At 42.9% G+C, this 72,089-nt stretch overlaps 2 protein-coding genes across 2 annotated transcripts; one reads left to right on the top strand and one right to left on the bottom strand.

Annotated features, from left to right (window-relative positions):
• The first annotated feature begins 14,218 nt into the window (after positions 1-14,218).
• LOC127317586 (uncharacterized protein At5g39865-like) lies at positions 14,219-16,067 on the top strand. Its single transcript, XM_051348153.2, has one exon. The coding sequence runs from the start codon at positions 14,766-14,768 to the stop codon at positions 15,882-15,884; it is 1,119 nt and encodes a 372-aa protein (XP_051204113.1). The 5' UTR covers positions 14,219-14,765; the 3' UTR covers positions 15,885-16,067.
• A 16,608-nt stretch (positions 16,068-32,675) lies between these two features.
• On the bottom strand, positions 32,676-34,190 carry LOC127316061 (acyl transferase 1-like). Its single transcript, XM_051346483.1, has 2 exons — positions 33,756-34,190; positions 32,676-33,623 (listed from the first exon to the last, which is right to left on the bottom strand). Exons 1-2 carry the CDS (start codon positions 34,188-34,190, stop codon positions 32,676-32,678), a joined length of 1,383 nt encoding a protein of 460 aa, XP_051202443.1.
• Positions 34,191-72,089: the final 37,899 nt, after the last annotated feature.

Below are 72,089 nucleotides of genomic sequence, written 5' to 3' on the forward strand. Positions count from 1 at the left end.
GCTTCAGATTTACGGATAGCTTGCGGTTCAAGCCTTTTGGCTTTGGTTCATCTGGGATCATCATGCCGAAGCACTTTGGGCCGATGTATTCAGACATGTATTCGTTGAGACGTTCCTGTGCATCGTGCGGGCCATTGCGGGCGGGAGACTTTGAGCGGGAGCGAGATATCCGGCCTCCGCCTCCACCTCCTCCACTAGGTGGTGGGGAGGGAGATCTGCGAGTGGGCCGATGAGACCTTTTGCTTCCGTCTTCTGATTCTCTGCGCCCTTCTTGCAGCTGACTCAGGCATCGGTGGCTACCTTCTCCATGATGGTGGTTGCCTCCCTCATTCCGGCCTCTGCATGGCTTAGGCTCGCGCTCTTCATTCCGGCTCCGACGTGGCCCCAACGTGCGCTCCTTCTTCCGATTCCTCTGAGGGGTCACGTTGTCGCAGATGTTAATTCCACCAGGCCCATGGGGTCTGGTGTTTCCGGCTGGACTACGTCGACGAGGTGGCGGAGGAGGATGCGGGGTCCGGGGTGGAGTTGACGGGTTCCGGTACTTGTCCCTGCCAGTGTACATCGGATCTTTTCCGTTGTTTGGGTCTGTCGGAAGTGTTTTTGAGGGTACAGGGATCAGATTTGTATGTTCTCTGGTTCTTCTTCTGCGCTCCGTTGATCCGGTGCACGATTCTTCATCACGACGCTCCCTTCCTGACGCGTCCTTCTGCGCGGTGGATACACATAGTTCCAGGTTGGATTCCAACCTGCGCGAAGTATCTACATTACTATGTTGCTTCATTGCTGAGGCTACGAGTGTGCGGAGGTGGTTGATGTCGATTTCCTCATCGTTCTTGGCCAAAAGCTCCGCAGCCTTTTTCATATTGTCCTTCGAAGTTGTGAGCGGCTGGTGATCGGTGGGGCTCGCAAAGTTGATCTTGCGGGGGACAAATGGCTTCCCGACGGATCCTATCTGCTTCCCTAGTGGCACCATCTATGAGGGTTTCCCACCGTTCTCGGAGTGCTTTGGCCTTCTCTAAGTATTCTACAGATGTGCGCTCTTTTTCTTCAACATGTGCCATTACTTCCCTTGCACCTTGTCTTTCCTCCAGCATTACTACTGTGGTGTTCGCAAATCTTTCAGCGGCAGCCACCAGTTCCTTCCTTTTAGCTTCTAGAGATTCCGGGTCTGCGGCCTCTTCCGAAGTTATTGGTTGGGTCAAGATTTCTGAGTTTGCAATAGCACCTTGGCCCGCTTTCCTGGCGAGCTCTTCTATGGACATATCTTCCCCGTTTTTCAGGACACATCCTTCTCTAGGATCCGGCACGATGCGATAACGCATACGTTGCGGAGTCTTCGAATTGGACGGGCCTGGAATTCCGACGTCGATCGGAGTCGCTTCTGGGTCAGTTCCGGGCTCCAGCCCAGTTAAGGTCACGAGGTCCTCCTTTGGCGGAGCGGATTCTGCCTCAGCTTTCTCCTCATCCTCCAACTCCTTCGTAAGGCGGTTGTATTCTTTTGTGTCCATGGAGGAAGCACCGTCAGAGATTGGTATTAGGTTACCAAGGATTGATTCTTATTTGTCTGTGGCATCCTCTTGCTGATCCGGAGCATTGTTGTCTCCGGTAGCTTCTTGCTGATTCGGAGTATCGCTGTCTTCGGTAGCTTCAACCTGGATGGGTCCAGCTCCATCCCGAGGAGGGGCGGTTCCTGCGGTATGTGCGAGGAAGTGCACAAAGTGGCACCTTTGCTTCTCTAACACCTGGGAGACCCAGGTGGATATGCATTGGTCTTCCATTGTAATTTCCTGCTCAGGGGCGGATTGGGTGGGTTTCGAAATTTCCAGATCCAAGGCGGAATCTTCCTTAGGAAGTTCCTGCGTCTCAGATCGAATCTTTGGACCGCGTCCTGCTTAGCGGTGGTCGCATCAGCGTGACTTATTAGGGCGCTTCCGTCGGAATCGACGATCTCGCCAATGAAGATGTGAATGCCACCGATTGGGACGATGGAGAGCTTGATGGGGTCGATCTTAGTTGGAACCCAGTGATACGTCTCCAACGTATCTATAATTTCCGATGTTCCATGCTTGTTTTATGACAATACCTACATGTTTTGTTCACACTTTATATCATTTTTATGCGTTTTCCGGAACTAACCTATTGACGAGATGCCGAAGTGCCAGTTCCTGTTTTCTGCTATTTTTGGTTTCAGAAATCCTAGTAAGGAAATATTCTCGGAATTGGACGAAATCAACGCCCAGAGTACTAAAATTCCACGAAGCTTCCAGAACACCCGAGAGCCACCAGAGGGGAGCCCTGGGGGCCCCACACACCAGCCTGGCGCGGCCAGAGGGTGGGCCGCGCCCCCCTATGGTGTCACCGCCTCGTCAGCCTTCCGACTCCGCCTCTTCGCCTATTTAAAGGTCCCTGACCTAAATCTTCGATACGGAAAAGCCACGGTACGAGAAACCTTCCAGAGCCGCCGCCATCGCGAAGCCAAGATCTGGGGGACAGGAGTCTCTGTTCCGGCACGCCGCCGGGACGGGGAAGTGCCCCCGGAAGGCTTCTCCATCGACACCACCGCTATCTCCATCACCGCTGCTGTCTCCCATGAGGAGGGAGTAGTTCTCCATCGAGGCTAAGGGCTGTACCAGTAGCTATGTGGTTAATCTCTCTCCTATGTACTTCAATACAATGATCTCATGAGCTGCCTTACATGATTGAGATTCATATGAGTTTTGTATCACTATTCATCTATGTGCTACTCTAGTGATATTATTAAAGTACTCTATTCCTCCTCCATGATGTAATGGTGACAGTGTGTGCATCATGTAGTACTTGGCGTAGTTTATGATTATGATCTCTTGTAGATTATGAAGTTAACTATTACTATGATGGTATTGATGTGATCTATTCCTCCTTTCATAGTATGAAGGTGATAGTGTGCATGCTATGTTAGTACTTGGTATAGTTGTGTTGATCTATCATGCACTCTAAGGTTATTTAAATATGAATATCGAATATTGTGGAGCTTGTTAACTCCGGCGTTGAGGTGCTCTTGTAGCCCTACACAATTAGTGGTGTTCATCATCCAACAAGAGAGTGTAGAGTATAGCATTTATTTATTCTGTTATGTGATCAATGTTGAGAGTGTCCACTAGTGAAAGTATGATCCCTAGGCCTTGCTTCCAAGCATCGAATCTCCGTTTGTTTACTGTTTTACTACATCTGTACTGCCTGCCATATTATCACCATCAACCACACGCCAGTTGTAGCATCAAGCTATTTTCTGGTGCCGTTACTACTGCTTATATTCATTAATACCACATGTGTTTCACTATCTCTTCGCCGAACTAATGCACCTATACATCTGACAATTGTATTAGGTGTGTTGGGGACACAAGAGACTTCTTGCTTTGTGGTTGCAGGGTTGCTTGAGAGGGATATCTTTGACCTCTTCCTCCCTGAGTTCGATAAACCTTGGGTGATCCACTTAAGGGAAAACTTGCTGCTATTCTACAAACCTCTGCTCTTGGAGGCCCAACACTGTCTACAGGAAAAGGAGCGTGCGTAGACATCAAGCATATTTTCTGGCGCCGTTGCTGGGGAGGAAAGGTAAAAGGTACTTACACCCAGGATCTCGGCTACTAAGCTATTTTCCGGTGCCGTTGTAAGTGCTCGAAGCTATTTCCTTTAGATCCTGCAATTGCATCTTTTTGTTTCTTGTTTATCACTAGTTTGGCATAATGGAAAGCAACAGTGAGCTTTTAAAATTATTTCCTGAGTTAAGACATGGATGGTTTGATGCGAAAATTAAAAAACCCATGGAACATATTAGTATGAACACTTTGAACACCATTGTTGCTAATGATATGGAAAATTCTAAGCTTGGGGAAGCTGGTTTTGATGAGCATGATATTTTTAGTCCCCCAAGCATTGAGGAGAAAATTTACTTTGATGATACTTTGCCTCCTATTTATGATGATTATAATGATAGTGGTCTTTTGGTGCCGCCTGTTATGGAGGATAAATTTGATTATGATTACAATATGCCTCCTATATTTGATGATGGGAATAATAATGATAGCTACTTTGTTGAATTTGCTCCCGCTACAACTACTAAAATTGATTATGCTTATGTGGAGAGTAATAATTTTATGCATGAGACTCATGATAAGAATGCTTTATGTGATAGTTATATTGTTGAGTTTGCTCATGATGCTACTGGATATTATTATGAGAGAGGAAAATATGGTTGTAGGAATTTTCATGTTACTAAAACACCTCTCTATATGCTTAAAATCTTGAAGTTTCACTTGTCTAGTCTTTTTATGCTTGTTGCATTATGCTTCTTGAATTTATTTATTTACAAGATTCCTATGCATAGGAAGCATGTTAGACTTAAATGTGTTTTGAATTTGCCTCTTGATGCTCTCTTTTGCTTCAAATACTATTTCTTGCGAGTGCATCATTAAAACTGTTGAGCCCATCTTAATGGCTATAAAGAAAGAACTTCTTGGGAGATAACCCATGTGTTTATTTTGCTACAGCAATTTTGTTTTATATTTGTGTCTTGGAAGTTGTTACTACTGTAGCAACCTCTCCTTATATTAATTTTGTTGCATTGTTGTGCCAAGCAAAGTCTTTGATAGTAAGGTTCATACTAGATTTGGATTACTGCGCAGAAACAGATTTCTTGCTGTCACGAATTTGGGTTGAATTCTCTGTAGGTAACTCAGAAAAATATGTCAATTTACGTGAGTGATCCTCAGATATGTACGCAACTTTCATTCAATTTGAGCATTTTCATTTGAGCAAGTCTGGTGCCTCTTAGAAATTCGTCTTTACGGACTGTTCTGTTTTGACAGATTCTGCCTTTTATTTCGCATTGCTTCTTTTGCTATGTTGGATGTATTTCTTTGTTCCATTGACTTCCAGTAGCTTTGTGCAATGTCCAGAAGTGTTAAGAATTATTATGTCACCTCTGAACATGTGAATTTTGATTATGCACCAACCCTCTAATGAGTTTGTTTTGAGTTTGGTGTGGAGGAAGTTTTCAAGGGTCAAGAGAGGAGGATGATGTACTATGATCAAGAAGAGTGAAAGCTCTAAGCTTGGGGATGCCCCGGTGGTTCATCCCTGCATATTTCAAGAAGACTCAAGCGTCTAAGCTTGGGGATGCCTTGGGCATCCCCTTCTTCATCAACAATTTATCAGGTTTCTTCTCTGGAAACTATATTTTTATTCGGTCACATCTTATGTTCTTTACTTGGAGCGTCTGTATGTTTTTGTTTTTGTTTTGTTTGAATAAATTCTTGTGTGGGAGAGAGACACGCTCCGCTGGTTCATATGAACACATGTGTTCTTAGCTTTTAATGTTCATGGCGAAGGTTGAAACTGCTTCGTTAATTGTTATATGGTTGGAAACAGAAAATGCTACATGTAGTAATTGGTATGATGTCTTGAATAACTTGATACTTGGCAATTGTTGTGCTCATGATTAAGCTCTTGCATCATATGCTTTGCACCTATTGATGAAGAAATACATAGAGCTTGCTAAAATTTGGTTTGCATGATTGGTCTCTCTGAGGTCTAGATATTTTCTAGTAAGGGTTTGAACAACAAGGAAGACAATGTAGAGTCTTATAATGCTTACAATATGTCTTTTATGTGAGTTTTGCTATACCGGTTCATACTTGTGTTTGTTTCAAATAACCTTGCTAGCCTAAGCCTTGTATCGAGAGGAAATACTTCTCATGCATCCAAAATCCTTGAGCCAAACACTATGCCACTTGTGTCCACCATACCTACCTACTACATGGTATTTCTCCGCCATTCCAAAGTAAATTGCTTGAGTGCTACCTTTAAATTTCTATCCTTTATCTTTGCAATATATAGCTCATGGGACAAATAGCCTAAAAACTATTGTGGTATTGAATATGTACTTATGCATTTTATTTCTTATAAGTTGCTTGTTGAGTGATAACCATGTTCCTGGGGACGCCATCAACACTTTGTTGAATATCATGTGAGTTGCTATGCATGTTCGTCTTGTCTGAAGTAAGGGCGATTTACCATGAGTTGAATGGTTTGAGCATGCATATTGTTAGAGAAGAACATTGGGCAGCTAACTAAAGCCATGATCCATGGTGGAAGTTTCAGTTTTGGACAACAATCCTCAATATCTTATGAGAATATTATTTGTTGCTAAATGCTTATGCATTAAAGAGGAGTCCATTATCTGTTGTCTATGTTGTCCCGGTATGGATGTCTAAGTTGAGAATAGACAAAAGCGAGAAATCCAATGCGAGCTTTCTCCTTAGACCTTTGTACAGGCAGCATAGAGGTACCCCTTTGTGATACTTGGTTAAAACATATGTATTGCGATGATAATCCAGGTAATCCGAGCTAATTAGGACAATGTGCGGGCACTATTGGTAATCTATGCATGAGGCTTGCAACTTGTAGGATATAATTTACATAATACATATGCTTTATTACTACCGTTGACAAAATTGTTTCTTGTTTTCAAAATAAAAGCTCTAGCACAAATATAGCAATCAATGCTTCCCTCTTCGAAGGGCCATTCTTTTACTTTAATGTTGAGTCAGTTTACCTACTTCCTTCCATCTTAGAAGCAAACACTTGTGTTAACTGTGCATTGATTCTTACATACTTGCATATTTGCATTCATCATATTACTTTATGTTGACACTATCCATGAGATATACATGTTACAAGTTGAAAGCAACCGCTGAAACTTAATCTTCCTTTGTGTTGCTTCAATGCTTTTACTAAGAATTTATTGCTTTATGAGTTAACTCTTATGCAAGACTTATTGATGCTTGTCTTGAAAGTACTATTCATGAAAAGTCTTTGCTATATGATTCAATTGTTTAACCATTGTATTTACCATTGCTTTGAATCGCTGCATTCATCTCATATGCTTTACAATAGTATGATTAAGATCATGTTGGTAGCATGTCACTTCAGAAATTATCTTTATTATCGTTTACCTACTCGAGGACGAGTAGGAACTAAGCTTGGGGATGCTGATACGTCTCCAACGTATCTATAATTTCTGATGTTCCATGCTTGTTTTATGACAATACCTACATGTTTTGTTCACACCTTATATCGTTTTTATGCGTTTTCCGGAACTAACCTATTGACGAGATGCCGAAGTGCCAGTTCCTGTTTTCTGCTGTTTTTGGTTTCATAAATCCTAGTAAGGAAATATTCTCGGAATTGGACGAAATCAACGCCTAGAGTCTTAAAATTCCACGAAGCTTCCAGAACACCCGAGAGCCACCAGAGGGGAGCCCTGGGGGCCCCACACACCAGCCTGGCGCGGCCAGAGGGTGGGCCACGCCCCTCTATGGTGTCACCGCCTCGTCAGCCTTCCGACTCCGCCTCTTCGCCTATTTAAAGGTCCCTGACCTAAATCTTCGATACGGAAAAGCCACGGTACGAGAAACCTTCCAGAACCGCCGCCATCGCGAAGCCAAGATCTGGGGGACAGGAGTCTCTGTTCCGGCACGCCGCCGGGACGGGGAAGTGCCCCCGGAAGGCTTCTCCATCGACACCACCGCCATCTCCATCACCGCTGCTGTCTCCCATGAGGAGGGAGTAGTTCTCCATCGAGGCTAAGGGCTGTACCGGTAGCTATGTGGTTAATCTCTCTCCTATGTACTTCAATACAATGATCTCATGATGTGCCTTACATGATTGAGATTCATATGAGTTTTGTATCACTATTCATCTATGTGCTACTCTAGTGATGTTATTAAAGTACTCTATTCCTCCTCCATGATGTAATGGTGACAATGTGTGCATCATGTAGTACTTGGCGTAGTTTATGATTATGATCTCTTGTAGATTATGAAGTTAACTATTACTATGATGGTATTGATGTGATCTATTCCTCCTTTCATAGTATGAAGGTGACAGTGTGCATGCTATGTTAGTACTTGGTATAGTTGTGTTGATCTATCATGCACTCTAAGGTTATTTAAATATGAATATCGAATATTAAGGAGCTTGTTAACTCCGGCATTGAGGTGCTCTTGTAGCCCTACACAATTAGTGGTGTTCATCATCCAACAAGAGAGTGTAGAGTATAGCATTTATTTATTATGTTATGTGATCAATATTGAGAGTGTCCACTAGTGAAAGTATGATCCCTAGGCCTTGCTTCCAAGCATCGAATCTCCGTTTGTTTACTGTTTTACTGCATCTGTACTGCCTGCCATATTACCACCATCAACCACACGCCAGTTGTAGCATCAAGCTATTTTCTGGTGCCGTTACTACTGCTTATATTCATTCATACCACCTGTGTTTCACTATCTCTTCGCCGAACTAGTGCACCTATACATCTGACAAATGTATTAGGTGTGGGGACACAAGAGACTTCTTGCTTTGTGGTTGCAGGGTTGCTTGAGAGGGATATCTTTGACCTCTTCCTCCCTGAGTTCGATAAACCTTGGGTGATCCACTTAAGGGAAAACTTGCTGCTGTTCTACAAACCTCTACTCTTGGAGGCCCAACACTGTCTACAGGAAAAGGAGCGTGCGTAGACATCACCCAGCACTTGTCCTGAGGGACGATTGGAAAATTCCCGGCGTAAAGGACACGGCCCACAACGATGGAGTCTTTGTAGCTTGCCATGGTGGAACCCTCCCGGTTCCGGCCTCCAGACGCCGCTGGCCCCACGGTGGGCGCCAACTATCATTGCCTATTCGACAGTACCTCGGAGGAGGGATCCTCACGTGGGGGAGAAGAAGTAGGGGCAATTGGGCAGAGAGTCCTCGGGACGGTGGTACACGATTTACCTAGCTTCAGAACACCCGCACGATGACAGGGCCTACTGTTGCTTGTCTGGAATTATCTGGGCGCTTTTGCGTTGTTACAATGAGTTGTGGTTGTGACTCTAGGGCTCTCCAGATCCGTCTTATAAAGGCGCCATGATCTAGGGTTTACACAAAGAGTTCTAGCCCGAATACAAGTCACCTAACTACGAAATATTACATTGTCGTGCACGTCAAGGATCCGTCTTTCCTTATACGACGTACTAGATCCGGCTACCCCTGATGGGCCAGGCCGAATCCGACTTCCAGAGTTGGTCGGTGGATCCGACTCCTTGTTCCTGGGCTGGACTTCATCCATCTTTTTCTACAACAACTGGGTCGCCCGATGGACCATATGCCACCATCACCGTCTATGGGCCACCCGAGCTTGCCGGATCTAGGCACTATCGATGGTAAACCCATAAAGTATACTCACAACATATGCTATGATGAAGACGATCTTCACACTCAAATATGTTAATTAGGGTCAACTCTTCGATCCAATTTTGTCAATTAAGGCAATAGACTACCTCGGTGACAACACGGCTGGAGGAGGCGATAATGCTAAGATGGCATCAGATGAGAGGAGGGCCTAGCTTAATACGTGGCTACACAGACACTTTGATTAGTGTTGCTTCTTTCTTACTCATCTTCTATCGATGGTGGTCATGATCTGGTGATGAGATCATGCATATTTTGAGAGGAGGCTTGGTATCCTTATGTTAGTTAGGACTTGAGTAAAACTGATCCTTGGTGTGTAATATAGCGGGAGATGGTATGTACTAATACTAACCCCTTCGATGCTGAACTTGTGATGCATGGCGAGCTACAATTGCATTATTTGCGGTGTATCATCCATTAGGGTAACTGCAAGTTACGGTGGTGCTGCATATTGATAACCTTATGATGTTTTGACTCATAGGTCTAAATTGCACCTATTAAGAAAATTGCATTTTAAATTTATTCTAAAATGACAAAAAAATATGAAGAAAAATCCCATATGTATATTTAAACGTGCTATGTTCACTCACAAAAAGTTTGTGGAAAAAACCATTTTGGGTGGCTTACGTAAAAAATAAAAAAACATGCTACATAAAAAAGCTATTTTGAATCACCGAAAATTGTCTTTTATACACAACCCATAAAAAATATCTTTTCCCTATGAAACTTAGTGTGTGAATATAGAATTTTACGATGTACACCTAAAATTTTCTTTTGGAATTCTTAGACATCTTGAAATATACTTTTTAGACATCGGGTGTATTTATATTTATGAGCCAAAGAGAATTTCCCCTTCTTACAGCTCCAATATAAAAGGTTACCATAATATTCGTGTCTGCAACCAAACATGAATGATGTGCATCACCTGCTGAGCCGTAATAACTTGTGGAACATACCCAAAAAAAAAGGAGCAGGTAGTTACCTACTCCATATAACCAGTGACATGGTAAGATACCAATCGAAGTGAAAAAAAGACTTTGTATCATTTCGGACAGGCATGTCTCAGCAGCCGCAAAATCGCTGCAATCTAACAAACACGACCCTGCTATTAGGCCTGGAATTCGAGTCGAACCGACCCGGCTTGACTAGTCATTAAAGCTCGGTCAAATAACGAGTTTGCTCGACTCAACTCGTTTAATAACTGAATTTAGATTTGAAACTCGGCTTAACTCGTAAAACTCGTGAGTTGCTCATGAGTACCTCGCTAAAAGCTATTAAAAGGAATATGTATAATATATGATGGGAGCGGCGTTTTGACACCCGAGCTCAGATGCTCTCGTTTTCTGAGCCGTTCATACTGCGCTGTGATCTGTGCTCTGTGTCCTTTTCTGGAGTGGTACGGTTCGCCAGAAATCTTCGTAAAGCGAGCGGAAAGTATGCGGCGCGTTTTATACGGTGGTCCCAGGTAAACGACGTTAGCGATGGTCTCTGCTTTTGTTTACAGCTCGTGTGGTCGGTGTCAGGCTGAATCGGGACAGAACGAGATAGCTCAGAGAAAGGGCGGCAAGCCGATAGCGGAAAAGGAGATCCTAGACCGGCGAGCGGCAGAGACGGAATGGCGAAAGGCATGGAGTTCTTGCTGGATCCAGTGGTCATGTATTGGATCTGTATTAGGCATATCTTGATTTTAGTTTTAGGCTACTGCGGAGTACGGCCGGGGAGTGCGGGCAAGAAATTAAATTTGCAGGGCTCTGGTGCAGAGGAGCCACGATTCCAATGGTAGAGGCGGCCGGGATATCCAGTACCTGTTATATTTACTCTGTGCAGTGCAGAGGAGCAGTGTAGTGGAGCAATTTCCGGAGGCCATCGCCGCCGGCGTAGGCGAGGCACTCATTCCTCCGCGGCTTGAATAGGCCAGGTGGTGATTTGGAGAAAATAGATGGGCGTAGCAAGCGTCTCCGGACGGAAAACGTCGGTGTGGTAGATTGTGAGCTGAGGGCATTGAACTGAATCACGTCAATCAACTCTTGTACAGTACAAGATGTCGACCTGCAAAACTGGTATGAACAAAGCTAATGGTACAAGAAAGTTTCCACCGTCATGGACTATTAGTCTGAGAAATAGCAGCCCGCATTGATTAGGTCTGTTCAAATGGGCCCGGTCACTGTTAAAAAATGGAGATACGGAGAGAATACACAGCTGAAGACTCTGACAGATGCTAAGGGACGTTGAACCTCATTGGTTCATAGATCGGGAGCATCTGAACCCGAGATCAGATGAGCATTTCCGATATATGATGTATATTTTTGATTATTTGAGCATAAATATACAACAATCATTAAAAATATGGTACCACAATAATATAATTGATAAACCACAACAATCAATAATTATATCACACGAATAGTATTAGCAAATCATTAGGCAAGGCATAAACCGTATTAACCAGAAACATTGCAAGGCAACCAATAAACCACATGTGTACTTGAGTTATCACATAACACAAGCGGGTTCGAGCCGGTAGAACTTGGCCACTTGGGCTAGATTAGCTTCTTTGGCTTGTTTATATAACCTAATATTGATTTTTACTGAGCTAAACGAGCAACTCGCCAGCAAGGCGAACTCGCTCGTTTAGCAAAATTCGTCTCAACTTGTTATATGTTGAGTTCCAGTCGAATTGTGAATTGCTTATTTATTTAGCTCGTGCGTTTCGAGTTTTAATTTAAACCTACCTGCTATCTCGATCGAACGTTAGATATGGTCCATCAAAGAAAAGGGAAAAGTAACAAGCGTGTAGCAGTTCAGAGTTTCATAGCAACAACCGCACTGTCACCGGCTGCAATCCCCCTAGATTAATATAGCCAGCTGAACGGGATGGTCGGTCAGAACGCATCTTCTCGTGCGACGTGCGAGCCAGCCACCGCCGCGGCCTCCTGCTACCGTCCGTTCGGCGTCTTTTTAAAAGTTTGTGGAGTGGTTTGGCTGGAAGTCTTTGGAAACTGGCCGGATTATTACGCTCCCGTTCGTTGGCAACGAGATAACGCCATGGCCGCCGCTTGAAGAGGCGAGCACCAGGAGTACTACGCTGGCTAGTGTAGCGGGCAAAGCTCTATCATCGCGCGCCCGGTGTAAGCTCGAAAATGGCAAGGCGTTCGGCCATCGCTGCTAAGCAGTAAGAGATCCGTGGACACATATGTGTTTTTGTTTAACCAACCGAACGGAATGGTCCATGGATCGATGTAACGGGCCGGCCGGCCGGCGTCCGATCGGCGGTCCTAATCGGCCGGTGATTCTGTAGTTATTCGACGAAACATCAATGCACATTGTATGATGAGTGACTTCTTACTGAAAGATACACGCACTTGTGTGTCGTTGTTTACAAATTAACCCACCTATATATCCATGGCATATACGTACATATCTCCCTACTTCTTTTCGTTCAAAGACCGCAACTATCTCGATCTTCTGAACGTCAAGTAACAGTGGGCAACAATTAATCTAAGGTGCTCGAGGCGCTAAGCCAAGCAAAGCGACAAATCTAGCACAAAAAAAGATGACGAAAACGAAACGAGAAGTGGACTACCCACCGACTACCCAGAACAGAAGCAGGTCGTCGATTACAAGCCTACGCCCAGGATATATTGCAGTCTGACGCCGACTCTCTCTGAAGTCTGAACTAACACCCAACAGCACCTCAAATAAACAGACAGAAGATTAAGCTTTTCGCATGGATCGATCTTCTTGTTTGTCTCAGGAACACAAGGCCGATTGGCAAAGCCTCCGGTAACTGTGGCTGTGAGCGTAAAAGCTGTCCCGCCGTACGTTGTTGGTCCAGCGCTGTCGATGCGTTCGAAGTAAAACAGGCTACAGGCCAAAGTTGTGAATGGCATCTGGCTTTAGACAAAAGAGGTGTCGAACAAAGCTTGGGCTATAGCTCTGCACTACAAGCATCTGTCTGTTGTGTTTTTTCTGGGATTAAATATCGGACTTTGCCTGTTTCAGCTGATTTTGGATGCAAGATGTTGGATCGTGTGGAAGAAGCTAAGCTAATAGCACTGTCAGATTGTCAGGTGTCACATCTAGATCTCTGAAGCGTCTGCGAAAATGTTCACGCAGGTACATCCTGGAATCCTGGATCAGAAGATCGGCTAACACGTCCGTGACTGTCAAAATGCGTTCGTAAGAAATGAAAAGGACATTAAAAATTAGGAATAACTAGGTAAAACCCCCGATCTAGGGTTTGTGGCGGCCACGTGCCTACTCCTTATCATCGTCAGCGGCTAGATCGATGTACCCATGTGTGGGCCACGGGTACGACCATGGGACCAGAGGTGGCGCCGGAGCAGCTCCTTGTCGTCGTTAGCGGCCAGATCGATGGTACTCATGCGTGGGCCACGGGTACAACCATGGGATCAGAGGTGGTGCCGGAGCAGCTGCCGTTGGAGGCCATGACGCATGAGGTGTTGGTGGATCAGGTATCGTTGGGGAGGTGTACATAGTTCCAACCCGTTAACATCCTTGTCTCATTGCGATGAGGGGGGGGGGGGGGGTCGACGGTGCAAGGACCCAACCTCGTGGTCTTGCTTGCCCATGGTGGCGATGTTGTTGTTCCTACCTGTGATCTGGTAGCAGCAAAAAACAAAGATAAAAATGGCAGTAGCGTCGTGGGGAGTGGAGGGGTGCGGCCGCTCCCCGTTACAAAAGACGGGCACGCTGCCTCCATCAATGCCGGTGTTGGAGTTCTTGCACATGTGCTAGAAGTTGAAGCGGCCAGCAGTGACGGCGCGCAGAAGGTGAAGCGTGTGTTTAACCGACCGGTGCCAGACAGTCCTAGGACGTACGTCGGAGAATGCGTTCCCAACCTAGATTTAGGTCTAAGATGGTCCGTTTACGTCGGGTAGCTGGGTCGGGTTACTTGTGTTCCCCTATCCACCTGATCAGAGCATGCAGTGAACCGGCAGTGACTGGTCACAACGTGATATGATGAGAGCAGGGAACAGGTTAAGGTGCTTGAATCCACCTGACCTGACGGAGCCGGTCGAGAATTCCACACTCACGGCAGAGGGCCACAAGTACGTACCCTCCGCTGCATTACACAGACGACCGGACGTACTTACGTGATCCTAATTCGCAAAAAAAGAAAGGATGTACGTACGTGATCCTTGCCTAAATTTCAATTGGCACGGCTCCCTCCCTCCCTTTCATATGCGTCTCCACTTTCCATCCCGTCTACCCCAGATCCCGGCGCTCCCGTTGCACGCGCAGCCTTTCCATTGCACTCCACGCGCCCGCCCGCCGGCAACGAACCGTTCCTTCCTTCCTACCGTTTGAAACGGTTGCGCATTGGGCCCCTTCCCGGTCCGTGTGCTGTGCGCGGCCGAGTCTTCCATCCATCGCTTCCTATCCTCCTAGACACACACACACGCGGAGGGTTTAGCCGCCGGCGCAAGTTTTCTCCTCCTCCGAGTGGAGCGGCGGCGGACTGCTGCGTTAATCATGGGCTGCAAAGGCTCCAAGCACGCGCTGCTGGACGGTGCCGGCTGCGGGGCGCGGGCGCCCGACCCGCTGAGGTGCTCCGGCCTCCTGCCGCGCCACTCCGTCGCGCTCAGCTCCTCCACGCTGGGAACCCTCAGCCTCGACCGCGCCACGGCCGCCGCCGCCGAGGTTTCTTTCGGTGGAGCGGAGGGGGCAGCGGCGGCAAGGAAGTCCACGAGGTGGTTCCCACCGTCGTCGTCGGCGACGGAGGAACCGCCGAAACGGCAGAGGCGGGCGCCGCCCCGAACACCGACCAAGACGCCGGCGCGCGACCCCGAGGAGATCAACGTGTGGGAGCTCATGGAAGGCCTCGATTCCGACTCCGACTCCGACGACGGCTTGCTGCTCCGTTCCGCGGCCGGATCGCCCGAGTACGACGAGGACGTCCTGTCGGCGTTCCGCGACGCGCTCGCCGAGTTCTCGCCGCCTCCTCCAGACGACCCCATCAAGAAAGAGGAAATCCAGGTGTTCGCCGGCGTCGTGCGCGCGCGGCTCGACGCGTTCCAGCAGAGGATCGACGGCGGCGGCAGGCCCGGAAAGAACTCCTCCACGCCTTCCCCGTCGCCGCTGCGGCCTCCGCCGGAGAGCGCGCGGCGGGTCGTCCTGTACCTGACGAGCCTGCGCGGCGTCCGGCAGACGCACGAGGACTGCTGGGCGGCGGCCACGATTCTCGCCGGCTACGGCGTGCGCGTCGACGAGCGCGACCTGTCCATGCACGCCGGGTACAAGGACGAGCTGCGGGACGCACTCGGCCTTGGCACGGGCAACCTCGTCGGGCTCCCGCAGGTGTTCGTGGACGGATGGCACCTGGGCGGCGCCGAGGAGGTCCGCCGCATGCACGAGTCCGGGGAGCTCGCGGAGGCGCTCGAGGCCTGCGAGCCGGCACCGGGCGTCGGGGTCAAGGAAGGATCGGGCCTGCCCGTGGAGTCGTGCGGCGGATGCGGAGGCGCGCGCTTCGTGCCGTGCGACGTCTGCTCCGGCAGCTGCAAGGTGTTCGTCCAGGACGACGACGGCACGGGCGCCTTCAGGAGGTGCCCCGAGTGCAACGAGAACGGGCTACTCCGATGTCCCATTTGTTGATCAAGAACATACTAGCGTTAATTGTCCGGGTTTTTTTTTTGCTGTTGTGCCTTTAAGATTGTACAGAAAAAAACAAAAGCTGAAATTTGCCGTCTGTCTTGGGATTGCAATGAGGACTGACACTGCTCCGGTTATCCATCGGTTTCGATTTATCAAGACACTTCTCTGTCGATTAATAACTCTGCGTCCTAGATAACATAAGTGGTTCTGAACCAACAGTGGCTCGTGAGAACAACACCCTGCACTGTGGAGTATATGACTGAACCATGTCAACACAAGCTCTTCAGTTTTGAGGAAAACATTACAGAAAACCACCATATTTGAGGCAAGGGTAACAAAAGCCCTTGCGTGAAGGTGGAGGTGGACGAAGCAATGGCGGATGCTGGTGAAGTTGAGTGATAGGAGCCTGCGGACGCGGCGATGGAGGAGATCAAGCATCTACATTCCAACCTGAGGTAGCAAGCCCGAGTGTTTTATTTTTCCTTATGTTTCTGGTTCAGGACTTGTGCTCGCTTGTGTATTTTGGAGGACCTGGGTGCTATCTTGTGTGTGTGCTATGTGCATTCATGTGTTGGATGGTTTGTATGATGTGGATTCTACCAATTGAGGCTTTATTAAGTTAAAGCAGAGCCTTATGGCCTTACATTTAAAAAAAAAGGGTAACAAAAACACCACCACTATACATTAGGGTTTTAAAAAGCAACCACTCTAAATGTAACACGTAACAAAAAACACTGATTCATATCTGACGATCGTTTAATCACGATAAATAGGACCAACTATATATCAGAATGACGTGGCAATCAATAAACCGTAAAGAAGGCCATTAGTGAACATATACTAAATTCTGGTTTTTTGCAAGTTATTATGGGGCCCTCTCTCCTTATCTGTTTCTTAGTTCACGGGGTGGTGACTCTCCCTGCCGCCGTTGGCCGGAGCTCACCCGAGCAGCCCCAGGATGGAGCTCACCTGCACCGCCCCCTCCTGAAATTAGGGACCGCGACCTGGCTGTAAGGGTATATTGCCCCTATGTATGGTTTTGGTAATTAATGACAACCCCTATGGACTAATATTTTTCATTGAGTTTATATGAAGGAATATTTCATAGGTACTACTTGTAGTCCATGTGTTGGATTCAATTATGGATGCCATGAAGATAAAGATATACCTTGAGTATTGGCATCAAGATCATCGATTTAAAGACTTATATGTGATATAATCAAGAAGAAGAAATGAAGATGGAGTTAAACTCAATATTAGCAATGATCAAGATCTTGACTGCTTGATTCCAAGTGAAGAATTCAAGTTATGGCTCTAAGTAGGTATCATGGTAGTCTCATAAGTTGAGCTATGGTTGACTAAGATTTAGAGCATGCAAACAAATGAAGAATTCTTTATACACCTCAAGATAGTATGATAGAGCATGAGAAGATACAAGGTTGACCAATACAAAGAGTGAAAAATAGATTCAAGTTTGGTCAATACATGAAGCATGAAGAATGCGCCACGTGAAGTCATGTGGTATGGTAAGCCTTGTCAATTATGCTTTTATGAACTAACCCATCATAGATGTGCATTTGTGTTGTCTATGTGGGTTAGGTATCTTTTCATGGGCATGCATCAAAAGTGAGATCTCATATAGCCCATGAGAGGATGACATCAAGTGGTGATCGTCATCAAGGTTGAGTTAGGCAAGTTCAAGTTGAGCATCTCAAGAGGATCATATGCTTGAAGTTTGCCGTCCATTTGGTGATAATGGACATGTGAAGATGTGCATCAATGGAGATTTCCCATCATGGTGTATGGGGGAGCATTTGTGAGTCTTCATGAATCAACAATGATCAAGTGAGGCATTCAGGCTTGAGTGGAGCTTGAAGAGTTAGCATCAAGATCAAGCGGGATGCGCAAGGAAAAGGTATAGGCTTGCTAGGTTTTCCTTTTACCGGTCTCAACACGGTTGTTGGGAGACCGGATTATAGGATAGATAGCCGCACTATCAAGAGGGGCTTTCGGTTGGGTAACTTGATCACATCGTCTTAGGGAGCTCAATCCTTTGCATACTTTGCATATTCCTATTGCTTCTTGGTGTTTTTTATTTGAGGTTCTTGAGCCTGTTGTTAGCTTTACAACAAGACCAAGTTCATCTAAAACGGAATTCATATGCATCTTCTATTGCGTTTTCATGGTTGGAGGTATTGCTGGTTCGATATTTTATAGATAGGCAAAACCTTTTATGTTATTTTTCTTACTCAATGGTTGGAATATTATCTTTCTATGCATAATGTTGTAGAGCTCATTCTCGTGATTCCAATGAGCCAAAGATCATCGAAATCAGAGTCCACATGCAAATGTTATCGCAGTTACGGCGTGTGGCTCAACATGCCGAGTGCTGCTGCCGGGCAGCCCGGTATCTGGCCCGGAATGCCGGGTGGGATACCGAAAATTCCGGTACCTGCTGAGTTCGTGCTCGATTTTAGCCCAAACGGTCATATTTTTTAGGGGCTATAAAAGGGGTTTCTTCCCCATTGTTCTTGGGGTTCTTGAGCACGTTTTTGACCCCATTGTTGAACCTCTTGAGCTTGCTTCCTCTCCCTTCCCTCCTATGATTCTTGCATATTCTTGGGGGATTTGAAAGAGCAGATCTAGATCTACAACCTCCTCCAATCCATTCCTCCTCTAAGTGAGGGGAACTCTTGGGATCTAGATCTTTGAGTCATTTGTCAATTTTCTCTATTGTTCTTCCTCTCTAATATCATCCTAACATTTATTGCTTTGGTGTGATTTGAGTGTGAGGATTTGAACACCTTTGGTGTTCTTGCTTTGCATCATTGCATAGTGTTGAGCTCTCCACCACGATTAGTTCGAGTGAGAGACCGTGAGCTTGTTACTCTTGGAGGGTGACCTCCTAGTTGTCTTGGTTGGTGTCCCGGTGACCTCTTCGTGGAAGGTTGTGAAGGGGCTCGAGGCTTCTCCTTCGTGGAGCTTGTGAGGTGGTTGTGGAGCTTGCCATCTCTGGAGTGGAGGAAAAGCTAACCGTAATGAAAGGGGCTATTCCTTCGTGGGATAGGCTCGGAGAAGAAGGTGAGCCTTCGTGGTGTTGGGAAATACTTCGTGGGATCCCCACCTCTCCAAACGTGACGTACCTTCTTGCAAAGGAAGGGAACACGGGAATACATCTTCGTCTCCGCGTGTCTCGGTTATTTCTAAACCCGAGTTTACTTTCCCTTGTGATAGCCATCGAGCTTGAAGTATTTATTATATCTTGCTATCGCTTGTTGTTCATATATATATATATATTATTCCTATCTTGCTTAACTCTAGTTGTTATTGTTTCACCTAGTTGAGCCTAGCATATTTAGGGTTTGTGCTTGTAAAATAAACGATAGTTTAATCCCGCATTCTTACAAGCCAAATCTGTCGGAGTTTTTAAAATGCCTATTCACCCCCTAGGAGACATCTCGTCCTTTCAATTGGTATCAGAGCAAGGTGTCTCCTTGTTTAAGGCTTCACCGCCTTGAGAGTAAAGATGTCGGCTAGTAATATAGTGCACAATGACACAATTATCTTTGATGGCACAATTTTTTTCTAGAGAAATCGCTTGCTTTGTAATATTCGGACCTTGTGTCCAAATGTAGAGCAATTTCTAGATGTAGGTTTTTATCCTCCGATGGATCCTCAAAATCTATCTTTAGAGGATGAGAAAAACTTACATCTTGAAGCTCAAATATCTAATGAGCTTTTATTCTCATTGAGACCAGATTTTCGTAGGTTCTTGATATTTATAAAGCAAAAGTCATCTCATGAGATGTGGATCAAGCTTAAGGAAATATTGTAGGATAACGTTGCATAGAAAACAAAAATTTTCCTACCGCGAACACGCAATCCAAGCCAAGATGCAATCTAGAAGACGATAGCAACGAGGGGTATCGAGTCTCACCCTTGAAGAGATTCCAAAGCCTACAAGATGAGGCTCTTGTTGCTGCGGTAGACGTTCACTTGCCGCTTGCGAAAGCGCGTAGAAGATCTTGATCACGATCGGTTCCGGCGCCACGAACGGGCAGCACCTCCGTACTCGGTCACACGTTCGGTTGTTGATGAAGACGACGTCCACCTCCCCGTTCCAGCGGGCAGCGGAAGTAGTAGCTCCTCTTGAATCCGACAGCACGACGGCGTGGTGTCGGTGGTGGTGGAGAAGTCCGGCGGAGCTTCGCTAAGCGTGCGGGAAGTGGAGGAGCGGGGCGGCTAGGGTTTGGGGAGAGGGGGGCGCCGGCCACTATGGGGTGCGGCCACCTTGGTGGTGTTTTTGGTGGCCGGCCCCCTCCCCCTTGGCCCTTATTATATAGGTGGAACCCCAAGAGTTGGTCTCCAAGTCTTCGAATAAGACCCGAACCAAAAACCTTCCATATGGAGGGGAAACCTAGCCAAGCTAGGACTCCCACTAGAGGTGGGAGTTCCACCTCCCATATGGGGGGCCGCCCCCTAAGGGGGAGTCCACTTGGGACTCCACCCCCACTAGGGTTGGCCGGCCATGGAGGTGGAGTCCCATGTGGACTCCACCTTCCTTGGTGGTTTCTTCCGGACTTTTCTAGAACCTTCTAGAACCTTCCATAGAACCTTCCGCGACATTTTAATTCACATAAAATGACATCCTATATATGAATCTTATTCTCCGGACCATTCCGGAACTCCTCGTGATGTCCGGGATCTCATCCGGGACTCCGAACAAATATTCGAACTCCATTCCATATTCAAGTTCTACCATTTCAACATCCAACTTTAAGTGTGTCACCCTACGGTTCGTGAACTATGCGGACATGGTTGAGTACTCACTCCGACCAATAACCAATAGCAGGATCTGGAGATCCATAATGGCTCCCACATATTCAATGATGACTTTAGTGATTGAATGAACCATTCACATACGATACCAATTCCCTTTGTCACGCGATATTTTACTTGTCCGAGGTTTGATCTTCGGTATCACTCTATACCTTGTTCAACCTCGTCTCCTGACAAGTACTCTTTACTCGTACCGTGGTATGTGGTCTCTTATGAACTCATTCATATGCTTACAAGACATTAGACGACATTCCACCGAGAGGGCCCAGAGTATATCTATCCGTCATCGGGATGGACAAATCCCACTGTTGATCCATATGCCTCAACTCATACTTTCCGGATACTTAATCCCACCTTTATAACCACCCATTTACGCAGTGGCGTTTGGTGTAATCAAAGTACCTTTCCGGTATAAGTGATTTACATGATCTCATGGTCATAAGGACTAGGTAACTATGTATCGAAAGCTTATAGCAAATAACTTAATGACGAGATCTTATGCTACACTTAATTGGGTGTGTCCATTACATCATTCATATAATGACATAACCTTCTTATTAATAACATCCAATGTTCATGATTATGAAACTAATCATCCATTAATCAACAAGCTAGTTTAAGAGGCATACTAGGGACTTCTTGTTGTCTACATATCACACATGTACTAATGTTTCGGTTAATACAATTATAGCATGATATATAAACATTTATCATAAACATAAAGATATAAATAATAACCACTTTATTATTGCCTCTAGGGCATATCTCCTTCAGTCTACCACTTGCACTAGAGTCAATAATCTAGATTACATTGTAATATACCAAACACCCATGGTATTCTGGTGTTGGTCATGCTTTGCCCTAGGAAGAGCTTTAGTCAACGGATCTGCTACATTCAGATCAGTGTGTACTTTGCAAATCTTTACTTCTCCATCTTCGATGTACTCGCGAATCGAGTGGTAACGCAGCTTGATATGCTTCAGCCTCTTGTGTGACCTTGGCTCTTGTGCATTGGCGATGGCACCCATGTTATCACAGTAAATGATTAATGGGTCCAATGCACTAGGAACCACACCGAGCGCTACAATGAACCTCTTCATCCATACCGCTTCTGATGAAGCTTCTGAAGCCGCTATGTACTCTGATTCTGTTGAAGACTTCGCCACCGTGCAATCGCTTCCGAGCTTGCCCACCATCGCAGCACCATTCAATATAAACACGTACCCAGACTGTGACTTAGAGTCATCAGGATCAGTGTTCCAACTTGCATCGGTGTAACCGTTTACAACGAGCTCTTGGTCACCTCCATAACAAAGAAACATATCCTTAGTTCTTTTCAAGTACTTCAGGATATTCTTGACCGCTGTCCAGTGTTCCATTCCTGGATCACTTTGATATCTGCTAGTCAAACTAACAGCATGTGCTATATCCGGTCTAGTACATAGCATGGCATACATGATAGATCCTACTGCCGAGGCATAGGGGATATTACTCATCCTTTCTCTTTCTTCTGCCGTAGCTGGTCCTTGAGTCTTACTCAAGACCTTGCCTGGTAACATAGGTAAGAACCCTTTCTTACTTTCGTCCATTCTAAACTTCTTTAGAATCTTGTCCAGGTATGTACTCTGTGATAGCCCTATTAGGCGTCTTGATCTATCTCTATAAATCTTGATGCCTAATATATACGATGCTTCACCAAGGTCTTTCATTGAAAAACTATTATTCAAATAACCTTTAACACTGCTTAATAGTTCTATATCATTTCCGATCAATAATATGTCATCTACATATAATATCAGGAATGCTACAGAGCTCCCACTCACTTTCTTGTAAATACAGGCCTCTCCATGACACTGTATAAACCCGAAGTCTTTGATCACCTTATCAAAGCGTCGGTTCCAACTTCTTGATGCTTGCTTCAGTCCATAGATTGAACGCTGAAGTTTGCATACTTTGTCAGCATTTTTAGGATCGACAAAACCTTTGGGTTGTACCATATACAACTCTTCCTCAATGTCTCCATTAAGGAACGCTGTTTTGACATCCATCTGCCAAATCTCATAATCAAAAAATGCAGCTATTGCTAACAAAATCCTCAAAGATTTTAGCTTCGCTACAGGTGAGAAAGTCTCATCGTAGTCAACTCCTTGAATTTGTCGGAAACCCTTTGCGACAAGTCGAGCTTTATAGACAGTAATATTACCATCAGCATCTGTTTTTCTCTTGAAGATCCATTTATTCTCGACAGCCTTTCGGCTATCAGGTAAGTCTACCAAAGTCCATACTTTGTTATCATACATGGATCCCATTTCGGATTTCATGGCTTCTTGCCATTTGTTGGAATCTGGGCTCATCATCGCTTCTTCATACGTCATAGGTCTTCATCATTGTTATCCACAATCATGACATTTAGACAAGGATCATACCAATCAGGAGTGGTACGTTCCCTTGTCGATCTGCGAGGTTCAGTAGTTTCCTCGTTCGAAGTTTCATGATCATTATCATTAGCTTCCTCTGTTGCCGGTGTAGGCGGTACAGGTACAACTTCCCAGATCGCGCTACTCTGATCAACGAGTATAGATTCATTAATCTCATCGAGTTCTACTTTTCTTCCAGTCACTTCTTTAGTGAGAAATTCTTTCTCAAGAAAGGTTCCGTTCTTAGCAACAAAGATTTTGCCTTCGGATTTGTGATAGAAAGTATACCCTATAGTTTCCTTAGGGTATCCTATGAAGATGCATTTCTCCGCTTTGGGTTCTAGCTTGTCCGGTTGTAACTTCTTTACATAGGCTTCGCAACCCCAAACTTTCAGAACGATGTACTTAGGTTTCTTATTAAACCATAATTCATACGGTGTCGTTTCTACGGATTTTGATGGTGCTCTATTTAAAGTGAATGCGGCTGTCTCTAATGCATAACTCCAAAATGATAACGACAAATCAGTAAGAGACATCATAGAACGAACCATATCTAAGAGAGTTCGATTACGACGTTCGGACACACCATTTCGTTGAGGTTTTCTCGGCGGTGTCAATTGTGAAAGTATTCCGCATTTCTTTAAATGCATGCCAAACTCATAACTTAGATATTCACCTCCACGATCAGATCGTAGAAATTTAATCTTCTTGTTACGTTGATTTTCTACTTCACTTTGGAATTCCTTAAACTTCTCGAAAGTTTCGGATTTATGTTTCATGAAATAGATATACCCATATCTACTCAGATCATCTGTGAAGGTTAGAACATAACGATAACCACCGCGCGATGCTACGCTCATTGGTCCACACACATCGGTATGTATGATTTCCAATAAGTCACTAGCTCGCTCCATCATACCAGAAAATGGAGTCTTTGTCATTTTCCCATTAGACATGCTTCGCATCTATCAAGTGACTCAAAGTCAAGTGATTCAAGTAATCCATCAGTATGGAGTTTCTTCATGCGCTTCACTCCAATATGACCAAGACGACAGTGCCACATATAAGTAGAATTATCATTCAATTTAATTCGCTTAGCATCAATGTTATGTATATGCGTATCACTACTATCGAGATCTAACAGAAATAAGCCATTCTTTTGTGGTGCTCGACCATAAAAGATATTATTCATAAAAATAGAACAACCATTATTCTCAGACTTGAATGAATAACCGTCTTGCATTAAACAAGATCCAGATATAATGTTCATGCTCAACGCGGGTACAAAATAACAATTATTTAGGCTTAAAACTAATCCCGAAGGTAGATGTAGAGGAAGTGTGCCGACAGCGATCACATCGACTTTGGATCCGTTTCCAACGCGCATCGTCACTTCATCTTTCAGTAGTCTTCGTTTATTCTTTAGTTCCTGTTTCGAGTTACAAATATGAGCAACCGAACCAGTATCAAATACCCAGGTACTAGAACGAGAACCAGTGAGATAAACATCTATAACATGTATATCAGATATACCTTCTTTCTTCTTCTTGACAAGGCCGCTCTTTAGATCAGCCAGATACTTGGAGCAATTACGCTTCCAGTGTCCCTTCTCCTTAATAGCACTCAGCATCAGGCTTAGGGCCGTTCTTAGGTTTCATAGGAGGTGTGGCAGCTTTCTTGCCACCCTTCTTGAATTTTCCCTTAGACTTGCCCTGTTTCTTGAAACTGGTGGTCTTGTTGACCATCAACACTTGGTGCTCTTTCTTGATCTCAATCTCAGCAGCTTTTAGCATGCCAAAGAGTTCAGGTAACTCCTTGTTCATGTTCTGCATATTGTAGTTCATCACAAAGTTCTTGTAACTTGGTGGCAGTGATTGAAGGACACGATTAATCCCCAGTCTGTTAGGAATCACTATTCCCAAGTCACTGAGTTTCTTCGCATGCCCGGTCATGGCGAGCATGTGCTCACTAACGGAGCTGCCTTCTTCCATCATACAGCTGAAGAATTGTTTCGATGCTTCATAGCATTCCACGGCCGCATGAGTCTCGAATATAGCTTTCAGCTCATTCGTCAACTCATGAGGATCGTGGTGCTCAAAACGTTTTTGAAGATCGGATTCCAGACTGCACAGGATGGCACACTGAACTTGAGAGTACCGAGTTTTCCGAGTCTCGTAAACAGCTTTTACTTCATCGGTTTCAGTTTCTGCAGGAGGGTCACCTAGCGGTGCATCAAGCACATATTGCAGATTTCCGCCAGAGAGGAAGATCCTCACATGACGGAACCAGTCGGTGAAGTTGCTACCGTTGCTCTTAAGTTTTTCTTTCTCTAGGAACTGGTTAAAATTGATTGGGGACACCATTTCTACAACATATATTTGCAAAAGTTTAGACTAAGTTTATGACAAATTGAGTTCAAATTTTAATTCAACATAATTAAAAATCTAGGTGAACTCCCACTCAAAACAATATCCCTCGCATTGTTTTAGTGATCACACGAACCAAATCCACCGCACCTATGTCCGATCATCACGAGAAAAGGTGTGATTTCAATGGCGAACACTCAAAGTGTTCATCATATCAACCATATGATTCATGCTCTACCTTTCGGTATCACGTGTTCCGAGACCATGTCTGTACATGCTAGGCTTGTCAAGGCCACCTTAGTATCCGCATGTGCAAAATTGTCTTACACCCGTTGTATGCACTTGTTGATTATATCACACCCGATCATCACGAGATGCTTCGAAACGACAAGTCTTGGCAACGGTGCTACTAAGGATGAACACTTTATTATCTTGAGATATTAGTGAGGGATCATCTTATAATGCTACCGTCGCGATCTAAGCAAAATAAGATGCATAAAAGGATTAACATCACATGCAGTTCATATGTGATATGATATGGCCCTTTTGTCTTTGCGCCTTTGATCTTCATCTCCAAAGCACGGACATGATCTCCATCATCTTCGGGCATGATCTCCATCATCGTCGGCATAGCGTCAAGGTCAATGGCGCCGTCTTCATGATTGTCCTCCATGTAGCAGCTATTACAACTACTTTGAAATACTACTCAACATGAAATTTAAAGACAACCATAAGGCTCCTGCCGGTTGCCACAATACAATAATGATCATCTCATACATATTCATCATCACATTATGGCCATATCACATCACCAAACCCTGCAAAAACAAGTTAGACGTCTCTAATTTGGTTTGCATATTTTACGTGGTTTAGGGTTTTCGAGAGAGATCTAATCTACCTACGAACATGAACCACAACATTGATACTAATGTTTTCAATAGAAGAGTAAATTGAATCTTCACTATAGTAGGAGAGACAGACACCCGCAAAGCCTCTTATGCAATACAAGTTGCATGTCGAACGAGGAACAAGTCTCATGAACGCGGTCATGTAAAGCTAGTCCGAGCCGCTTCATCCCACTATGCCACGAAGATGCAAAGTACTCAAACTAAAGATAACAAGAGCATCAACGCCCACAAACCATTGTGTTCTACTCGTGCAACCATCTATGCATAGACACGGCTCTGATACCACTGTAGGATAACGTTGCATAGAAAACAAAAAATTTCCTACCGCGAACACGCAATCCAAGCCAAGATGCAATCTAGAAGACGGTAGCAACGAGGGGGTATCGAGTCTCACCCTTGAAGAGATTCCAAAGCCTACAAGATGAGGCTCTTGTTGCTGCGGTAGACGTTCACTTGCCGCTTGCAAAAGCGCGTAGAAGATCTTGATCACGATCGGTTCCGGTGCCACGAATGGGCAGCACCTCCGTACTCGGTCACACGTTCGGTTGTTGATGAAGACGACGTCCACCTCCCCGTTCCAGCGGGCAGCAGAAGTAGTAGCTCCTCTTGAATCCGACAGCACGACGGCGTGGTGTCGGTGGTGGTGGAGAAGTCCGACGGAGCTTCGCTAAGCGTGCGGGAAGTGGAGGAGCGGGGCGGCTAGGGTTTGGGGAGAGGGGGGCGCCGGCCACTATGGGGTGCGGCCACCTTGGTGGTGTTTTTGGTGGCCGGCCCCCCTCCCCCTTGGCCCTTATTATATAGGTGGAACCCCAAGAGTTGGTCTCCAAGTCTTCGAATAAGACCCGAACCAAAAACCTTCCATATGGAGGGGAAACCTAGCCAAGCTAGGACTCCCACTAGAGGTGGGAGTTCCACCTCCCATATGGGGGGGGTGGCCGGCCCCCTAAGGGGGAGTCCACTTGGGACTCCACCCCCACTAGGGTTGGCCGGTGGGACTCCACCTTCCTTGGTGGTTTCTTCCGGACTTTTCTAGAACCTTCTAGAACCTTTCATAGAACCTTCCGCGACATTTTAATTCACATAAAATGACATCCTATATATGAATCTTATTCTCTGGACCATTCCGGAACTCCTCGTGATGTCCGGGATCTCATCCGGGACTCCGAACAAATATTCGAACTCCATTCCATATTCAAGTTCTACCATTTCAACATCCAACTTTAAGTGTGTCACCCTACGGTTCGTGAACTATGCGGACATGGTTGAGTACTCACTCCGACCAATAACCAATAGCGGGATCTGGAGATCCATAATGGCTCCCACATATTCAACGATGACTTTAGTGATCGAATGAACCATTCACATACGATACCAATTCCCTTTGTCACGCGATATTTTACTTGTCCGAGGTTTGATCTTCGGTATCACTCTATACCTTGTTCAACCTCGTCTCCTGACAAGTACTCTTTACTCGTACCGTGGTATGTGGTCTCTTATGAACTCATTCATATGCTTGCAAGACATTAGACGACATTCCACCGAGAGGGCCCAGAGTATATCTATCCGTCATCGGGATGGACAAATCCCACTGTTGATCCATATGCCTCAACTCATACTTTCCGGATACTTAATCCCACCTTTATAACCACCCATTTACGCAGTGGCGTTTGGTGTAACCAAAGTACCTTTCCGGTATAAGTGATTTACATGATCTCATGGTCATAAGGACTAGGTAACTATGTATCGAAAGCTTATAGCAAATAACTTAATGACGAGATCTTATGCTACGCTTAATTGGGTGTGTCCATTACATCATTCATATAATGACATAACCTTGTTATTAATAACATCCAATGTTCATGATTATGAAACTAATCATCCATTAATCAACAAGCTAGTTTAAGAGGCATACTAGGGACTTCTTGTTGTCTACATATCACACATGTACTAATGTTTCGGTTAATACAATTATAGCATGATATATAAACATTTATCATAAACATAAAGATATAAATAATAACCACTTTATTATTGCCTCTAGGGCATATCTCCTTCAAATATTTGGTGGATCCATTTCTCATATGGTCGGTGGTGTCTCCAAGGAGCTCTCTTCCCTTTCACATCATGAAGATCTCCAAGTTGCTTCCACCTCCGGCCATGATGAGTTCTCATCTTCTTCAACTTCACCAATGTGTAACAAGACACGAGGTAATGATATGGTGAGTGGTGAGGAAAGTTGCAATGTTGATATTGTGCTCAATAGTGATGATTGTTCATCTCTATCCCATTGCAATGTTTCCTCTTTGGACTCAAACACATCTAGCACTGAAAATAATCTACATGTTTATGTTGATAGTCCTTGCATATCTTGTACAAACTCCCTACATAAATCCCATGATGATATGCTTGCTTTGTCTTCTTGCCATGAACAAAATGCTTCTGTTTCCTCGTACACTTGGCAAAGTATATGATCCGGTATAGAAACTCTAAAGAAGGGTTGTATTTGGCGTGTCGATGATGGAGTAGATATTAATATTTGGGACGATGCTTGGATCCCAGATAGTCCTTCCAGGATGGTGGTTACCCCACAGGGCAATATTGAGCTCACTAATGTTTCAGAACTTATTGATCCAGATACACGGTCATGGGATGAAGGTAAACTGAGAAACCATTTCTTTTCAGTCGATGTGAACAAGATCATGAGGATTCCCCTAGCAATGGGCATGATGGGTGACTTTGTTTCATGGAATTACACCAAAACGGGTATTTTTACTGTCCAATCAGCGTACTATACTGAGTGGAACTTTCAACACGGCAGAAAATTGAGGCGTACCCATGGACAAGGAGCATCGATGATCAATCCTGTTTGGTCCAAAGTTTGGTCACTAAAAATCTCAGCGAAGGTGAATTTTTTTTCCTCGAGATTTTTACATGGTACTATTCCCGCACACTTGCAAACAGGCATATTATACCTAGCAGCCTATGCCCGGTGTGCAAGATTTACTGTGAGACACTCTGCATCTTTTCTTTCAATGTCCAAGAGCAGCTGAAATTTGGGAGAAGCTTGGTCTAGCAGATAGAATCAACGAAGCCTCCAGTTTTGACCGTGCTGGATCTGCAGTTTTTGAGGTTCTTTTGAGACAACCAGACACCCAAGCTACAAATCTTTAAGGTATAAATACCAAAGAGTTAATTGCAACTACTTGTTGGTAGATTTGGTGGCAGAGAAGGAAGATAGTTCACGAAGAGACAGTCTCCAACCCTCTGTATTCGGCTCAGACTATCAGAGCCATTACGTTCAACTATACCCAATCATGCAAGAAGAATCCAGGGATTCGCCGGGGTGGGTGGAAAAAACCAAGGAAGGCTACACAAAACTAAATGTTGATGCGTCCTTCTATGATCAGGCTTTTGTAGGTGCAACTGGAGCTGTGATGAGAGACGATCAAGGAAATTTTGTAGCGGGAAGCTGCTGCTCTATCGCTTCGATTTCAGATGCAGCGACTGTTGAAGCTTGCGCACTAAGAGATGGCCTCCTCCTTGCTGGGCAGGTTGGATGCACCAAACTGATTGTCAACGGCGACTGTATGGATGTGATTGAGATAATGCAAGACGGTGGAATTAACTTGGTGCGGCTGCAGCAATTTATGAAGAATGCTATTTTCTTTGTAGAGGGTTTTCCTATGTTATTTTTAAATCACTGTCCAAGGGAAAGTAATAAGGTAGCTCATACTTTAGCTAGTAAGGCGGTTGGATCTCAGTCCATTGTTTGGCTCGATGATCCACCAGATTTTCTTATTGAGATTCTTGCAAACGATGTAACTATTTTTGATGATCAATAAAGTTGCCATGATGGCTTTCCCCAAAAAAAATGCCAAGTAGCCGAGCAGGGCTGTATGCCTTAGAGCATCTCCAGCTGTCTCCCCGGGAAGGCCCCCAGGACGTCTTTTTTCATTTGGATGGAGGAAAACGGCCCAGTCGCGTCCCCGGCTCCCCGTTTTCCCCCGGATTAGGCCTTTCATCCGTCCAGAGAGCCCAGGCCATCCCCGGGTTCTCGAGGCCGGGTTGGGGACTCCAGACGAAACAAAAGCGCGCGAAACATTGAGCGGGCCCGCGTTGTCGGTGACAGAACTGGTAGTTTCCTCCATTAATTTCATTTTCCCTCCAAATGCACCGCATAGAACCATTTTCCCCGCCGAATTTCAGAGGAGCGACCACCATTCTCCCCCACAGTTGCAGCTCCTCCTCTTCCCTTCCACCACCATGCCGTCGAAGAGGGTCGCCGCCGATTGCGCGCCGAATGCGAGGAAGCCGCGGGTGCCAAAATAGAGGCCGCTGGGCCTGACAAACACGCAGTGGGCGGCGGATGTGGAGCAGCGACGGAACGAAACTCGTGGCATGGCGGAGAGGGAGAAGAAGTGCAACACGAAGAGGGTGGCGGTGGAGGCGGCGGACGAACAGGCGAGGCTGATCTCCATCAACTTCGGCCAGTCGCGCGTCAGCCAATTCCCTGGGCCATGGCCGACCCAAGGTATGATCGGCTCTCCTTCCTTCTCACCGGCGTCACCGGCCACGACCATGTTCCATGGCACCTACGCCGCCGGCATGGCGGGGTTTACGCTGACACCGCTAGCGTACAATGGTGCGATGTACGAGGGCATCTCGCCTGCCCTGCGACGTGGTCCGCTCTCCTTCTCTAACCCCGGGATGCCGCCGCCGAATGAGCTAGTGATCGGGCTCCATTGCCACCGCGTCGAATCCGAGTTTCTTCACACAAGAAGAGGCAAGGGCGACGGAAGCCGTCGCGTCGCGGGGCGGCGTCAACCTCGACCACGATCACCACGATGAGAACGATGATACCCAAGAGGTCGGCAAAGAAGATGAGCAGACCTACCACGACCAGGACGTCGACGAAGAAGAAGCGCCTGAACCCACGGAGGCACCGTCCAAGGGGAAGAAGAAAAGGAAGAAGAACTTGCCGCCGGCCGAGTCACGGATCAAATGTACGGGCAAAGAAGAGGAGTGCCTCGCCGAAGCTTGTAAGACCGTGTCTATGAACAACATCACCGGCGCTAATCAGAGCTACGACACGTACTGGCAGCGGGTCAAGGTGGCGTTCGACGAGCGCAAACTCGTCGATCCATACTTCAACAAGACGGTGATGGAACACGGCGACAAGGCAATGTGCACCCATTGGGGGATCATTCAGGCGGCGTGCAGCAAGTAGCACGGCATACAGGAGGAGCTCGACAAACTTGTTGTGAGCGGCGAGGACTTTGAAGCAAAGGTATGCTCACTCGTCGTGGCTCCTCCGTCAACTGTACGTCGCCGTGGCTCACAGAAATCTTGAATTGCCGGCCTGTTTTTGCAGATGCGGCGGGCGCTCGACATGTACGCGAACGACAACAACGGCCAGATGTTCAAGTACCTCAACATGTTTGCCCGCATCGAGAAGTGCGAGAAGTGGAAGGCGGTGCGCAAGAATCTCGCCAATAACAAGGGCGAGCAGTACAACCCCGGCGATCCAGCACATGCCGCGTCGGCGGGCCGCCCCGAGCTCGGCCAGAAGAATCTGAAAGAGCAGAAGAAGGCCGGCCATCCAGCCGACAGGTTGCAGGCGTCCTTCGACAAGTGCTGGGCCGACGCGAGGGCGCACGCCACTGGGAGGGACAACAAGCACGACGTGTGGTGGAAGGCGATGCTCGCCAACCAGGGCATCCGAATTGCCTTGCTCAAGGAAACCTCCGCGGCGAAGAAGAGGAACACCGACCTGGTGTTCCTGATCGGCGGCAACAACGCCAACATGGACGAGGAGACGAGGGCTTGGTGCGACGCCCATCACCAAGAAATCCTCTGGCCACCGTCGGTTGCTTCGTCCTCCGCTTCGACGTCAACTCCCGCCGCTGCGACAACTGCAGACGCCGATGCTTCGCCGCCCGATGCCGCGCCAGACGCCGATGCTCAGGACGGGACCGCCAATGAGCATGTAATCATCTAGTTTCTGTTTCGATCGCCGGAATGTGGCTGATCCGATCGCCGGACTTTGGCGACTCTTTTGTGTAACGGGAAGACGATTTTTTGAATCTATCGCCGCTGATGGGCGAATGCTGGGGGTGCGACTGGAAAACTGTTGCCCCCCCACGTTCTTTTTACATCCAATCCAGCGTTTGTTATATCCGGATTTTCACCCGGGGGTTTGAACGGCTGGAGATGCTCTTACATGCATAAAGTTTCTTGCTCCGGATACACATGCAATCCTACCTACATGGAGCTGCTTACGAACATGTTGGTCACCGCGGCAATCTGAGACATGAACTTCCCCATCGCTAGCTCCGGCAAGCACATGGGAACAGCGATACACTCGTCGCCGTTGGTGTCCTTACAGCTGACATAGATACTGGACAACGTCGCCAAGATACCCGCGGCCCCTGGCGTACCGCCGCCAGCGTACTCCGCCCAGCCGCCTAGTTCCAGCGACTCATTCCCGCACCGGCTCATGTCGGACACCGCGAAGCCCCCGTCGAACAGGTCCGCCCCACGGTACTCGTTCCTTGCCACGAGGTCTAGCACCGACATCGCATACTCGTCGGTGAACTTGAGCTTGGCCTCGCGCACCAGCTCCACCGCGCGAGCGAGTGAACCCCGGCATAGCTCGTCGGCGCTAACATCAGCCGTTGTTGCGCCGAAGACGGCGTTGCCATAGAACCCTGGCGGGAGCCGGGGTTCGCGCTTCCAGCTTCCCCGTGCGTTTTTGGCGAGTATTACTCGCACCTGCTTGTGAGGCGCGTACCCTAGGGCCGCTACTCTGCATCGCCACACGGCCGCCGTGATGAGCTCGAACACCGTTGAGGAGCTACCAAGGCGTCCTGGTAATCCCCTCCGCAGTGCGGCCATCTCATTTGCGCCAAAGAGGAAGGACTTAGTCACCAATCCGTCTAATTGTGGTGGCATTGAGGTCAGCTTCGGCTTCATCGGCTTGGCATCATCGGTTGGCAAATCCTCCGGGGCCATGGCCGCAGGTACATATGTAGTATCTGGTAGAGAGGACGCAAGAAGGTGTCTCTCCCACAAAGGAAAGACGGCCGGAACTGGTTGGCCTCGTGCTAGGTCAAGTATGCATCTAAGGATCTGGACCATGCCGAAGCCATCCGCGACGTTGTGGCACATCCTGATCGCGAGGACGACGCCTCCGCAGCTGAATTGGGTCATCTACATATACATATATATAGAACAAAAATATTAGCGGGCCGAAGGATGCTAAAACAAATACAGTTAATCAATCAATCGAAAAGCTACACATTCATGCCAGGTCTCGAACGGATGCAGATTGCAGAAACCTACCTGCAAGTAGAGCAACGGCTTGCCGATGACAGTTGTGAGGTCGCCCACATCGCACATGAGCTCCACAACGCAAGTGTATGGTGGCACCAGCGGCTTCTTCAACTCCTCCAGCCGCACGTTAGCATGCGCCTCCACGAACACCGCTCCTTCCCCCGTGCAGTCCACCACTAGCTTCTTCCTGCCTGGGACCTCCCGCAGGCGGCCGGCCACAGGGTAGTAGAAGACCAGCGCCTCCGCGAGGCCGGCCTTGAGGGAACTCGCCAGTTGCTCGGGCGCACCTCCGGGGACACGGCACCGGAAGAACTCGATCTCAGTAATGTATTGACGCAGCCCTGGAGAGCTGTCCAGGTCAGACAGTGACCTGACCTCGCGCGCTGTCGCTCGAGCAGGCGCTACCAGCTCAGGCTTCCTGCGGTGCGCCGTGAAGGTCACCATTGCGTGCGCGGTTCAGTATTGATGTACTATATGAGGCTAAGACGAAGCTGGTAGCTAAATATGTATGTGGAGGAAGCACCGTACAACTCTAGCTGGCAGTCTGGCACTTTATATCGTACTGATTTCTCGTAAGGTGGGAGCGACTCCTAGGCGAGCCACCAGGCAACCAAGAAAATAAAAGAAGGGACCGAGACTCTCTCTCAACTCTCAAGAGCCGGCAAACCTCAATCCTAACGCCTTGGGACAAGTTACTGTCATTGTCAGTTATAATACTACGTGAAAGCCGTATATATCTTCATAAACTTTGTAGTCGTAGCGCCGTTTAGTTTAACTTTGTAGCTGTAACCAGATTTTAGTAATGTGGATAGTGCTGCCTTGACAAAGTCACGACCTCACTGACACTAGTGAAAAACAGGATTCAATCCCGGTGCATTTGGGCTTTAGTCTAGGTTGTGCAACCGGGACTGCACAATCGGGACTAAAACCATCTACCTTTAGTCCCGATTTAAATATAAATCGAGACTAAATGGTCTTCCACGTGGTGCGGCCATGGGTCTCATGGTGGAGGATCTTTGATTCCGGTTCGTAAGACTTACGAACTGGGATTAAAGGGTCTCTGCCGCGGTAGAGAAAATGGCAGTTTCTATAAATGGCTGTTTGTACCGGGGTCTCAAGGGAATCTGCTGGTAATTAAGGTACTTCTTTTAATAGAGTACCGAAGTAAAGCATTAACACTCCGTGAACACACATGATCCTCACATCAAAACTATCCCCTCTGGTTATCCCAATTATTGTCACTTTGGGGCCTCGGGTTCCGGACAACGATATGTGTATATAACTTGCAGGTATGATTAAAAACAATAATTATCCCCATGAATCAATAACATGTTCAGATCTGAGATCATGGCACTCGGGCCCAAAGTGACAAGCATTAAGCATATCAAGTTGCAACAATATCAAAAATACTATCAACGGATACTAGGCACTATGCCCATAACAATCTTATAGCTATTACATGAACAATATCATCCAATGCCTACCATCCCCTACAGCCTATAGCGGGGAATTACTCATACATGGATGGGGGAATCATGGATGATTGATGAAGAGGCATCGGTGATGGCGATGGCGATGATCTCCTCCAATTCCCGTCCCGGCAGGGTGCCAGAATGGAGTTTCTGGTTCCCCGATTGGGGTTTCTGCTGGTGGCAGAGCAGCAGAACTCTTTCTGGAAAAACATCGACCCCCCCCTCTGTTTTTAGGGCCAGAGGCTTAATATAGTCGAGAGGAGAGGTCGAGGAGGTGGCCGAGGCGGCCACACCACCCCTAGGAGCGGCCAAGCCTGGCCTGCGCCTAGGCCTGGTGTGGGCCCCTCGTGGCCCTTCTCCATCCCGTCTTCTTGCTCCGTGAGTCTTCGGGTGAAATACCTGAAAGTTGGATTTCTGCACAAAAATGAGGCATCAGAGCAATTCTACTGAAAACAACGCTAGTCCGTGTTAGTTACATTCAAAACTCACAAATTAGAGGGAAAACAATAGCAAAAGTGTTCAGCACAGTAGATACGTTTTGGACGTATCAACTCCCCCAAGCTTAGTGATAACTGAGTGCAATGAAAGAAACTTTTACGAACCTATTTGCTTCATATGATGTATATATTCTCACTATATGATCAAGTACTTAGGCAATTCATAATAAGAAGTATCCTACTACGGCTACTCAATAGTTATGCAACCTATGAAAAGATACCAACACAATAATAAACAACATGAAAATAAGTATTTGTAGGATTGCAGTGCTCATAACATCATATAATAAAGTCTTATCTCGCTTGCCCTTATTTGTGGAGCAAAACATAAATGCCAAGGCACCTTCGAAGTTCAAGAGAATACTAGAAGTAAAAATATCGAAAGATTAAAGCATCATAGTTATACCACAATTAATCTTATTTCGAGACAAGCATATTACACTAAGAATGACAGCTATGCTTTCGAGAAAGTGCTCAAAGAAAGGATGGTGACTGATAACGCGTGAAGCACACGTCCGTTGGGAACCCCAAGAGGAAGGTGTGATGCGTACAGCAGCAAGTTTTTCCTCAGTAAGAAACCAAGGTTATCAAACCAGTAGGAGATGAAGGCCACGTGAAGGTTGTTGGTGAAGGACTGTAGTGCAGTGCAACACCAGGGATTCCGGCGCCAACGTGGAACCTGCACAACACAATCAAAATACTTTGCCCCAACTTAACAGTGAGGTTGTCAATCTCACCGGCTTGATGTAAACAAAGGATTAAACGTATAATGTGGAGAATGATGTTTGTTTGCAAAGAACAGCAGAGAACAATGATTGCAGTAGATTTTATTCAGATGTAAAAGAATGGACCGGGGTCCACAGTTCACTAGTGGTGTCTCTTCAATAAGATAAATAGCATGTTGGGTGAACAAATTACAGTTGGGCAATTGATAAATAGAGAGGGCATAACAATGCGCATACATATCATGATGACTAATATGAGATTTACTTAGGGCATTACGACAAAGAACATAGACCGCTATCCAGTATGCATCTATGCCTAAAAAGTCCACCTTCGGGTTAGCATCCGCACCCCTTCCAGTATTAAGTTGCAAACAACAGACAATTGCATTAAGTACCGTGCGTAATGTAAACAATACAAATATCGTTAGACAAAGCATTGTTGTTTTATCCCTAGTGGCAACAGCACATCCATAACCTTAGAACTTTCTGTCACTGTCCCAGATTCAATGGAGGCATAAACCCACTATCGAGCATAAATATATACTCCCTCTTGGAGTCACGAGTATCAACTTGGTCAGAGCCTCTACTAGCAACGGAGAGCATGCAAGATCATAAAAAACACATATATGATAGATCAATAATCAACTTGACATAGTATTCCATATTCATCGGATCCCAACAAACACAACATGTAGCATTACAAATAGATGATCTTGATCATGATAGGCAGCTCACAAGATCTAAACATGATAGCACAAGAGGAGAAGACAACCATCTAGCTACTGCTATGGACCCATAGTCCAAGGATGAACTACTCACACATCAGTCTGGAGGCGGTCATGGTGATGTAGAGTCCTCCGGGTGATGATTCTCCTCTTCGGCAGGGTGCCGGAGGCGATCACCTGAATCCCCCGAGATGGGATTGGCGGCGGCGGCGTCTCTGGAACTTTTCTCGTATCGTGGCTCTCGGTAATAGGGTTTTCGCGACGGAGAGAATATATAGGCGAAGGGGCAGAGTTGGGGGACGCTCGAGGGGCCCACCCCATAGGGCGGCACGCCCCCCTGGCCGCGCCGCCAGGTGGTGTGGGGCCCCCTCGGCTCCTCTTCATTTCCTCTTCGGACTTTTGGAAGGCTCCGTGGAAAATAAGACCCTGGGCTTTTGTTTCGTCCAATTCCGAGAATATTTCCTGTGTAGGATTTCTGAAACAAAAAACAACAGAAAATAGGAACTGACACTTTGGCATCTTGTTAATAGGTTAGTGCCGGAAAATACATAAAAATGATATAAAGTGTATATAAAACATGTGAGTATTGCCATAAAACTAGCATGAAACATAAGAAATTATAGATACGTTTGAGACGTATCAAGCATCCCCAAGCTTAGTTCCTACTCGCCCTCGAGTAAGTAAACGATAACAAGGATAATTTCTGAAGTGACATGTTACTATCATAATCTTGATCAATACTATTGTAAAGCATATGAGATGAATGAAGTGATTCGAAGCAATGGTAAAGATAATGACTAAACAACTGAATCATATAGCAAAGACTTTTCATGAATAGTACTTTCAAGACAAGCATCAATAAGTCTTGCATAAAAGTTAACTCACAAAGGAATAAATTCTTAATAGAAGGTTTTGAAGCAACACAAAGGAAGATATAAGTTTCAGCAGTTGCTTTCAACTTCAACATGTATATCTCATGGATAATTGTCAACACAAAGTAATATGATGAGTGCAAATAAGCAAGTATGTAAGAATCAATGCACACAGTTGACACAAGTGTTTGCTTCTAAGATAGAAAGAAGTAGGTAAACTGACTCAACATAAAGTAAAAGAAAGGCCCTTCGCAAAGGGAAGCAGGGATTACTTATGTGCTAGAGCTTTTTATTTTGAAAACATGGAAACAATTTTGTCAACGGTAGTAATAATTCATATGTGTTATGCATAAAACATCCTATAAGTTGCAAGCCTCATGCATCGAATACAAATAGTGCTCGCACCTTGTCCTAATTAGCTCGGATTTCCATGGATTATCATTGCATTACATATGTTTCAACCAAGTGTCACAAAGGGGTACCTCTATGCCGCCTGTACAAAGGTCCAAGGAGATAGATCGCATTTGATTTCTCGTTTTTGATAAATCTCAACTTGAGGACATCCATACCGGGACAACATAGAAAACAGATAATGGACTTCTCTTTAATGCTTAAGCATTCAACAACAGATAATATTCTCATAAGAGATTGATGATTAATGTCCAAACTGAAACTTCCACCATGACACATGACTTTGGTTAGCGGCCCAATGTTCTTCTCTAACAATATGCATACTCAAACCATTTAATCATGACAAATCACCCTTACTTCAGACAAGACGAACATGCATAGCAACTCACATGATATTCAACAAAATTGTGATAGTTGATGGCGTCCCCAGAAACATGATTACCGCTCAACAAGCAACTTATAAGAAATAAGATACATAAGCTACATATTCTTTACCACAATAGTTTTTAGGCTACTTTACCATGAGCTATATATTGCAAAGACAAGGAATGAAATTTTAAACGTAGCACGCAAACAATTTACTTTGGAATGGCAGAGAAATACCACATAGTAGGTAGTTATGGTGGACACAAATGGCATAGGTTTTGGCTCAAGGTTTTGGATGCACGAGAAGCATTCCCTCTCAGTACAAGGCTTTGGCTAGCAAGGTTGTTTGAAGCAAACACAAGTATGAACCGGTACAGCAAAACTTACATAAGAACATATTGCAAGCATTATAAGACTCTACACTGTCTTCCTTGTTGTTCAAACACTTTTACCAGAAAATATCTAGACTTTAGAGAGACCAATCATGCAAACCAAATTTCAACAAGCTCTACAGTAATTCTCCACTAATAGGTTCAAACCACATGATGCAAGAGCTTAAACATGATCAATTTGAGAGCTCAAAACAATTGTCAAGTATCAAATTATTCAAGATAATATACCAATTACCACATGAAGCATTTTCTGTTTCCAACCAAATAGCAATGAACGAAGCGGTTTTCAACCTTCGCCATGAACATTAAAAGTAAAGCTAAGAACACCAGTGTTCATATGAACAAGCGGAGCGTGTCTTTCTCCCACAAAAGGAATGCTAGGACCCGATTTTATTCAAACACAAACAAAAATAAAAACATACAGACGCTCCAAGTAAAGCACATAAGATGTGACGGAATAAAAATATAGTTTCACTAGAGGTGACCTGATAAGTTGTCGATGAAGAAGGATATGCCTTGGGCATTCCCAAGATTAGATGCTTGAGTCTTCTTGAAATATGCAGGGATGAACCACGGGGGCATCCCCAAGCTTAGACTTCTCACTCTTCTTGATCATATTATATCATCCTCCTCTCTCGACCCTTGAAAACTTCCTCCACACCAATCTCAAAACAATCTCATTAGAGGGTTAGTGCATAATCAAAAATTCACATGTTCAGAGAGGACACAATCATTCCTAACACTTTTGGACATTACCCAAAGCTACTGAAAGTTAATGGAGCAAAGAAATCCATTCAACGCAGTAAAAGAGGCAATGTGAAATAAAAGGCAGAATCTGTCAAAACAGAACAGTCCGTAAAGACAAATTTTTTCGAGGCACTTAACATGCTCATATGAAGAAGCTCAAATTGAATGAAAGTTGCGTACATATCTAAGGATTACTCATGATTTTTCGCAGATTTTTCTGAGTTTTCTACAGAGAGATGTACTCAAATTCGTGACAGCAAGAAATCTGTTTCTGCGCAGTAATCCAAATCTAGTATCAACCTTACTATCGAAGACTTTACTTGGCACAACAATGCAATAAAATAAAGATAAGGAGAGGTTGCTATAGTAGTAACAACTTCCTAGACACAAATATTGCAGAAGTAAAATAATGGGTTGTCTCCCATAAGCGCTTTTCTTTAACGCCTTTAAGCTAGGCGCAGAAAGTGTGAATCAAGTATTATCAAGAGATGAGGCATCAACAGAGGGGTTTGGAGTTTTCTCAACTATGCATTGTATCTTATCTATGTAATAAACTCCTCTTTCGTTACTCTTAGGCTTACTATCCTCCTCAAACAAATTTTCAGGAACAATCCAAGCAAAATTCTTTTCTAGTGCCTCATGCATTCCTAAGAGCTTGCAAGGTATTGGTACTTTAATCTCCCCCTCACAATTGAATTTATTAGTGTACTTTAGTCTATCTTTTTCCATCTTTTCAAGGGTATTTGCAAAATTGGTATAAAAGCCAAGCCTCTTATGTTTAATAAAGACTTTCCTAGCTTCTCTAGCTACATCACCAAATTCTCTAAGAAGGGTTTCTAAAACAAAATCTCTCTTTTCTCCTACTTCCATATCAGAGAGTGTAAGAAACATATGTTGCATTATAGGGTTGAGATTAACAAATCTAGCTTCCAACATGTGTACTAAAGAGGCAGTAGCAATTTCATAAGTAGGAGCAAGTTCTACCAAGTGTCTATCTTCAAAATCTTTAACTGTACTGACATGAGTGAAAAATTCTTCTATATTATCTCTTCCAATTATAGATCCATGCCCTACTGATATATCTTTCAAAGTGAACTTAGGGGAAAGCATGATGAAATAAACAAAAGGTAAATAAAGTAAATGCAAGTAACTAATTTTTGTGTGTTTTTGATATAAAAAAAGCAAACAAGACAGAAAATAAAATAAAGTAAAGCAAGACAATAAACAAAGTAAAGAGATTGGGTGTGAGAGACTCCCCTTGCAGCGTGTCTTGATCTCCCCGGCAACGGCGCCAGAAAAAGAGCTTGATAACGCGTGAATAACACGTCCGTTGGGAACCCCAAGAGGAAGGTGTGATGCATACAGCATCAAGTTTTCCCTCAGTAAGAAACCAAGGTTATCGAACCAGTAGGAGATGAAGGCCACGTGAAGGTTGTTGGTGAAGGAGTGTAGTGCGGCGCAACACCAGGGATTCCGGCGCCAACGTGGAACTTGCTCAACACAATCAAAATACTTTGCCCCAACTTAACAGTGAGGTTGTCAATCTCACCGGCTTGTTGTAAACAAAGGATTAAATGTATGGTGTGGAGAATGATGTTTGTTTGCAAAGAACAGCAGAGAACAATGATTGCAGTAGATTGTATTCAGATGTAAAAGAATGGACCGGGGTCTACAGTTCACTAGTGGTGTCTCTCCAATAAGATAAATAGCATGTTGGGTGAACAAATTACAGTTGGGCAATTGACAAATAGAGAGGGCATAACAATGCACATACATATCATGATGACTAATATGAGATTTACTTAGGGCATTACGACAAAGAACATAGACCGCTATCCAGCATGCATCTATGCCTAAAAAGTCCACCTTCGGGTTAGCATCCGCACCCCTTCCAGTATTAAGTTGCAAACAATAGACAATTGCATTAAGTACTGTGCGTAATGTAAACAATACAAATATATTTAGACAAAGCATTGTTGTTTTATCCCTAGTGGCAACAGCACATCCATAACCTTAGAACTTTCTGTCACTGTCCCAGATTCAGTGGAGGAATGAACCCACTATCGAGCATAAATACTCCCTCTTGGAGTCACAAATATCAACTTGGCCAGAGCCTCTACTAGCAACGGAGAGCATGCAAGATCATAAACAACAAATATATGATAGATCAATAATCAACTTGACATAGTATTCCATATTCATCGGATCCCAACAAACACAACATGTAGCATTACAAATAGATGATCTTGATCATGATAGGCAGCTCACAAGATCTAAACATGATAGCACAAGAGGAGAAGACAACCATCTAGCTACTGCTATGGACCCATAGTCCAAGGATGAACTACTCACGCATCAGTCTGGAGGCGATCATGGTGATGTAGAGTCCTCCGGGTGATGATTCCCCTCTCCGGCAGGGTGCCGGAGGCGATCTCCTGAATCCCCCGAGATGGGATTGGCGGCGGCGGCGTCTCTGGAACTTTTCTCGTATCGTGGCTCTCGGTAATAGGGTTTTCGTGACGGAGAGAATATATAGGCGAAGGGGCAGAGTCGGGGGACGCTCGAGGGGCCCACCCCATAGGGCGGCGCGCCCCCCTCCTGGCCGCACCGCCAGGTGGTGTGGGGCCCCCTCAGCTCCTCTTTGTTTCCTCTTCGGACTTTTGGAAGACTCCGTGGAAAATAAGACCCTGGGCTTTTGTTTCGTCCAATTCCGAGAATATTTCCTGTGTAGGATTTCTGAAACCAAAAACAGCAGAAAACAGGAACTAGCGCTTCGGCATCTTGTTAATAGGTTAGTGCCGGAAAATGCATAAAAATGATATAAAGTGTATATAAAACATGTGAGTATTGTCATAAAACTAGCATGGAACATAAGAAATTATAGATACGTTTGAGACGTATCAGTGACTCAGCATAAAAAAGTAAAAGATTGGCCCTACGCAGAGGGAAGCAAGATTACTCATGTGCTAGAGCTTTTCATTTTAAATGCAATAGGAGTGTTGAAAATATATTTTTTGAGAGGTATGAATCTCTATGTCAACGATTGGCATTAAGTGTTTTATCATCCTTTCATATAGTGACCTCAAGAGCGGCTCCCATGTAGTTCTCCAATGCACACCCTTATTAAGGATCTCTCAAATACATAATATGCGGAATAGTATTTGTTTATTTGTTCCATTGTTTAAAAAATCAGCCGAGATACCGATTTATCGGCCGATTTATTGTGAATCGGGTGGTCGCCGATAAGATTTCAGCATATCGGCCAATTTATCATGCCACCGATATTTCAGCCGATTTTCTGCATTTTAGCCGATATTTCGCCCGATTTTCACTCTCATGGCCGATATTTCGTCTGATTGTTAGTTAAATTTGGTATGGCGGTCGATATTTTCATCCTATGGTTGTGTAGAATTATGCATTAGCTCAGAATTTTCATTATTATTGATTCAAATGGAAGGAATCAAGGTAATACTTATGTGCAATGCTCAAATATTATTTTTTACATAGCATATTATAGAAAATTTACTGTCGAAAATTAGGATTTATAAAAAATAAGCCGATAAATGGTTGATCGATAAAATCGATTAATCAACCGATAAGCGATTAATCCTCATTTTAAAGCTGATCGATAAGTTAAGACTAATGATTTCTTGAACATTGATTTGTTCATTATATATTTTATTTGGGATGACCACCCGATTGCCTTGCTCTTTTTGCAATATTATGGACCAACATATTATGCATTCTATTCGTGGTATGAAGTCATGAAAGGACAATAAAGCACTCAATACCTCCTCATGAGCTAAAAAAACACAAAACAAGTGGCAATTTTGAAGGTTTATAGGTAGCACACAAGCAATTCACTTTAGAATAGCGGTGAAATACCACATATAGATATGTATGGTGGACACAATTGGCACTTTGGTTTTTGGTGGTTGGATGCACGAGTAGAGCTCATACTAAGTACAAGTGAAGGCTAGAAATAGACTAGGAAGCGACAATCAAGAAAGCAGTAACTATCATAATCATGCTTGCGACAGACAAAATTAACGGAAGCATAAAAGTAATACAAGAACTCCGAGACAAGATAAATCATCAAGGATTAAATGACTTTTTGTTTAGTCTTTGTGCATGCATGAGAATGTGCCAAGTCGATTCAAATGAAACATTCAGAGGAGGATACCACAATGTCATACCGTTATATGAATAGAGCAATGCACGCAAACAACTATATGCCATGTTACCTACTATTAGTAAATTAGAACTAATCATGAGAGAGCAAAAACTACTAAGAATAATCAAGTCGCATACATATTACACAAAACAACTAAGCATATCCACATAAATGAGTATATGGACAAAAACGAAAACAAATATAGTTCATATCAGCCTCTCACCATATCTCGAATTGTCATGACCGTCATTATTCTCTTTACTTGTGTGGCTTGAATAATATGAAATGATAACCAAGCTCCAATGGAGGCACGGAAGACCGTTAAACCCTGTAGGAACTTTACAAAACCAACGAAGAACAACAAATATTTTTGGGTTTTCGATTTTTAATCGACACACAAAGCAAAATCTTTTTGGATTTTTGAATAGCAAAACATAACGAAAAAATGAAATAAACTAAAAATTAACTAAAGAAGCAAATGAGGAGAAACAACATAAATATTTTTAGTATTTTTGTGTTTTGGAAAGTGGAAATAAAACAAGAATAATAGAATAAAGAAAACTAACATAGACGCGTAAATGCAAATAGTGGCAAAAATCTGCCAGCACATAACAACATGCAAAGATTGATTTTTTAGAAACTGTTCTGTTGCTTAAATCGCAAAGTTCACAACTAAAGAAAGTTAGATAACAATCTGGGACATTTACTCAAAAATTGTCAGCTCAAAATTACGTTCTGGTTGGGAATACGGATTTTTTCGGTGATAACACAGAATCTGTTTTCGGACAGCAACTTCCCCAATTCTTACCTCCTTCCTATTAGAGGTTATCCTTGGTATAAAAACGAAATAAAAAGGCTAAGGAGATTTCATTATAGTAGTAAAAACTTCCAAGATTCAATAAAAGAGAAATTACAGAAATAAACTTAACAAGAACAAAAAGAAAACGAAACATAATATACAAAGTTCCGACCGAATATGATGTATCGGTGAGTGAGATGTTGGTATACCTTCCCCCAAGCTTAGACTTTTGGCATAAGTGGAGATCAATCACATCGTGTGTAGTAGCTCTAGGCTGGTGGGTCATCCCTAGCATGATCGTACCCTGGCTCTCGTGATGAAGAAGAAGCAAAAGGCCCATAGTCATAGTCAGGTTGCTGATATGGGAACCCTGTAGTGTTGGAGGGTTGGAAGAAATTCTATTTGGCCCCCCTCCATCATCCTCTACATGCTGGCCGCGCTCCTCTATGTATGACTCAAGCTCATGCTCCATGAGTGACCATCCTCCCCTGACATCAAGGTTGAACAAAAGAGGCGCATGCAAATTGACTAAACAATCGGACTTAGCTACCCTCCATGTTGATTTCTTGAAAAAGGTTATTTCATACGGTAGGTGATGTCTACGCACGCTTCTATTCCTGTAGACAGTGTTGGGCCTCCAAGAGCAGAGGTTTGTAGAACAGCAGCAAGTTTTCCTTAAGTGAATCACCCAAGGTTTATCGAACTCAGGGAGGTAGAGGTCAAAGATATCCCTCTCAAGCAACCCTGCAATTAAGATACAAGAAGTCTTTTGTGTCCCCAACACACCTAATACACTTGTCAGATGTATATGTGCACTAGTTCGGCGAAGAGATAGTGAAATACAAGTAATATGGATGATTATAAGTAGTAATTGAAATCTGAAATAAAAATGGCAGCAATCAAACATGTAGCAGAACTTGTTGGAAACAGTGTTTCCATGCTTAGAAACATGGCCTAGGGATCATACTTTCACTAGTGGACACTCTCAATAATGATCACATAATTGAATAAATAAATGCTACTCTCAAACACTCTCTTGTTGGATAACAAACACCATTCATTGTGTAGGGCTGCAAAAGCACACCTCAAGCCGGAGTAACAAGCTCCACAACTTCATAAAGGAATCACACACGATGCGCACACTGTCACCATCACACCGTGGAGAGTGACTCCGGAGTTCATACTAAAGTAACCTCTAGAGTGCATAATAGACAAGAGTAACATCTACATATTCAACTAGATTACAAAGCTCATGATCACATAAAGATAACACCATGGGAGAGAGATGAACCACATAGCTACCGGTAGAGCCCTCAGCCTCGGGGGAGAACTACTCCCTCCTCATCATGGGAGTCAGCAGCGGCAATGAAGATGGCAGTGGTGTCGATGGAGATGACTCCGGGGGCAATTCCCCGTCCCGACGGTGTGCCGGAACAGAGATTCTGTCCCCCGAAACTTGTCGTCGATGGCAGCGGCGCTGCGGAACCCTTGGTGGAATATGACTGGCTTATTTAGGGTTTTCGCATCTGGGACAATATATAGGCGAAGGGGCAGCATCGATGGAGTCCCGAGGGGCCCACCCCACCTGGCGGCGCGGCAGAAGGTGGGGCCGCGCCACCCTATGAGGTGGCCAACTCGTGGCCCCCCTTCGTCTCTCCTTCGGACTCCGTGAAGCTTCTGAAAAAATAGGGACGTGGCCTTTTGTTTCGCGCAATTCCGAGAATATCCGCAGAAGTAATTTTCTGGAACCAAAAACAGCAGAAAACAGGAACTGGCACTTCGGCATCTTGTTAATAGGTTAGTCCCGGAAAATGCATAAAAATGATATAAAGTGTATATAAAACATGTAGCAATTGGTATAATATAAGCATGGAACATCAGAAATTATAGATACGTTGGAGACATATCAAGCATCCCCAAGCTTAGTTCCTACTCGCCCTCGAGTAGGTAAACGATAAAAAGAATAATTTCTGAAGTGACATGATACCAACATAATCTTGATCAATACTATTGTAAAGCATATGAGATGAATGAAGTGACTCAAAGCAATGGTCTATAGTTTGCTAACAAATAGATAATGACTAAACAACTGAATCATATAGCAAAAACTTTTCATGAATAGTACTTTCAAGACAAGCATCAAAAAGTCTTGCATAAGAGTTAACTCATAAAGAAATAGATTCTTAATAAAAGGTTTTGAAGCAACACAAAGGAAGATTTAAGTTTCAGCAATTGCCTTCAACTTTCAACATGCATATCTCATGGATACACAAAGTAATATGATGAGTGCAATAAGTAAGCATGTAAGAATCAGTGCACACAAAGTTGACACAAGTATTTTCTTCTAAGATAGAAAGAAGTTGGTAAACTGACTCAACATAAAGTAAAAGAAAGGCCCTTCGCAGAGGGAAGCAGGGATTAAATCATGTGCTAGAGTTTTTCAAGTTTTGAAATCATAAAGAGAGCATAAAAATAAAGTTTTGAGAGGTGTTTGTTGTTGTCAACGAATGGTAGTGGGCACTCTAACCCCCTTGTCAAATAGACTTTCAAAGAGCGGCTCCCATGAAGGACGTTATCTCTACCAGCAAGGTAGATCATCCCTCTTCTCTTTTGTTTACACATGTATTTTAGTTTTATTTATAGATGACACTCCTTCCAACCATTTGCTTTCACAAGCCATGGCTAACCGAATCCTCGGGTGCCTTCCAACATTTCACATACCATGGAGGAGTGTCTATTGCAAAATTAAGTTGCTTACTGATAAATCAGGGCAAAACATGTGAAGAGAATCATTAATGAAAGTTAATTAATTGGGTCTGGGCACCCCGTTGCCAGCTCTTTTTGCAAAATTATTGGATAAGCGGATGTATATGCCACTAGTCCATTGGTGAAAGTCTGCCCAACAAGAATGAAAGATAAAACACCACATACTTCCTCATGAGTTATGAAACATTGACACAAATTATAAGGAGTAATCAAGTTTTGAATTGTTTAAAGGTAGCACATGAAGTATTTACTTGGAATGGCAGAAAATACCACATAATAGGTAGTTATGGTGGACACAAAAGGCACAGGTTTTGGCTCAAGGATTTGGATGCACGAGAAGCATACCCTCTCAGTACAAGGCTTTGGCTAGCAAGGTTGTTTGAAGCAAACACAAGTATAAACCGGTACAACAAAACTTACATAAGAACATATTGCAAGCATTATAAGACTCTACACTGTCTTCCTTGTTGCTCAAACACTTTTACCAGAAAATATCTAGACCTTAGAGAGACCAATCATGCAAACCAAACTTCAACAAGATCTACGGTAGTTCTCCACTAATAGGTTTAAACTACATGATGTAAGAGCTTAAACATGATCTAATTGAGAGCTCAAAACAATTGTCAAGTATCAAATTATTCAAGACAATATACCAACTACTACATGAAGCATTTTCTGTTTCCAACCAAATAGCAATAAGTGCAGTGGCTTTCAGCTTTTGCCATGAACATTAAAAGTAAAACGAAGAACACCAGTGTTCAAATGAAAAAGTGGAGCGTGTCTCTCTCCCACACAAGCATGTTAGGATCCAATTTATTCAGAGAATGAAAATAACAAAACAAAAATAAAAGCACACAGACACTCCAAGTAAAGCACATAAGATGTGACGGAATTAAAATATAGTTTCACTAGAGGGGACCTGATAAGTTATTGGTGAAGAAGGCGATGCCTTGGGCATACCCAAGCTTAGACGCTTGAGTCTTCTCGAAATATGCAGGGATGAACCACGGGGGCATCCCCAAGCTTAGACTTTTCACTCTTCTTGATCATATTATATCATCCTCCTCTCTTGATCCTTGAAAACTTCCTTCACACCAAACTCAAAGTAATCTCATTAGAAGGTTAGTGCATAATCAAAAATTCACATGTTCAGAAAGGACACAATCATTCCAAACACTTCTGGACATTACCCAAGGTTACTGAAATTTAATGGAGCAAAGAAACCCACTCAAACACAGTAAAAGAGGCAATGCAAAATAAAAGGCAGAATCTGTCAAAACAGAATAGTCCGTAAAGACGAATTGTTTCGAGGCACTTAACATGCTCAGATGGAAAAGCTCTAGTTGAATGAAAGTTGCGTACATATCTGAGGATTACTCATGAATTTTTTTTGAATACTTTTATATTTTTCTACAGAGAGAAAACTCAAAAACGTGATAGCTAAAAATCTGTTTCTGCGCAGAAATCCAAATATAGTATCAACTTTCTATCAAAGACTTTACTTGGCACAACAATGCAAGAAACTAAAGATACAAAGGTATTTCTACAGTAGTAACAAGCGCCTTGACTCAAAACAAAAAGAAAAGAAAAATAACAGAAAATAAAAACGATGGGTTGTCTCCCATAAGCGCTTTTCTTTAACGTCTTTTAGCTAGGCATAGTGATTTTTATGATGCTCACATAAAGTTGAGAGTTGAAAATAGAGCATCAAGAAGCATATATAAAACATGTTTAAATCTAACACTCTTCCTATGCATAGGAGCCTTGTAAGAAAACAAGTCAATGAAGAACAAAGTGAGTAGCATAGGAAGACAAAACAAGTGTAACTTCAAAAATTTCAACACAAGGAGAGGAGACTTAATATTATTGTGATATATGAAATCGTGTCTCCCTCTCTCATAAGGACCACTAGGTCTTAAATTACCCAGCAAATAAAAGCAAATCAAGAGAAAGCTCAAAACATTCATCATAAAGAGAAGAAATTTAGTAACATGAAGATTTCTATACCCATACTTTCCTCTCTCAAAATAATTTTCAGTGGTATCATGAATAAATTCAACAATATTGCTATCACATAAAGCATTATTATCATGATCCACGTGCATAAAAGTATCATTACTCTCCACATAAGCATAATCAATTTTATTAGTAATAGTGGGAGTAAAACTATCACAACCATCATTGTAATCATCATAAATTGCAGGCATGGTATAATCATAATAAACTTTATCCTCCATAGTAGGTGGCACCAAAATACCACTATCATTATAATCATCATAAATGGGAGGCAAAGTATCATCAAAGAAAATTTTCTCCTCAAAACTTGGGGGACTAAAAATATCACAACCAGCTTCCCCAAGCTTAGACTTTCCAATAGCATTAAAAATAATAGTGTTCAAATAATTCATGCTAAAAACATTGCTACAACTATTTTGCAAACAAAGTTCCATGGGTTTTTTAATTCTCTCTTCAAACACACCATGTCCTAATTCAATATAAAGTTCATAAAGATCTCTAATTTTGTTGTTGTTTTCCATTAAGCCTAACTAGTGAAATAAAAACAAGAAACAAAAAGATAAAATTGCAGAATCTAAAGGAGATACCTTCGAGCACTCACACACCGGCAACCGTGCTAGGAAATAGCTTAGTAGTCGGAGGATGTGAATACTTTTTACCTTACCTCCCCGGCAACGGCGCCAAAAAAATAGCTTGATGTCTACGCACGCTTCTATTCCTGTAGACAGTGTTGGGCCTCCAAGAGCAGAGGTTTGTAGAACAGCAGCAAGTTTCCCTTAAGTGAATCACCCAAGGTTTATCGAACTCAGGGAGGTAGAGGTCAATGATATCCCTCTCAAGCAACCCTGCAATTAAGATACAAGAAGTCTCTTGTGTCCCCAACACACCTAATACACTTCTCAGATGTATAGGTGCACTAGTTCGGCGAAAAGATAGTGAAATACAAGTAATATGGATGATTATAAGTAGTAATTGCAATCTGAAATAAAAATGGCAGAAAGCGAACATGTAGCAGAACTTGTTAGAAACGGTGTTTCAATGCTTAGAAACAAGGCCTAGGGACCATACTTTCACTAGTGGACACTCTCAACAGTGATCACATAATTGAATAAATAAATGCTACTCTCAAACACTCTCTTGTTGCATAACAAACATCATTCATTGTGTAGGGCTGCAAAATCACACCTCAAGCCGGAGTAAACAAGCTCCACAACGTCATAAAGGAATCACACACGATGCGCACACTGTCACCATCACACCGTGGAGAGTGACTCCGGAGTTCATATTAAAGTAACCTCTAGAGTGCATAACAGACAAGAGTAACATCTACATATTCAACTAGATCACAAAGCTCATGATCACATAAAGATCACACCATGGGAGAGAGAGATGAACCACATAGCTACCGGTAGAGCCCTCAGCCTCGGGGGATTACTACTCCCTCCTCACCATGGGATTCAGCAGCGGCGATGAAGATGGCGGTGGAGTCGATGGAGATGACTCCGGGGGCAATTCCCCGTCCTGGCGGCATGCCGGAACAGAGATTCTGTCCCCCGAAACTTGTCGTCGATAGTGGCGGCGCTGCGGAACCCTTGGTGGAATATGACTGGCTTATTTAGGGTTTTCGCATCTGGGGTAATATATAGGCGAAGGGGCAGCATCGGTGGAGTCCCGAAGGGCCCACCCCACCTGGCGGCGCGGCGTAAGGTGGGGCCGTGCCACCCTATGAGGTGGCCAGCTCGTGGCCCCCCTTTGTCTCTCCTTCGGACTCCGTGAAGCTTCTGGAAAAATAGGGACGTGACCTTTTGTTTCGCGCAATTCCGAGAATATTCACAGAAGTAATTTTCTGGAACCAAAAACAGTAGACAACAGGAACTGGCACTTCAGCATCTTGTTAATAGGTTAGTCCCGGAAAATGCATAAAAATGATATAAAGTGTATATAAAACATGTAGCAATCTATTATATACTAAGAGAAAAATATGGATGTTTAAAATAGAGACACCATGTTAATCCACATCATCCTAATTATTTTTGATGGTTAGATCTAAAATTTATGGCTACGATTTAAATATAACAAAGAGGTTACGTAAAAGTATATTTGGTACGAACATCAGTTAAAGATGTCACGTGTGAAGTTTTTTTTTGAGGAAAATGTCACATATAAGGAATTAGATACAGATCCACATATACATGCTCCAAGCAGATTTGGCAACAGCAAAATAAAGGACCCCGGAGATGTAGCTGGCCACGAACTAACAAAAATTATCCAAGTTCTGTTACGTGAGGCACTTAAATAGATGGTTTCAAATTAAAAAGGAAAAAAGAAAGACAAAGCTATATAGTGTGCGTTGCTAGGACTCTATGACACGTACAAACAAAAAGACTCCCATCAGAAGCTGATCACTAGGAAGATACAACAACCAATAAAAAAAATTAAGATTTCAGAGATCGAGCTGGCCACGAGAACAAACATTTATGAATGTTTTGATACGTGAAACATTAAACATATGGGTTCCGAGTTTCAAAGAAAACAAGAAGAAGACATTAAAAATATTTTAGTGTTTTAATTTTTCAAAAAACTTTTATGTGGATACATGCATACATTTTCTACAAATCTGCGGATACATGCATATATTTTCTACATATCTGCGGATACATGCATATATTTTCTACCTATCTGCAGACTTTTTAGACCTATCTTTTTACAATATTCGTCTTTTTTGTAGACATCACATATGAAAAATTGGTTGCGCAACTAGACATGTATCTCGTATATTTATTTACAATTTTTTTGCAATAAGAAAATAAAGTTTTTGAATTATTGGTCACATAACTATTCAACACACTTAATAATGGGAGTGTCCCTTCTCGGATGCGGGCTCGACAATCAAGCAATCATGTTTAAACAAAATAGCTGCATCCGCTCAAAGAGTAGGTCCGATCGAAAGAGAAACGTGCTACAGGTTTTTCTGAAATGTTGTACAGACGCAAGAGACTAAGTACAAGAGACTGAGTCGGCGAGTCTTTAGATTAGTTCGACGGTCTCATAGTAGAAAGCGAAACTCAACATTAAATAGTAGGAAAATAACTTTTCTCAAGACATCTGGATTTATTTTAGCAAGATTGTACATATAGGCTAAAAATTATATTGGACATATAAACTTTTAGTGGGTGGATGAATAGTACAAACCTATCATAATAAATCCATGGCTATATAGCACTTACAATTTCTTTTTCGTTATTTTCTCTATGCAATCTAGAATAAGAAAATGTGGGAAAAAACATGATTTTGCTTTGCTAAGAAGTCAATATCAAGTAATGTGGGATTTTCTTTAAATTACCAATTATTATGTAAATATAATTATGTTTTCTTACATGTCTCGGGGACAACTTGTGTAAGATGAACATGAACACAAAATTCTAGAAACATAAATGCCTGAAGTGAAAAAAATTGAGATCAACTCGACTCACATCGAGGTGTTTTGTAAAAAAAAACATGACGAAGACGCATGCACAAGAGTGTGTGTGTTGATCATGGATGGGTTTGTTCAATACTTTTTACTTATAAATAATAGATATAAACAATTATACATGTGAGCAAAAATCTCAGCTCGTATATACCATTTTTTTAAACACGATACCAACTAGCATATTGGATTAGAACATATGCGTAAGATGAAAAATATGCATAGAGCTGCAGACCACCTACACTAGACAGCACGCCAATTGGTCTGAAGTTCTTGCAGATTGCAGCTTAGTTTGTTGGTGTCGCAGCTCCAACCTTTTATGTTAAAGATAATTGACAAGATATAAACCATTGCCATCTAATATTCTTAAGATCTAACTATTTAAATATATCTTACTGGAAATTGGTTATTCCGGTACATAAGTAAACATATGTTGTCTCCTAGAATTTGTGTGTAAGTTAAAATCTATGTACTACATTATTAATATCGCCACATATAAAGGCACAAATAGTCAATGCTATATATTTTCTTATGGCAACAAAACAAATATCCCAAAAATTATAAATCGTTAATGATATCTTCGGGACAAGTGATATTTTCCGATATAGCATTTTCTGGTGAATATAGAGCCATTCTAATTCGAATTTCATAATATATTTCAACAGAGTCAGAACGTTGCCTTCGCATTTGTGAGGGCCACCTTGCTAGTTGGTATAATATAAGCATGGAATATCAGAAATTGTAGATACGTTGGAGACGTATCAGTAGGTTGTCCATGTTGGCTTGAAAAGAAACAAATTTGTGTTGTATCATGGAGTTAAGATCAAGCCTCTCTAATGGAAATTGAATGTCTAAATTATGCGGAACTAGACCGTGAAAGGCTAATAAACGAGAGGCAATGAGGCATCCACAAATTCCTTCTTTCTCACGGTTAGTAGTAAAACGGGAAACTATCAAAGCACCCAAATTATAAGTCCTATCTCGTATCAAGGCAACAGCTAGGAAAGCTAAATCATATGAAGATAATTTATTTGCATTCTTTCTAGCTAGAACACACTTAGTAATGAAATAGGAAAAATACCGAATAGATGGAAGTTGAATACTTCAGATTTTACCACTCTCATCTAAGAAGCTCCTCCCCTGGCAGATTTCTTTATAAAGGTCCAGTAATAGTTTGGGTTACTCCTTCATCCTTTCGCGCGTGTGGAACTCTAATGGCTGCAAAAAAATCATCAACGGGAAAGTTGACAGCCTTATTGTAAATTTTGTAGTGAAGCCCGGGGTTAGGCGAATTCCAACTACATCTAAAATCCTGCACCACGGACATAGTTAGTTTTGTAGGGATTCGTTGCATAGAAAACAAAAAATTTCCTACCGCGAGAACGCAATCCAAGCCAAGATGCAATCTAGAAGATGGGAGCAACGAGGGGATGAACAAGACTAACCCTTGAAGATTTCCAAAGCCTATAAGAGTAGGCTCTTATTGCTGCGGTAGACGATCACTTGCCGCTTGCAAAAGCGCGTAGAAGATCTTGATCACGGTGCCACGATCGGGCAGCACCTCCGTACTCGGTCACACGTTCGGTGTTGATGAAGACGACGTCCTTCTCCCCATTCCAGCGGGCAGCGGAAGTAGTAGCTCCTCCTTGAATCCGGCAGCACGACGGCGTGGTGGCGGTGACGATGGAGAACTCCGGCGGAGCTTCGCTAAACGTGCGGGAGAGGTGGAGGAGAGAGGGGGCGGCTAGGGTTTGGGAGAGGGGGTGGCCGGCCTCAAGGGGTGCGGCCAAGCTATGGCTCTGTGGTGGCCAGCCCCCCTCCCCTATGCCCCTCATTATATAGGTGGAAGCCCCAAGAGTTGTAGTCCAAGTCTTCGAATAAGACCCCAACACCAAAACTTCCCAAAGGTGGGAAACCTACTCAAGGAGGGAGTCCTACCCAAGGTGGGACTCCCACCTTTTCCTTAGGTGGGGTGGCCGGCCACCATGGGTGGAATCCACCTGGGATTCCTTCCCCTTAGGGCTGGCCGGCCATGCTAGTGGAGTCCCTCCGGGACTCCACCTTCCATAGTGCCATTTTTCCGGACTTTTCTAGAACCTTCTAGAACCTGCCATAAATGCACCGGATCATTTCCAAACTTGGAATATGACTTCCTATATATGAATCTTATTCTCCGGACCATTACGGAACTCCTCGTGATGTCCGGGATCCCATCCGGGACTCCGAACAAATATTCGAACTCCATTCCAAATTCAAGTTCTACCATTTCAACATCAAACCTTAAGTGTGTCACCCTACGGTTCGCGAACTATGTGGACATGGTTGAGTACTCTCTCCAACCAATAACCAATAGCGGGATCTGGAGATCCATAATGGCTCCCACATATTCAACGATGACTTCAGTGATCGAATGAACCATTCACATACGATACCAATTCCCTTTGTCACGCGATATTTTACTTGTCCGAGGTTTGATCATCGGTATCACTCTATACCTTGTTCAACCTCGTCTCCTGACAAGTACTCTTTACTCGTACCGTGGTATGTGGTCTCTTATGAACTTATTCATATGCTTGCAAGACATTAGACGACATTCCACCGAGAGGGCCCAGAGTATATCTATCCGTCATCGGGATGGACAAATCCCACTATTGATCCATATGCCTCAACTCATACTTTCCGGATACTTAATCCCACCTTTATAACCACCCATTTACGCAGTGGCGTTTGGTGTAATCAAAGTACCTTTCCGGTATAAGTGATTTACATGATCTCATGGTCATAAGGACTAGGTAACTATGTATCGAAAGCTTATAGTAAATAACTTAATGACGTGATCTTATGCTACGCTTAATTGGGTGTGTCCATTACATCTTTCATACAATGATATAACCTTGTTATTAATAACATCCAATGCTCATGATTATGAAACTAATCATCCATTAATCAACAAGCTAGTTAAGAGGCATACATGGGACTCTTTGTTGTTTACATATCACACATGTATTAATGTTTCGGTTAATACAATTATAGCATGATATATAAATATTTATCATAAACATAAAGATATATAATAACCACTTTTATTATTGCCTCTTGGGCATATCTCCTTCAGTCTCCCACTTGCACTAGAGTCAATAATCTAGATTACATTGTAAGGTACCTAACACCCATGGCATTCTGGTGTTGGTCATGCTTTGCCCTAGGGAGAGCTTTAGTCAACGGATCTGACACGCTCATAAACGTATGTATTTTGTAATTCATTTGCGTCTTAATGCATCACTCATTTCCAAATGAGTTGGCATTAAATATGTTTGATCTTCTGGTGGAACCTTAATTCCGCGGTCTGAAATAAGTCACTAATATTGTCACATACAATATAGCTTCAAAATTCTGACACTATCGGAACTACACCAAGTTCTCAAAGAACTTCTTGACTCAACATCCTCAGTCATTTGTCAAAAAAATGACATACTCTGCCTTCGTTTTTAGAATCCGTCACATTATTTAGAACTCTTCTAAATCTAACATAGACAACTTCTAGCTCATTGTGCTACCTTTAAAACAACACTTAGTATAATTTGAGATTGAAATTTTATTTTTATATGTGACAAAACAAATATCGGTGTAATCACCTTACATCGATTTGTTTGTCATTTCTCCATACAAAACTATATATATATCCTTGGTTCTTCTAAAGTACTCAAGGATACTCTTACTGTCGTCCAATGATCATCTCATGAATCATTCTGGTATATGCTCATAACATTTTAGAGCACATGACATCTGATTGTGTACATATTATTCGTGATCCATAATCACTCATGTGTTTTTACTCATTGAGTATCAGATACACTCAAGTCTTGTTAAAACTTCACATGACAAGAACATTTTCTTAATATTTCTATATTGAACTATTTCAATATCCATTCTATGTACTTTGTCTTAAACTTATTTTGTGTTTCAATCTATCTTCATAGATCTTGACACTAGATATGTTTCAGTCCATATCCTTTTATTGAAATTAATTTCTCGATGAAATCTTTTAATCAAGTATATAATTACATCATTTATAACCAACTATATGTCACCTACATAAAGTATTATAAATATGTCTTAGCGCTCCCACTTAATTTCTTGCAAATGCAAGCCTCTTCATCGTCTCTGATGAAAAAAAAACTCTTTGACTATTTCATCTGGTGAAGATTCTAACTCCGCGATACTTACTTCATCCAATTGAAGTTCGTATACCTATCTAGTATTCTACGGACCAGCAAAACTCTTGGTTGTATCTTGTATACACCTTTAATACACACTTCTGATAAGTAATGTATTTTGCCATCCTACTAACATATCTCATAAAAGAAATATGTAGTGATTACTAGAATAATCCATATAGACTATAAGCATTGCTACGGAAGATCTAATCTTGTCGTAGTCAACTCTTTGAACTTTGTCGTAAACAACTTTTCGACAAGTCAAGCTTCTTCAAGGATATTTCATCCAAGTCCATCAATTTTATAGATCCATTTACTTTCAAAAAGTATTCATCTATCTTGGATTTCATGGCGTATAGCCATTTTAACGGAGTCAGGGCCCATCATAACTTCTTTGTTTGTAGTTGGTTTATCATTGTTCAAAATCAATCCTTTGTCCAAAATCATTTATTTGATCACAAAGTAAACCATACCTACAAGGTTCAATATGTACTTCGATCTCCATGGCTAAAACACTTTGTAGTCATGGGAGCCATGATCGTCGTGGCCGCTTCCGAAACCAATTCCGATGCTGCGCTACTATGATCATTATGCTCAGGTTCATAAACCTTATCAATTTATATTGTCCTCCCACTCAAATACTTCACTAGAAACAATTTCTCGGAAATAAGAAATATTGACAAACACTTTTGTCTTTGTCTTGTGGGAAGAATTCCCAATTAAATCTCTGGGATAACCAACAAAGACATTCATCCGATTTTGGTTGTAAACTCTTAGACCAAAATTTAAAGAAAAGACTATTAGGGTTTATACCCATACCATAACTTGTATGGTGTCATTTCCACGGATTATGATGATGCTCTATACAGTGTAAAAGCGGTAGTCACTAAAGCATAATCCACAAAAATATAATGGCGCCATAATATTTTATCTCATCATTAATCCAACAATGTTTGGATACATCTCTCGGATACTATATCATCATTATGATACTCCAAGAAATGTGAGTTGTAGAACAATTTCATGACTCTCTTATATGTTCGCTAAAACTCGTAATTTAAATATTTTCACCATGATCCAATCATAGATATTTGACTTTTCTATTACGATGATTTCCACTTCATGCTGAAATTTATTTGAATCCATTCAAATGTTTCAAACTTCTTCCTTATTGAATATATCCACATATATACTTAATTCATTGTTGAAAGTTTTCATGAAGTAGAAGAATCTCCCGCACACAATTATGCCCAGTGAACCACATATATCATTATGTATGTTTTCACTAAGTTAGTTACCCGTTCAACTCTTGGCCTATGAACGGTATTTCAGTCATTACTTTTTAGAAAAGATTTTGCAAGCGCCAAACGATTCAAAAAATCAAATGACTCCAAAAATCCATTTGCATGGAGTTTCTTCATGCGTTCCTTTCCAACATGACCTAAATGGCGGTTCCACAAATAAGTGGAATTCAAATCATTTGCCTTATGGCATTTTAGCGTCAGTGTTATGTATGTGTGTTTCACCATTAAGATTTATAATAACTTATCCATCGTACATGGAGTAATGTCATAATTTAAACAACTCATTGTTTTCATTTGACCAGAGCAAAATAACAATTATTAAGTTCTTTATTATAAATTCTAAGGGCTAGATAGAATGCTAACGACGAACATAATAACGCTTTTATTTGTTCCAGACGTGCATTCCTATCATATTCCTTGTTAGTCACTTAGGCCATTGTATTCTTGTATTGCGTTGTTTTGTATGACACTTCATACCAACCAATATGGTACTAATACCCAAGAATTTCATTGTGTGACCTAACTAGGAATACAACCATAACATGTATATCATTTATATACACCTGAGCTAGACTTTCTAGTCTTTTCTTTCTTTCTGCCAAAATATCTTTTGTAGTTTCTCTTTTAGCTTTCCTCATTATTCAGAAAAACACTTCAACATCAATAACTTCTAGATTTGTTGGTCAAATACCAATAACCTTGAGGTTCTTACTTTGAAGTTTGATCATCATATGACAAGTGTTCTAGATTTCACTATTAATAACTTTGTAATATGATGAACAATTTCACTCATAATTTTATCCATCAATTCATGACAACTTTCTGAGACCATGTCTGTACATGCTAGGCTCATAAAGTTTAACCTTAGTATTCGCATGTGCAAATCTGGCTTGCACCCGTTGTATGCACACGTAGAATCTATCACACCCGATCATCACGTGATGCTTCGATACGACGAGTCTTAGCAACGGTGCATACTAAGGATGATAACTTCATGGATATGCGAATATCGTTAGTGCCCCAATAGTTGGAGGATTGTGACGCTTGGCGTCTTCAACCTTCATACATTCCCATAAAACTTATGAGTTTATGTAGTCTCACCAAATTATATTCTATTATCTTGCAATAAGGTCTTAGATATCACATATATCTCATACCTTGATTATTTCTGAAAACTAAATTTTCAGCTCCTTACTTTTCAAACAAATTTGAACTTCAAGTTTGACAGAGACAAGATAACTTTAGGTACTAATTGAAACCATAGCTCTTTGAATCAACAATGTGAGGTTTACTAAAAGTTTGCAATAGGACTTAATTAATTCTTGATTCTTTAACAATACGGTACCAATCCGTAAAGTTTCTAATCAGATTTTAACAGAATTTCTATCTCAATTACAAGACTAGCGCATAGTAGTAAACGGATGCCAATACTACAAAATTAATTCAAAATACTACTCAGACTATGTTTATGATAATTAGTTCATGTTTTAATCTAATTACTAATGAACTCCCACTTAATACAACATCCCTCATAGTTGTTAAGTGGTACACGATCCACATTCACTACACCAAAACCGATCATCACGTGAGATGATGTAGCTTCAATGGTGAACATCAACATGTTGATCATATCATCCATATGACTCGTGTTCAACCTTTCGGTTTCCGTTGTCCCGAGGCCATGTCTGTACATGCTAGGCTCGTCAAGCAAACCCAAGTATTCCGCGTGTGTAACATGGCTTACACCCGTTGTATGTGAACGTTGAGTCTATCACATCCGATCATCACGAGATGCTTCAAAACGACGAACTGTACAACGGTGCATACGAGGGGAGAACACTTTATTATCTTGATATTAATGTGAGGGATCATCTTATAATGCTACTGTCGCGTTCTAAGCAAAATAAGATGCATAAAGGATTAACATCACATGCAATTCATATGTGATATGATATGGCCCTTTTGTCTTTGCGCCTTTGATCTTCATCTCCAAAGCACGGACATGATCTCCATCATCTTCGGGCATGATCTCCATCATCGTCGGCGTAGCGTCAAGGTTCATGGCGTCGTCTTCATGGTTGTTCACCTCATGTAGCAACTATTACAACTACTTTGAAATACTACTCAACATGAAATTTAAAGACAACCATAAGGCTCCTGCCGGTTGCCACAATACAATAATGATCATCTCATACATATTCATCATCACATTATGGCCATATCACATCACCAAACCCTGCAAAAACAAGTTAGACGTCTCTAATTTGGTTTGCATATTTTACGTGGTTTAGGGTTTTCGAGTAAGATCTAATCTACCTACGAACATGAACCACAACGGTGATACTAGTGTTGTCAATAGAAGAGTAAATTGAATCTTCACTATAGTAGGAGAGACAGACACCCGCAAAGCCTCTTATACAATACAAGTTGCATGTCGAACGAGGAACAAGTCTCATGAACGCGGTCATGTAAAGTTAGTCCGAGCCGCTTCATCCCACTATGCCACAAAGATGCAAAGTACTCAAACTAAAGACAACAAGAGCATCAACGCCCACAAAACCATTGTGTTCTACTCGTGCAACCATCTATGCATAGACATGGCTCTGATACCACTGTAGGGATTCGTTGCATAGAAAACAAAAAAATTCCTACCGCGAGAACGCAATCCAAGCCAAGATGCAATCTAGAAGATGGGAGCAACGAGGGGATGAACAAGACTAACCCTTGAAGATTTCCAAAGCCTATAAGAGTAGGCTCTTATTGCTGCGGTAGACGATCACTTGCCGCTTGCAAAAGCACGTAGAAGATCTTGATCACGGTGCCACGATCGGGCAGCACCTCCGTACTCGGTCACACGTTCGGTGTTGATGAAGACGACGTCCTTCTCCCCGTTCCAGCGGGTAGCGGAAGTAGTAGCTCCTCCTTGAATCCGGAAGCACGACGACGTGGTGGCGGTGACGATGGAGAACTCCGGCGGAGCTTCGCTAAGCGTGCGGGAGAGGTGGAGGAGAGAGGGGGCGGCTAGGGTTTGGGAGAGGGGGTGGCCGGCCTCAAGGGGTGCGGCCAAGCTATGGCTCTATGGTGGCCAGCCCCCCTCCCCTATGCCCCTCATTATATAGGTGGAAGCCCCAAGAGTTGTAGTCCAAGTCTTCGAATAAGACCCCAACACCAAAACTTCCCAAAGGTGGGAAACCTACTCAAGGAGGGAGTCCTACCCAAGGTGGGACTCCCACCTTTTCCTTAGGTGGGGTGGCCGGCCACCATGGGTGGAATCCACCTGGGATTCCTTCCCCTTAGGGCTGGCCGGCCATGCTAGTGGAGTCCCTCCGGGACTCCACCTTCCATAGTGCCATTTTTTTGGACTTTTTTAGAACCTTCTAGAACCTGCCATAAATGCACCGGATCATTTCCAAACTTGGAATATGACTTCCTATATATGAATCTTATTCTCCGGACCATTCCGGAACTCCTCGTGATGTCCGGGATCCCATCCGGGACTCCGAACAAATATTCGAACTCCATTCCATATTCAAGTTCTACCATTTCAACATCAAACCTTAAGTGTGTCACCCTACGGTTCGCGAACTATGTGGACATGGTTGAGTACTCTCTCCAACCAATAACCAATAGCGGGATCTGGAGATCCATAATGGCTCCCACATATTCAACGATGACTTCAGTGATCGAATGAACCATTCACATATGATACCAATTCCCTTTGTCACGCGATATTTTACTTGTCCGAGGTTTGATCATCGGTATCACTCTATACCTTGTTCAACCTCGTCTCCTGACAAGTACTCTTTACTCGTACCGTGGTATGTGGTCTCTTATGAACTTATTCATATGCTTGCAAGACATAAGACGACATTCCACCGAGAGGGCCCAGAGTATATCTATCCGTCATCGGGATGGACAAATCCCACTGTTGATCCATATGCCTCAACTCATACTTTCCGGATACTTAATCCCACCTTTATAACCACCCATTTACACAGTGGCGTTTGGTGTAATCAAAGTACCTTTCCGGTATAAGTGATTTACATGATCTCATGGTCATAAGGACTAGGTAACTATGTATCGAAAGCTTATAGCAAATAACTTAATGACGTGATCTTATGCTACGCTTAATTGGGTGTGTCCATTACATCATTCATACAATGATATAACCTTGTTATTAATAACATCCAATGTTCATGATTATGAAACTAATCATCCATTAATCAACAAGCTAGTTAAGAGGCATACCAGGGACTCTTTGTTGTTTACATATCACACATGTATTAATGTTTCGGTTAATACAATTATAGCATGATATATAAATATTTATCATAAACATAAAGATATATAATAACCACTTTTATTATTGCCTCTTGGGCATATCTCCTTCAAGTTTTACATATTGATACGTCAAAAATGTATCTATAATTTTTAATGCTCCTTGCTTGTTTTACACCAATTCCTATATGTTTTGCTCACACTTCGTTACACTTTTATAAATTTTCCGGCACTAACCTATTAACAAGATGCCATAGTGGCAATTCCCTATTTTCTGCTGTTTTGTATTTTAGAAATATGGAACTAGACGAAACAAAAGCCGAAGTCAATATTTTTCCATAACGAAGATAGAGTCCAGAGGGGATATGGAGAAAGTCCATAGGGCGGATAGACCAACCCTAGGTGCAGCTTGGCCTCTGGCCGCGCCAAGGGGTGGTGTGGGACCCTGGCCTCCACCGACCTTGCCCTTTTGCCTATTTATTCACGATCTCGGGAAAAACCTAAACACTCGAGCCTCCATCCACGAAAAGTTTCGTCACAGCCGCCATCGCAGACCCTAGCTCGGGAGGGTTCCGAAGCTCTTCCCGGCACCCTACCGGAGGGGGCGATCATCACCGGAGGCCTCTACATCGTCATGCCCGCCTCCAAAGTTATGCGTGAGTAGTTCATCTCTGGACTACGGGTCCATAGAGTAGCGATATGATTGTCTTCTCCAATTTATGCGTCATGTTTAGATCTTGTGATCTGCCTAACATGATCAAGATCATCCTTATGTAATGCTACATGGTGTGTTTGCTGGGATCCGATGAATATATTGAATACTATGTTGAAATCGATTATATATTCTTGTCATAGGTTATTTGTGATCTTGCATGCTCTCCGTTGCTAGTAGTTGCTCTGGCCAAGTAAATGCTTGTGACTCCAAGAGGGAGTATTTATGCTTGATGCTAGCACGCAGTAGACGTGCCCGTTGGGAACCTCAAGAGGAAGGTGTGATGCGTACAGCGGCAAGTTTTCCCTCAGTAAGAAACCAAGGTTTATCGAACCAGTAGGAGTCAAGAAGCACGTTGAAGGTTGATGGCGGCGGAGTGTAGTGCGGCGCAACACCAGGGATTCCGGCGCCAACGTGGAACCTGCACAACACAACCAAAGTACTTTGTCCCAACGTAACAGTGAGGTTGTCAATCTCACCGGCTTGCTGTAACAAAGGATTAGATGTATAGTGTGGATGATGATGTTTGCAGAGAACAGTAGAACGAGTATTGCAGTAGATTGTATTCGATGTAAAAGAATGGACCGGGGTCCACAGTTCACTAGAGGTGTCTCTCCCATAAGAATAAGCATGTTGGGTGAACAAATTACAGTTGGGCAATTGACAAATAGAGAGGGCATGACCATGCACATACATGTTATGATGAGTAGTGTGAGATTTAATTGGGCATTACGACAAAGTACAAAGACCGCTATCCAGCATGCATCTATGCCTAAAAAGTCCATCTTCAGGTTTTCATCCGAACCCCCTCCAGTATTAAGTTGCAAACAACAGACAATTGCATTAAGTATGGTGCGTAATGTAATCAAAAAATATATCCTTAGACATAGCATTGATGTTTTATCCCTAGTGGCAACAGCACATCCATAACCTTAGAACTTTCTGTCACTGTCCTAGATTTAATGGAGGCATGAACCCACTATCGAGCATAAATACTCCCTCTTGGAGTTACAAGCAAAAACTTGGCCAGAGCCTCTACTAGCAACGGAGAGCATGCAAGATCATAAACAACACATAGATGATAGATTGATAATCAACATAACATAGCATTCACTATTCATCGGATCCCAACAAACGCAACATATAGTATTACAGATAGATGATCTTGATCATGTTAGGCAGCTCACAAGATCAAACAATGATAGCACAATTAGGAGAAGACGACCATCTAGCTACTGCTATGGACCCATAGTCCAGGGGTGAACTACTCACACATCACTCCGGAGGCGACCATGGCGGTGAAGAGTCCTCCGGGAGATGATTCCCCTCTCCGGCAGGGTGCCGGAGGTGATCTCCTGAATCCACCGATATGGGATTGGCGGCGGCGGCGTCTCTGGAAGGTTTTCCGTATCGTGGCTCTCGGTACTGGAGTTATTCTCGACGAAGGCTTAAGTAGGCGGAAGGGTAGGTCAGGGGGCATCACGGGGGGCCCACACGCCAGGCCGGCGCGGCCAGGGCCTGGGCCGCGCCGCCCTGTTGTGTGGCCGCCTCGTCGCCCCACTTCGTTTCCTCTCCGGACTTCTGGAAGCTTCGTGGAAAAATAAGCTCCTGGGCGTTGATTTCGTCCAATTCCGAGAATATTTCCTTACTAGGATTTCTGAAACCAAAAACAGTTAAAACAAAGAATCGGCTCTTCGGCATCTTGTTAATAGGTTAGTGCCGGAAAATGCATAAATATGACATAAAGTATGTACAAAACATGTAGGTATCATCAATAAAGTAGCATGGAACATAAGAAATTATCGATACGTTGGAGACGTATCAGCATCCCCAAGCTTAGTTCCTACTCGTCCCGAGTAGGTAAACGATAACAAAGATAATTTCTGAAGTGACATGCCATCATAATCTTGATCAATACTATTGTAAGCATATGTAATGAATGCACCGATCCAAAGCAATGGTAAAGAAAATGAGTAAACAACTGAATCATATAGCAAAGACTTTTCATGAATAGTACTTTCAAGACAAGCATCAATAAGTCTTGCATAAGAGTTAACTCATAAAGCAATAAATTCATAGTAAAGGTATTGAAGCAACACAAAGGAAGGTTAAGGTGCAGCGGTTGCTTTCAACTTGTAACATGTATATCTCATGGATAGTGGTCAACATAAAGTAATATGATGAATGCAAATATGCAAGTATGTAAGAATCAATGCACAGTTAACACAAGTGTTTGCTTCTTGAGCTGGGAGGAAATAGGTAAACTGACTCAACATAAAAGTAGAAGAAAGACCCTTCAAAGAGGGAAGCATCGATTGCTATATTTGTGCTAGAGCTTTTATTTTGAAAACAAGAAACAATTTTGTCAACGGTAGTAATAAAGCATATGTGTTATGTAAATTATATCCTACAAGTTGCAAGCCTCATGCATAGTATACCAATAGTGCCCACACCTTGTCCTAATTAGCTCGGATTACCTGGATTATCACCGAATACATATGTTTTAACCAAGTATCACAAAGGGGTACCTCTATGCCGCCTGTACAAAGGTCTAAGGAGAAAGCTCGCATTGGATTTCTCACTTTTGATTATTCTCAACTTAGACATCCATACCGGGACAACATAGACAACAGATAATGGACTCCTCTTTAATGCTTAAGCATTTAATAACAGATAATATTCTCATAAGAGATTGAGGATTGTTATCCAAAACTGAAACTTCCACCATGGATCATGGCTTTAGTTAGCGGCCCAATGTTCTTCTCTAACAATATGCATGCTCAAACCATTCAACTCATGGTAAATCGCCCTTACTTCAGACAAGACGAACATGCATAGCAACTCACATGATATTCAACAAAGAGTAGTTGATGGCGTCCCCAGGAACATGGTTATCGCACAGCAAGCAACTTAATAAGAAATAAAATACATAAGTACATATTCAATACCACAATAGTTTTTAGGCTATTTGTCCCATGAGATATATATTGCAAAGATAAAGGATAGAAATTTAAAGGTAGCACTCAAGCAATTTACTTTGGAATGGCGTAGAAATAACATGTAGTAGGTATGTATGGTGGACACAAATGGCATAGTTATTGGCTCAAGGATTTGGATGCACGAGAAGTAATCCTTCTCAATACAAGGCTTAGGCTAGCAAGGTTATTTGAAGCAAACACAAGCATGAACCGGTATAGCAAAACTCACATAAAAACATATTGCAAGCATTATAAGACTCTACACTATCATCCTTGTTGCTCAAACCCTTACTAGAAAATATCTAGACTTTAGAGAGACCAATCATGCAAACCAAATTTCAAAAAGCTCTATGTATTTCTTCACTAATAGGTGCAAAGTATATGATGCAAGAGCTTAAACATGATCTATAACAATTGCCAAGTATCAAATTATCCAAGAGATTCTACCAATTACCACATGTAGCATTTCCCGCTTCCAACCATATAACAATTAACGAAGCAGTTTCAACCTTCACCATGAACATTATGAGTAAAGCCTAAGGACATATTTGTCCATATGCAACAGCGGAGCGTGTCTCTCTCCCACACAATGAATGCTAGGATCCATTTTATTCAAACAAAACAAAAACAAAAAACAAACAGACGCTCCAAGCAAAGTACATAAGATGTGATGGAATAAAAATATAGTTTCACTAGAGGAACCTGATAATGTTGTCGATGAAGAAGGGGATGCCTTGGGCATCCCCAAGCTTAGATGCTTGAGTCTTCTTGAAATATGCAGGGATGAACCACCGGGGCATCCCCAAGCTTAGAGCTTTCACTCTCCTTGATCATATTGTATCATCCTCCTCTCTTGATCCTTGAAAACTTCCTCCACACCAAACTCAAAACAACTCATTAGAGGGTTAGTGCACAATCAAAATTCACATGTTCAGAGGTGACAAAATCATTCTTAACACTTCTGGACATTGCACAAAGCTACTGAAAGTTAATGGAATAGAAAAATCCATCAAGCATAGCAAAACAGGCAATCCGAAATAAAAGGCAGAATCTGTCAAAACAGAACAGTCCGTAAAGACGAATTTCTAAGAGGCACCAGAATTGCTTAAATGAAAATGGTAAAATTTAATGAAAGTTGCGTACATATCTGAGGTTCACTCACGTAAATTGGCAGAATTTTCTGAGTTACCTACATAGAATTCAGCCCAGATTCGTGACAGCAAGAAATCTGTTTCTGCGCAGTAATCCAAATCTAGTATGAACCTTACTATCAAAGACTTTACTTGGCACAACAATGCAAAAAAATTAAGATAAGGAGAGGTTGCTACAGTAGTAACAACTTCCAAGACTCAAATATTAAACAAAAGTGCAGAAGTAAAATCATGGGTTGTCTCCCATAAGCGCTTTTCTTTAACGCCTTTCAGCTAGGCGCAGAAAGTGTGTATCAAGTATTATCAAGAGATGAAGCATCAACAACGGGATTTGGAGCTTTCTCAACCATGCATTGTATTTTGTATATGTAAGTTTCAGAGGCTCCCTTTTCATTAGTCTTAGGCTTGCTATTCGCATCAAACAAATTTTCAGGGACAAGCCAAGCATAATTATTTTCTAGAGCCTCGCACATTCCTAAGAGCTTGCACGGTATTGATGTTTTAATATCCCCCTCATAATTAACTTGATTAGTATACTTTTGTCTATCTTTTTCCATCTTTTCAAGGATACTAGCGAAGTTGGTAAAAGAGCCAAGCATATTATATTTAGTAAAAACTTTTCTAGCTTCTCTTGCTATATCCCCAAATTCTTTAAGAAGGGTTTCTAATACAAAATCTTTCTTTTCTCCTTCTTACATATCACTGAGTGTAAGAAACATATGTTGAATCACGGGATTGAGATTAACAAATCTAGCTTCTAACACGTGTAATAAAGAAGCAACAGCAATTTCATAAGTAGGAGCAAGTTCTACCAAGTGTCTATCTTCAAAATCTTCAACCGTACTAATATGAGTGAAAAAGTCTTCTATATTATCTTTCCCAAGGATAGACCCTCGGCCTACCGGTACATCTTTTAGAGTGAACTTAGGAGGAAACATGATGAAATAAACAAAAAGCAAATAAAGTAAATGCAAGTAACTAATTTTTTTTTTGTGTTTTTAATATGGAGAATGCAAACAAGACAGTAAATAAAGTAAAGCTAGTAGCTAATTTTTTTGTGTTTTGATATAATGCAGCAAACAAAATAGTAAATAAAATAAAGCAAGACAAAAACAAAGTAAATAGATTGGAAGTGGAGTCTCCCCTTGCAGCGTGTCTTGATCTCCCCGGCAACGGCGCCAGAAAAAGTCTTGCTGGCGTGAAGTTGACGTGGGAGTTAGAAATCTCCGTTATGTAATTTTCCTTCACTTCCCCGGCAACGGCGCCAGAAAAAGTCTTGATGCTAGCACGCAGTCGACGTGCCTGTTGGGAACCCCAAGAGGAAGGTGTGATGCGTACAGCGGCAAGTTTTCCCTCAGTAAGAAACCAAGGGATATCGAACCAGTAGGAGTCAAGAAGCACGTTGAAGGTTGATGGTGGCGGAGTGTAGTGCGGCGCAACACCAGGGATTCCGGCGCCAACGTGGAACCTGCACAACACAACCAAAGTACTTTGTCCCAACGTAACAGTGAGGTTGTCAATCTCACCGGCTTGCTGTAACAAAGGATTAGATGTATAGTGTGGATGATGATGTTTGCAGAGAACAGTAGAACGAGTATTGCAGTAGATTGTATTCGATGTAAAAGAATGGACCGGGGTCCACAGTTCACTAGAGGTGTCTCTCCCATAAGAATAAGCATGTTGGGTGAACAAATTACAGTTGGGCAATTGACAAATAGAGAGGGCATGACCATGCACATACATGTTATGATGAGTAGTGTGAGATTTAATTGGGCATTACGACAAAGTACAAAGACCGCTATCCAGCATGCATCTATGCCTAAAAAGTCCACCTTCAGGTTATCATCCGAACCCCCTCCAGTATTAAGTTGCAAACAACAGACAATTGCATTAAGTATGGTGCGTAATGTAATCAACAAATATATCCTTAGACATAGCATTGATGTTTTATCCCTAGTGGCAACATCACATCCACAACCTTAGAACTTTCTGTCACTGTCCCAGATTTAATGGAGGCATGAACCCACTATCGAGCATAAATACTCCCTCCTGGAGTTACAAGCAAAAACTTGGCCAGAGCCTCTACTAGCAATGGAGAGCATGCAAGATCATAAACAACACATAGATGATAGATTGATAATCAACATAACATAGCATTCACTATTCATCGGATCCCAACAAACGCAACATATAGTATTACAGATAGATGATCTTGATCATGTTAGGCAGCTCACAAGATCAAACAATGATAGCACAATTAGGAGAAGACAACCATCTAGCTACTGCTATGGACCCATAGTCCAGGGGTGAACTACTCACACATCACTCCTGAGGCGACCATGGCGGTGAAGAGTCCTCCGGGGAGATGATTCCCCTCTCCGGCAGGGTGCCGGAGACGATCTCCTGAATCCCCTGAGATGGGATTGGCGGCAGCGGCGTCTCTGGAAGGTTTTTCGTATCGTGGCTCTCGGTACTGGAGTTATTCTCGACGAAGGCTTAAATAGGCGGAAGGGTAGGTCAGGGGGCGTCACGGGGGGCCCACAAGCCAGGCCGGCGCGGCCAGGGCCTGGGCCGCGCCGCCCTGTTGTGTGGCCGCCTCGTCGCCCCACTTCGTTTCCTCTCCGGACTTCTGGAAGCTTCGTGGAAAAATAAGCTCCTGGGCGTTGATTTCGTCCAATTCCGAGAATATTTCCTTACTAGGATTTCTGAAACCAAAAACAGCAGAAAAACAAAGAATCGGCTCTTCGGCATCTTGTTAATAGGTTAGTGCCGGAAAATGCATAAATATGACATAAAGTATGTACAAAACATGTAGGTATCATCAATAAAGTAGCATGGAACATAAGAAATTATCGATACGTTGGAGACGTATCAATGCTCGATAGTAGGTTCATGCCTCTAGTTTTCTGGAAGAGTGACAATAACTTCTAAAATTCTAGATGTGCTATTGCTACTAGGGAGAAAATAACAATATTTTATCCAAGGGTAAATTTATTGTTTATTTTACACACATTGCTTAATGTGATAATCTGTTACTTGTTATTTAATACTGGAAGGGGTTCGGACGATAACCGGAAGGTGGATTATTAGTCATAGACGCAGTTGGATTATGGTCTATGTATTATGTTGTAATACCCAAACGAATCTCATAGTAATTATCTTGTGATGTATGGTCGGTATTGTGTCAATTACCCAGCTGTAATTTGTTCATCCAACATGTTATTTATCTTTATGGAGAGACACCTATAGCGAACTGTGGACCCCGGTCCTTTCTTTTACACTGATAAATTTATCTACCGCAGTCATGTTCTATTTAATTCCACTGCAAGCATCTCTTTCTACTCGATACGTTTAATCCTTTGTGTTTAGCAAAACCTGTGAGATTCACAACCTCACTGTAAATTGGGGCAAAGTATTTTGGTTGTGTTGTGTGCAGGTTCCACGTTGTTGCTGACGTCTGTAGTGCGTCCTGCCACAAGTCAGCTAGCAACACCTTCAAAAGTCACGCCTTTCTCGTACTGGTCGATTATACCTTGGTTTCTTATTGAGGGAAAAGTTGCTTCTGTACTCATCATACCTTCCTCTTGGGGTTCCCCAACAGTGTGAAGTCTACGTTACAACGAGCACCATCAAGACTATTTTCTTGCTCCGTTGCCGGGGAGAAAGAGGATTTCTGCAAGGGGATTCTCTCACTTCCTATCTCTTTACTTTGTTATTGTTTTGCTTAGTTTATTTCATACTCACTTTCCATGGTGATGTTTCTTGTTTTTCACTAGTTAGCCTTAATGGAAAACAATAATAAAATTAGAGAGCTTTATAATATTTATCTTGAGCTAGGACATGAAGTGTTTGAAGAGAAAATTAAAAAACCTATGGAACTTTATTGCATGCTAATAGCAATGTTATTAGTATGAATTCTTTGAACACCATTATTTCTAATGCTATGGAAAATTCTAAGCCCGAGGAAGCTAGTTTTTTATGAAATGATCTTTTTAGTTCCCTAGCTTTAGAGGAGAAAATTTGCTATGATGATTACAATGATGAATATGATATTTTCAGTTCACCTACTATTAAGGATCTTATATATACTAATTAGAGGCACCATACGAGACACCACGTTAATCCACATCATCAGAATTATTAAGACAATTAGATCTAAAATTTACGGCTAAGATTAATCAAAAAAAGTATTATTTATGAAGTCACGTAAACTGTTACGTAGTCACGTTTGATTAAAGGGTCAGGCATGCACGTTTATCTAATCCCTAGATT

The sequence above is a fragment of the Lolium perenne genome, chromosome 7, assembly GCF_019359855.2.
Source record: "Lolium perenne isolate Kyuss_39 chromosome 7, Kyuss_2.0, whole genome shotgun sequence".
NCBI classification, from domain to species: domain Eukaryota; kingdom Viridiplantae; phylum Streptophyta; class Magnoliopsida; order Poales; family Poaceae; genus Lolium; species Lolium perenne.

Bases quoted from the DNA above. Each gene is read 5' to 3' on its own strand.
- LOC127317586 (XM_051348153.2), top strand. From the start codon at position 14,766: ATGGGCTGCAAAGGCTCCAAGCACGCGCTGCTGGACGGTGCCGGCTGC.
- LOC127316061 (XM_051346483.1), bottom strand. From the start codon at position 34,190: ATGGTGACCTTCACGGCGCACCGCAGGAAGCCTGAGCTGGTAGCGCCT. The intron at 33,624-33,755 runs GTAGGTTTCTGC...ATGTATATGTAG, and splicing joins AGCCGTTGCTCTACTTGCAG to ATGACCCAATTCAGCTGCGG.